This window comes from Nycticebus coucang, chromosome 6 (assembly GCF_027406575.1).
Source record: "Nycticebus coucang isolate mNycCou1 chromosome 6, mNycCou1.pri, whole genome shotgun sequence".
Taxonomy (NCBI): Eukaryota; Metazoa; Chordata; class Mammalia; order Primates; family Lorisidae; genus Nycticebus; species Nycticebus coucang.
In genome coordinates this window covers 2,374,207-2,428,014 of record NC_069785.1, presented here as the reverse complement: position 1 = coordinate 2,428,014, position 53,808 = coordinate 2,374,207, and the positions used below count along the sequence as shown (strand labels likewise).

The window sequence follows — 53,808 nt, the reverse complement described above, 5'->3', positions numbered from 1 at the left end:
CGGTTCTCCCACCCCTTAGCAGGCCAGCTTGAGGTGCACGTCCCACGCACAGGCTCTGTCTCTGTCTGACTCTTGGTACTAATTCCCTATTCTTTGGCCCACCTGGAACTCTGGCCGGCTGTGTTCCCTATCACAGGTGTCCACTGGCTGGAGAAAAGTGACCTGGCCAGTACAAGGTCTTCCTGCCCTGCTCCATCCACTTCAGCTGGCCATCTGCTTTCATATCAACCGTGGCTCCCACTCCCAAGGACAATGTTCCTTCACTGTCCCAAGCTGGAGCACTGATTCCATCATCTGTCTTGTACAAAAACCCTCTTCTAGAAGCTTCTCAGACCTCCCTGCATGTCCTGGCCTGGGAATTTCTTACTTAGTCATCTGCTGTGATTTTTCCAAAGGCCTAAATCCAGGCCACCTCTGAGCACTCCTGAATTTATTATTTATGTTGAAATTTAACCTTGATTTTAAACATTGTCATTGTACTATTCCCAGGTGTTTCAACAGATTTTATCTTATTCGCCGTGAAGGAAATAACATTTCCCCTTGGTTACAGATGAGGAAATGGAGGCTTTTGAGGTCTTGCTGCCACAGAGTGAGAGAGCCAAGATTCAAAGCCAGTTCTTCTGTCTCTAAATCCTGCACCGTCCTCAATGCACATACTTTGCATTGTTTCATGAGCTCAGGACCCATTTTGCTATAACTACTTAGAAATTTTGGAGCAAAAAGCTAACAAAATGTGTTTTTTCTGGGGGGTGTTGTTTTTAGACTGCAGTCTTGCTATATTGCCCCAGCTGTTCCTGAACTCCTGGCCTCATATAGTCCTCCCACCTCAGCCTCCCAAGTAGCTGGGACCTGACTAAAAGGTGCTTTCTTTCACATGGTGCCTGTGAGCTTGGACTTTGGAGCTGAACTATCTACTACTTAGTTCTGACTGTGTGATTTGGGGCAAGTTATATAATCCTTCTGTGCTTTAGTTTTCTCATCTGCAAGGTGGGATAATAATAGTGACTACCTCAAGGACTTTTGTCAGGATTACATAAAATGATGGGTGTGGCCCACGGTGAACACCACACGGACGTCTGCCATTACCTGCCCTGGGTGAGACACTGCTGCCTGGCAGGGAGGTTCCAGCCTCTGCACTGACCTCAGGCTCACCTAGAGTCTGCCTTGGGTGCCCAGGCACATCAGCCTGCCCTTGACATGCCCCCTCTAGCTGAACAGTAGGCCCTGTTTTCACTTGCCAGCCCCCACTGGCCTCTCCCACGCAGACATGAGCACAAGTGGGAACAGGGTGATCCATCCTCTTTGCCAACACCAAGGAAGGTGGCCAGCACTAGGGCTAGCCCTCTTGGTATTGGGAGATAATGTTGTGATTTGTACTGAGTGCCTGAAATAATTCCAAATGAGTTCAGAAAGCTCTGAAGTGAATGGGGACGGACACAGTGCACATGTCCCAGCAATTTGAAGGGAAGCTGTAGACCTCATCCCTGCCTGGATAAGTCGTCTGGACTGTGCAGCTAGATGAGACATGAAGAGCTCAGTACAGGCCAACCTGGAGCTTTGCCGGAGAAGGCTGGTCCTGAGAGGTGGGTCTGGCTGGGACAGAGGGAATCTAACAGCCACCTGCCCCTGCACAAACTGGTATAGATCACAGCTACCATGAGTCATTTGCTTCTCATCCCCCTAGTTGGCTTCTAATGTTCTTTACCTGTGACATAGTAATTGGAGTTAGAAAGACCTAGATTCCCATTCTAATTCAAAAACCCACTGGGAGTCCCAGGCAGGTGGATTACCTGAGCTCAGGAATTCAAGACCAGCCTGAGTAAGATTGAGACACCATTTCTACTCAAAATAGAAAAATTAGCCAGACATGGTGATGTGCTCCTGTAGTCCTAGCTCCTCAGGAGGCTGAGGCAAGAGGATCACTTGAGCCCAAGAGTTTGAGGCTGTTGTGAGCTATGACACGATGGCACTCTACACAGGGCAACAGAGAGAGACTCTATCTCAAATAAAGTTCTTTTTAATAGACTTCAATTTTTTAGAGTACTTTTAGAATCACAGCAAAATTGTGCAGATGGTACAGAGATTTCCCATATACCCCCAGTCCCTCCCCACCTGGTGTAACCTCCCCCATTACCAACATTCCCCTCCCGAGAGTGGTACATGTGTCACAATGGATGAATCTACAAAGACGATCAATGTCACGATCAGAATCTGTGGTTTACGTTAGGGTTCACTCTTGGTGTGGACCAAGGTTGTGGCTAGGTCCGGATAAATGTATAATGACATGTATCCAGAACTGTAGTATCATCAGAGTGGTTTCACTGTCCTAAACATCCCCTCTGCTCCACCTCTGCAGCCCTCTCTCCCTCTTAACTCCTGGCAACCGCTGATCTTTTACTATTTCAGTTTTGCCTTTTACAGAGTTTCATATTGTTGGAATTATCCAGTAGGGAGCTCTATTCATAGTGGCTTCTTTCACTCAGTAATATGTGTATCAGTTTCTTCCACGTCTTTTCATGGTTTTATAGCTCATTTCTTTTTAGCCCTGTACTCACATACATCTTGAGCTTTTCCAAATTTTGGCAATTATGAATAAAATCATGATAAACATCTTTGTACAAGTCTTTGTATGGACATAAGCTTTGAACTCCTTTCAGTAAGTATCAATGAGTACTGTTGCTGTACCATGTGGTAAGAAAATGTACATGTTTTGAATTTTTTTTTTTTTTGCAGTTTTGGGCCAGGGCCGAGTTTGAACCCACCACCTCCAGTGTATGGGGCTGGGGCCCTACTCCTTGAGCAACAGGCACCACCCAATGTTCTGAATTTTTAACCAGATAAACAGCTTGCAAAATCTTCTGATAAAAATCAGCAGACCAGGCCTAAGCCCTTAACCCTATGCCCAGCAGACAACCTCTTTCAATTCTTTTAGGATTTTTGTTTGTTTTATCTTCCTATTTCTTAAATATTATGCTTATCCTGATGTTACGTTTTTTCTTTTTCTTTTCTTTCTTTTTTTTTCCACTTTGTTGCTCTTGATAGAGTGCCGTGGCATCATAGCTCACAGCAATCTCCAACTCTTAGGCTCAAGCTATCATCTTGCCTCTGTTTTTCATTTTTAGTACTGATGGGGGTCTCACTCTTGCACAGGCTGGTCTCGAACTTGTGACCTCAAGTAATCCACCTGCCTCGGCCTCCCAGAATGCTACAATTATAGGTGTAAGCCACTGCGCCTGGCCTTATCCTGCTATTTCTTGCTGTTTCAATTCTACATATAAGTGAGTGTGACTCCCTACTAAGGCAGGTGAAAATTTAGTAATCTTGGCTCGGCGTCCGTAGCACAGTGGTTATGGCGCCAGCCACATGCACCAAGGGTGGAGGGTTGGAGCCCAGCCTGGGCCAACTAAACAACAATGACAATTGCAATAAAAAAATAGCCAGGCATTGTGGCGGGCTCCTGTAGTCTCAGCTACTTGGGAGGCTGAAGCAAGAGAATCACTTACGCCCAAGAGTTTGAGGTTGCTGTGAGCTGTGACGCCATAGCACTCTACCAAGGGCGGCGTAGTGAGACTGTCTCAAAAAAAAAAAGAAAGAAAGAAAATTTAGCAACCTTGCTCACCTTCCCCCAATACATATTTTCCCTTTTTGCAATACAATTATGTCATATTTTTGGTTAAAACAACTTTCAGGATTCCATTATTATACTCATGTAAACCCCATTCCCTGGTGATCCGGACTGTATACAGGCTGTTTTGCTATAACATGTGTTTGAATAATGCAAATTAGCTCACAGGTGATTTGTAAATGGGAACTATGTCAATCCAACCCAGAAATCGAGTTGTTCATACACAATTTATCCCAGCAGGTTTATGTTTCAAAGCCATCCAGCTGCCTGGTGCAATGGCTCATACCTGTAATCGTAGCACTCCGGGAGGCTGAGGGAGGAGAATTGCTTGAGCTCAGGAGTTCCAGACCAGCCTGAGCAATAATAAGACCCCATCTGTACTAAAAATAGAAAAACTAGCCAGGTGTTGTGCTGAGCACCTGTAGTCCCAGCTATTTGAGAGGCTGAGGTAAGAGGATTGCTTAAGCCCAGGAGTTAGAGATTGCAGTGAGTCGCGATGACCCTACTGCCCTGCAGCAGGAATGACAAAGTGAGACTGTCTCAAAAAAAAAGAGGGCTGGCTGGCGGAGTGGCTCACGTCTGCAATCCTAGAGCCGAGGCAGATGGATTGCTCAAGCTCAGGAGTTCAAGACCAGCCTGAGCAAGAGTGAGACTTCATCTATACTAAAAATAGAAAAACTAGCCCGGCGTCCTGGCATCGGCCTATAATCCCAGCTACTTGGGAGGCTGAAGCAAGAAGATTGCTTGAGCCCAAGAGTTTGAGGTTGCTGTGAGCTATGGTGCTGCAACACTTTACCCTGGGCAACAGAGTGAGGCTCTGTCTTAAAAAAAAAAACAAAAACAAAACCCAGAGGACCAACTAATCAAATCAGGGTATTAAAAATAAAAAGGCAAGCTGAAAAATCCCACAGTAAGGCCTTCCTGTTAGCACAGAACTGGTATGATGCAGATCACAGCCCCCCCACACACACCCTGTTCAATCTATCTGGGGAAACTACAAGGACATTGCCCATGGTAAAATATTTTGTTGCTTTTTGACTGATAAAGCTACTTCTGAACTGTACTTTTTCCCCTTAAATTCAAAATATATGGCTGTAAAACAATTTTTCTTTTTAAATGAGACAAAGTCTCTCTCTGTTGCCAGGGCTAAAGTGCAGTAGCATTATCACAGTGGACTGCAACCTCAAATTCCCAGGCTCACATTATCCTTCTGGCGTAGCCTCCCAAGTAGCTGGAACTACAGGTGTGCACCACCATGCCCAGCTAATTTTAATTTTTTATTTTTGTAGAGATGAGGTCTTGCCATGTTACTCAGGCTTGCCTGGCCTAGGTCTCTCAAAGTGCTAGAATTATACATTCCCCTGGCCCAGAATGTGTTTTTAATTTTGACAAAATGGATCTCCTTTAGAGGCAGATGTCTTCAAGAATATACATCTCCAAGGAGGAAGCACAGCCTCAGGGCTGAGACTACAAAGGAGGGAACAGTTGTGACTGTAGGTGCTAATGGCAGAGGAGAAATGACTACACAAGTATTTTTATTAGCATTATTGTGATTTTTATTAGGCCTCTAGTTACTAAGTTCCAAGATGCAAAACAGAAACCTAATAAATGACTTGTATCCAGAATATATATAAAAAATTCTATAACCAACCTAATTAAAAATTTGAACAGATGCTTCAACAGAGATATGGATGACATACCAGCACGTGAAAAAGTCATCAGTCATCGTCACATCTTCGATAAAGGGTATACGAATGGGATGAATGAGACTGACAATGTCATGTGTTGAGGATGAAGAGTCCCCAGAACTCTCATTCACTGCTGGTAGGTTTGAGTGGTTTGGCCCCTTTGGAAAACAGTTTGCCACTTTCCTAGGAAATCTGTTGTGTGTATACTCTAATTTCTAGTTATTCATCCTTAAGAAATGAAAACTTTTGCATGGCACCTGTGGCTCAGCAGGTAGGGTGCTGGCCCCATATACCGAGGGTAGTGGGTTCAAACCCGGCGCTGGCCAAACTGCAACAAAAAAGTAGTTGGGCATTGTGGCAGGAGCCTGTAGTTCCAGCTGCTCGGGAGGCCTAGGCAAGAGAATCGCCTAGGCCCAGGAGTTGGAGATTGCTGTGAGCTGAGGCGCCACGGCCTCGGAAGGCCGATAAAGTGAGACTCTGTCTCTACCAAACAAACAAAAAAAAGAAATGAAAACTTTTATGTTCACACAGCTTCAGTCGTAACCCCAACTGGAAATAACCTGATGTCCATTCGGATGGTGCACATGGCATATCTGTGAATGGAGTGTGACACAGCCATGAAAAGGAACACATACACAGCAAAATGGATAAACTTAGACACAGCATCTGCCCAGTGGATGCAGTCAGGAGCACCTCTCCCACCTCTGGCATCCCCTTTGCCCTTTCCCTGTATTAACCTTCTCTGGAACACTGCAGGGGGCATTTTATGTACTGGCTGTCACTGATGAACAGGTGCTCCAGGAGGGAGAAATCTCCCCAGCACCTCCAACAGTGCCCACACATGACAGGTACTCAGTAAATACACTGAAGGAACGAATGAGTGAATATGAGAAATGGGTTTTCTTCCCACTGGTGCTCCACTGCAGGCACTTAGCTTGCAGACCTGCCAAGTCACCCTCCCAGTCACCCTGCCATGTTCGACTGTCCTGTGCACTGTGTGTCGTGTCTGTCCTGTTCCTTGTCCTGCTGCAGCTCCATCAGCAGCCATAACCTCTGCCCTCTCTGCCCGCCTCATCAGGTCCCTCGCCCTTTCTCAGCCCTGGCCTTCTCCTTCAAAAGTCAGTTTTTAGGCCAGGTAAAGTGGCTCATCCCTGTTAATCCAGCACTCTGGGATGCCAAGATGGGAGGATGGCTTCAGCTCAAGAGTTGGAGGTCACTGTGAACTAGGCCGATGCCACTGCACTCTAGCTTGGGCAATAGAGTGAGGCTTTGTCTCAAAAAAAAAAAAGTCTTTTTTTTTTTTTACCCCTGACTGCTTTCTGGGCACTTACCAGCTTGGTAAACTCTCCTCTGGAGCAAGGTACTACAGTTGTCACTTTCCAGGTGAGTGAACGGAATCACAGCAGTTGAGTGACTGGCTCAAAGACCCATAGCTGCTCAGGGCAGGGCAGAGACCCAAACTGGCCACGCTGACCACAGAGCTGTGAGGCCCTAACAATTATGTGTCCCAGGCTGGGCCACTTTGCAGACTGGACGTACGTGGGGAGCCCAAGCCTTCTGCTGGAAGCCCACATGACAACATTTTGTGTCTTTAGGTTTAGCTATCTGTGAAACACTTTCTGGGCTGTTGACAGGAACTTGGAACTTGCTCCTCTTTCCTAGAGCCTTCTAGAGTCAATGCCCACCTTCTCTGTCCCAAGAGGAAGCAGCTTGAAGGCAGCACCACAAGAAGGACAGCAACAGGGGTGCCCCTGTCTCCACACTGGACAGGGGCTGCAGAGGGACTCACTGGGCATCCCAGAGAGTTCACAGGCCCCAGGACAGAGATGGTGCAGGTCACCCTCCCCAGGAGGACAGGCCATTCTGAGCACTGAACTTCCCCCACCTTTCCCGTCTTGAAAGCCCAGGGACCCAGCAGGGCCCAGAGGTAGGGCCCAGAGACCTGCACCACACCCATAGCCCATAGCTGGCGGGAGGAGCCAGGTCTATACCTGGAGGGGAATGAGGAGCTCCTCGCTGGAAGGACACTGAGGGGGCTTTAATCATGGATCTACATTCCAAAATCACCCCGTTGAAAGCCTTCCTGGTACCTCCTACTGCCTCATGACCTCCTCAAGGTGGTGTGGGCTCCTCAGGCAGCTCTGACACATTCTGTGGTATGCTGCCTGACCTTCCTCCTGCTTCCAGGCAGGTTCCCCAGGGCATTTGACCCACACTGTCTGTTTCATCCTCAGCAGCTTCTGGGAGGCGGGAGCGCCTCTCATCCCCACTGGAGGAACTGAGGACCAGAGAGGCTAGGTAACCTGCCATCCCAGGCCACTAAGGTGGGACTGGGCCTGGGAGCTCCTGCAACTTTAGGCTCAGCTCCAAGTGTTGGCAACCTGTGGGTGGCAGTGACCATCCTACCATCAAAAACAGCCTTCCCAGGTCTCACTGAGAAGGGGAGTGCCAGGCAGTGCCGGGTGGGAGGCGGGGCTGGAGGTTGGCAGTGGTGCCTGGGCCTGCAGGTATGGGCTTGGGGCCTGCTGGCCTGGGAAAAACAATCCATCTGGCTGGTTGCCAGATTTGGATTCCTCACCCCCAGTGAGGGGTACATGCTATGGACATGCTGAGGGAGAGGGTAGTGGATCTGAGTTCTCTGAGGCCTCTCCCAAATCAGGGCTTCTGGTCCCCAGGCCCTGCTTTCCCTGCCCCCATGCCCTCCTGGATGGAGGCACTGGCCAGATTCGGTCAGAGCTGGGCAACTGTGCTGCTGCAGGAGGGCTGGTCTTATGGACAAACAGAGCAGGGAGTACGGTCTGGAACGGTGTGTTGCTCTCCAGGCTTCCCTGGTGCCACTTCAGAGCTCAACACAGAAATGACCCACTGTGTCCTCAGGGGTCCCATGTGCTTAGGGATGCCTGTCTCCTGCTCCCTACGGCCTGGCTCTTGACCTCCCTGGCCCCCCATTCCAGCTCCTGGGCTGGCCCTCCCTGCCTCCAGCCTCCCCTTGTTATGCCTTGCCTGTGTCTAACCCTTCTTTGCTCCTGCTAGCGGTTGACCCCAGAATGCTCTTATTTCCATCTTCTCTCATTAAAATCTGACTTGGCCTTCAAGACTCAGCTCATTCACTCTATCCTCCAGAAATCTGCCCCTGATTCACCTATTAGGAGCTCAGCCTCACCTGAACTTCCCATGCCCGTGGGCCTGGGTCATACAGCTCTAAACTCAGGGCAGACTAGAGAGAAGAGTGTGAGCTAGGCCCTTGGACTTCCTCGCCTAGGGAGTCACCCTGGGTTTCCCTCTAAGGGATCTCCTGGATTGGGCTGCCCAAGGCTCTGGATGGGCACACCTAGCTGCCCAGGGCCGTAGCAAGGGGTCCACAGCACCCTGCCCACTCTGGGCACCCAGGGCCTACACTCCCACCTCACCGTGTATGAAGTAACTGGCAGCGACTCACACCACTCTCAGCCTCAGTCTCTGTCTGTGAACTGGAGATAATGGGACTTCCCCCGAAGCTCCAGAGTGCACTGCCAAAAGGCAGGTTGCAGTGTGCTGGCCTCCATAACTCTACTGGGCTTCACACCAATTGGTTATGGGTAGCTGCTGCTAATGACAACTTAATCCACTCATCAGCCATGCCTGTGGGCAAGAGCCATTGCTGGGCGCTGGTGCCTGGGGAATGGGAGGTGATGGTACCCCCAAACTGTCTCCTCTCAGGCTCTAAGCTCTAATGTCCCCCCCTTCTTTGTCTCTGTCCCTGTGGTCATGTGCACCACCTTCCATGAGCTCATCCACCCTTCCTCTCCGTGTCGCCAGTGTCCCCGGGATGAGGGTGAGGAAGGATCTCAGAAACCCTCCAGGCTCCTCTCATTTCACAGATGAGGAGTCTGAGGTCCAGGAGATCGGGGGTGGGGGAGCTGGCCCGAGAACACAGTTAAGTGGGGCAACACTGGGCGGCAGCAGCCAGACAAGGGACTTTAAACCAGGTCTTTGATCTCAGGTGGGGATCTGGGTTCCGGAAGGCTCCAAGAACTGTGGTTACAGGTCAGTTTTCAGGACAGTGTATGGGGCATCCTGGGGACACGGCTGTTTGTCCTGCAACCTGTTCCAACTACAGCTCAGATGTCTGGGTGTCTGCAGCAGCCTGGGTGGCAGCCTGGATGGGGGATGAGGTGAGCCGTCTGCCACGAAGAGTTTCTGACAGCTTTCTAATGTGCTGGGTCTCCAAGGAAAGGGATGGGGGCTCCAAAGGCCCATGGTGGTATGGGGCTTTCCCTGGACACCAACCATTTTGCTGTACCCTGATCCCTGCCCAGGACAACAGTGCCATTCAGTGGGCTCCCTGTCCCCAGCTACACTCCTCTCACTGGTTCCCACAGTAGCCTGTGGAAACACAAATCTGACCAGCCATCCTGAAACTTCACCTCTGGCTTCTGATTGCCTGCAGGATAAAGTCCAGCCTCCTTTTCATGGTGCTCAAGGTTCTTTGTCCCTGCTTCCAATATCTGAACTGTCCTCAAGAGGGGAGGAAAGGGTGCTCCACAGGTAAGAGGTAGCAGTGCTGAGCCTCGACCAGATGTGGGTCTCCTGAAGCTCCACCTTCCAACTCTCCCAGGCCTGATCTCAAGGATCTGGCAGGAATTGTCTGGTCTCAGTCAAAGTATCCTGGAGTGTGGCTAGAGGGTGGATGGTACACAGGGCCCCAGAATTGGCCTCTGACCCCTACAGATGGAATCTCAGGCCCGGCCTGGCTCCCTGCTCCAGAAACCCTGAACTGGCCTCACCTCTGACACCAACCTTATGGTCCCATCCACCTGACCCTGCATGGTGGTCCACCTGGTCACCATTTGCCCTCCCTGTGATCTGTTTCTGCCCAGCTGGACCTTTAAGCACACCTTTGCCTTGCCTGACGCTGGCTCTGACCATCTGCTAGGGAGGCTCTTGTACCTCCCCTCTCTGGCATGATCCCTGTGTGAGCCACTCAGGTGGAATCACCTGTTAAAGTAATAATCCCTGTTGTGTCAGGGCCTCTGTGGTAGCCACACTGATGGCTGTGGCTGGTGGTTGTTTTTTTTTTTTCAGACAGAGCCTTAAGCTGTCACCCTGGGTAGAGTGCTGTGGCATCACAGCTCACAGCAACCTCCAACTCCTGGGCTCAAGTGATTCTCCTGCCTCCACCTCCCAAGTAGCTAGGACCACAGGCACCGGCCACAACGCTCGGCTATCTTTTTGTTGCAGCCGTCATTGTTGTTTGGCGGGCCTGGGCTGGATTTAAACCCGCCAGCTCAGGGGTATGTGGCTGGTGCCTTAGCCGCTTGAGCCACAAGCGTTGAGCTGTGGCTGGTGTTTTTGTCTCATGTTTGTGGCCAGCCTTGCTGGTACAGTGTTTCCTGTTCCTGGGATGGGCCCTGTTCCCAAGGGGGCAACCCATCCTGCTAGGCAGAGCCTTTCCCTGGGGGAAGTGTCTCACAAAGTGGCAAGGTGGCCGGCCCCAGCCCCCTGTCCTCCTAAACACTTTCCTATTGTCCTGGTGGCCACACCTGGCCCAGGCTCAGACTAGGTCCAGCCAGGCGCTGTGGATGCTCCCCTGGGCAACACCCCCACCAGAAGCAGCCCGAGCACTCCTGCAGGAGGACAGGTGTGTGTGTATGGGGCAAGGTGCCAGGGTGTCAGAGTGCGCTGGGTTCCACTGGGGCCTACCCTCTGGGGACACCAGCCAAAGGCATGGCCAGAATGGGCCTGGTTCCCTCCCCAAGCCACCCCCCCATCTCCTGCCTGCCAGGCTTCCATTGTGCTTCCTGTTGGGGGGATTTCTATCTCCTACAGTCCTGCTGCTTTTTCCCAGTTCCCCTCCCCCAGCCCAGGCCCTCCCCTTCTCTGACCCTGTGTCCTGGCCTGGGGACAATGGGAACAGGAACAATGAGGAAAGCCCAGGCTTTCCTGCAGCACCCTCCCCCTTTCCCAGGCCCCTCCCTGAGGGGGCCCTCATCACACCCCTCACCCTGTCACCCCCTCCTCTCCCTGGGGTGGAGGGTGGGGTGGGCTTGCCTGTTTAATTCCAACTGTGGAGTGTTGTGGAGTGTCACAGTCACCACCCCTTCCAGACACAGCCTGTGACCCCCAGGGGAGCAACAGAGGGCCATGTGGTTACCCCATCCCTCCCTCGGGTGGGCTTAGGTCTTACTGGGAAGCCCTAATGTGCTGGGCAGTGCCCCACGGCCCCTCCCTACCTGTTGGTCATCTGTGCCTCTACCGTGGTCCCTTTCCTAAAGACACAGGAGGGACCATTCCCACAACCACGGTCACTCTTCCAGGGCTAAAGGAGATTGCGATGAATAGGCAGGCTGGGGGAATGGGCAGGCCAGGGCTTGGAACCTTCAATGGGGGGCCACATCTCATTCATGTCTTTTCCCTCCTATAAGCCACACACCCAGGAAGGCCTGAGTTTGGTTTTTTTTTTTTTTTATTTTTAGAGACAGAGTTTCACTTTATCACCCACGGTAGAGTACATTGGTGTCACAGCTCACAGCAACCTCCAGCTCGTAGGCTTAGGCGATTCTCTTGTCTCAGCGTCCCAAGTAGCTGGGACTACAAGCGCCCGTCACAATGCCCGGCTATTTTTTTGTTGCAGTTTAGCTGGGGCCGAGTTTGAACCCTCCACCCTCGGTATATGGGGCTGGTGCCCTACCCACTGAGCCACAGGCGCCACCTGGTTTGGGTTTTTTAAAAAACAATATAGATTTATTATCTTATAGTTCTGTAGCATGAAAATCTGTCACAGGTCTCTGGACTCAAATCAAGGTACAGGCAAGGCAGCACTCCCCTCTGGAGGCTCTGGGGGGATTTATTTCCTCGTCTTTTTCAGCTTCTAGTGGCTTCTCCTTCCCTCCATCTGCAGAGAACCAGAGAAGTGGCCTGAAAGTGTTCTCTGTAAGCATTTATTTATGTGATTAGCTGGGCACACCTATGTAAGGCTAGACAAACTTATCTTAGATCCTTAGCCCTAATCTGGTTGTGGTTGGGGGCGGGGTGTTATGTCAGTGAAGAAAGAAGGAAGATGGGTGGAAGCTAGAAAGACTGAGGGAGACACAAAAATGGCCTGCAAAGGTGTGATCACACTGGTCCCTGGGACCTGTGAATAGGTTACCTCCTACAGTCAGCCTAGTGTTTTTGGCACCATAACACCTAGTGTTATGGTGTCATAGCAACCTTACAGATCACAGCAACCTCAAACTCTTGGGTTCAAGTGATTCTCTTACCTCAACCTTCCAAGTAGCTAGGACTAGAGGCGCCCACCATGACCTGCTATTTTTTTTATTTTTTTAGAGATGGGAGGGTCTCACTCTGGCTCAGGCTGGTCTCAAACTTGTGAGCTCAAGTAATCCACCTGCCTCTGCCTTCCAAAGTGCCAGGATTACAGGTGTGAGCCACCACACTCAGCTGGTATTTTTCTTTTTCTTTTTTTTTTTTTTTGTAGAGACAGAGTCTCACTTTACTGCCCTCGTGGCATCACACGGCTCACAGCAACCTCCAGCTCTTGGGCTTATGTGATTCTCTTGCCTCAGCCTCCCAAGCAGCTGGGACTACAGGCGCCCGCCACAATACCCAGCTATTTTTTTGTTGTTGCAGTTTGGCCGGGGCTGGATTTGAACCCACCACCCTCGGCGTATGGGGCTGGCGCTCTACTCACTGAGCCACAGGCGCCGCCCCAGGTATTTTTCTTTTAAGGGGTGAAAGGAGGTTTCCAGAATCACAGACCCTGCTAAGCGGAAAGTCTCCACCAACAAGATCTGTCTTACACTTCTCACCAGCTGAGATAGAGTAAGCTTGTCACATCCTGTCTGGACTGAGGCTGGGTCCTGTATGTAGTGGGTTTTCCTTTTGCATCTGAATTGCTGCTACAAAAAGTAACACTCGCGCTACTGGTCCTGATCCCCACTAACCTAACCCTAGGTCTAATCCCTACTGTGCGAGCTTCCCATGCATACTCTCTGAGTCATAGGGCCCTGGGGATAGGACATTGGCTCATAGTTGTAGCCCAGAGCCTAGAACTGTATCTGACCTGAACCAGTTGCTAAATAACCGCTTGTTGGTCAGGTATGGGGCAGTGCCTATAATTCCAGCACTTTGGGAGGCCAAGGAGGGAGGATCACTTGAGGCCAGGAGTTTGAGACCAGACTGGACAACACAATGAGACCCCATTTCTTTTCTTTTCTTTTCTTTTTTTTTTTTGTAGAGACAGAGTCTCACTTTATGGCCCTCGGTAGAGTGCCATGGCCTCACACACCTCGCAGCAACCTCCAGCTCTTGGGCTTAAGCGATTCTCTTGCCTCAGCCTCCCAAGTAGCTGGGACTACAGGAGCCCGCCACAACACCCTGCTATTTTTTGGTTGCAGTTTGGCCGGGGCCGGGGCCGGGTTTGAACCCACCACCCTCGGTATATGGGGCCGGCGCCTTACTGACTGAGCCACAGGCGCCGCCCGAGACCCCATTTCTATAAAAAATAGAACCATTAGCCAGACATGGTGGTATAACACCTATGGTCCCAGCTACTTGGGAGGCTGTGGCAAGAGGATCGGATGAGTCTAGGAGTTCTAGGCTACAGTGAGCTGTGATCACACTATTGCACTCTAGCCTGGGGATGAATGAGACCCTGTCTCAAAAATAAATAAATAAATACATGAATTTTAAAAATAAATAAATTAACTCCGTCAAACAACTCTCTAGGAAAATTTCACAGCAGCTATTGTTTCCTGTTTGTTCAGTGGATAGTGTCGTCTCCAGATGGTAAAGCATGGCTCATGGCTGGAGAAATAGGAACAGCCCTCCAAACCTAGGGGGGAGCTCCAAACCTGAGTGTGCAGAACCTATCTCAAAGTTGGGGAATATCTTTTTTTTTGGCAGTTTTTGTCCAAGGCTGGGTTTGAAACCGCCACTTCCAGCATATGGGGCTGGTGCCCTACCCCTTTTAGCCACAGTTGCCACCCGAAGTTGGGGAATATCTGCCAGATCTTCTGAAAATAGTCTGTTGAAGGAAGCTGGGAACTGCCATAGAATCATCATTGCAGGTGGCATTGTTGTACCTACTCTGACCTGACCCCTGTGTTGGTTCGACTTGGCCCTGTGGACCACCCTTTGCTTCCCAGTGCTGTGCTGCTTTTTCCCTGAGGCCACTAATTGAGTCCTTCTCACTATTTCATCCAAGCAGAAGGTGTTTTCTGATGCTCCCATGCAGTCGGGCTGACCCAGCCCTTCTCACCTGTGTGGTCATCACTGGCTCACAGGTTAGTCTGGCCCTGGTACTGGGTATCAGCAAGTGATGAATGGAAAGACAGTTGGATGAATGGATGGAGGGACAGACGGGGGCTGACTGGATGGATGGTACGTTCCCAGCAGTGGCCAGAGGATTCTCCCTGCCTCCTCATAGGCACCCTGAAGTTGCTGGGGCTCCTGGCCAGCAGGGAATCACAGAAGCTGTCTTAAAACTGCAGGGGAGGTGGAGGGCAAGCCTGCAGAAGACAAGGCCCCCGGAACAGGAGAGCTGCCTTTGAGGTTTGGAGGGCTGTTCCTCCTGACCCTCCACAGGTGAGCCAAGACCAGTGGCAGAAGTGATAGGGAGGCTTGGCGCTTGTAGGTCAGTGGCTAAGGCACCAGCTACATACACCAAAGCTGGAGGGTTCAAATCCAGCCTGGGCCTTCCAGACAACAATGACGACTATAACCAAAAAATATCTGGGTGTTGTGGCAGGCCCTTGTAGTCCCAGCTACTTGGGAGGCTGAGGCAAGAGAATCGCTGAAGCCCAAGAGGTTGCTGTGAGGAGCTGTGACACCACCGCACTCTACTCAGTGCAACAACTTGAGACTCTGTCTCCAAAAAAAAAAAAAAGTGGTAGGGAGTTAAAGGGTGTCTTGAGGCCTCAGTGGCTGCCGCTGCAGACACGCCCCATCTGTGCTCCTGCCAGATGGTGAATGGACCTGATTTTCCTGCTGATTCACATTTTCAGTCCTGGAATGGTTGGTGACTCCAAACATTTTATAGTTAACAAAGTATCTTTTATGATGAAAGCACACTTGCAGTCACAAATCAAATAACACAGAGACGTTTATCATATGAAGTAACACTGTGGGCCCCTACATCTGCAGCTCCCATAGCATGCAGGGTCTGTTTTCACTCTGACTTGCCAAATTGTGGGGCCTATGGACTCTCCTAACATAAAAGATAGAAATTGGAAATTTAGCTAAATTACTTTAGACTCCAAGCTTTATTGTTTATGTAATTATTTTTATTTCTTCTATGGTTTTTTGTCACTTTAAAGAATATTACCTTACACCATGGAACCCAGTGATTCCACTCCTAGATACATATCTAAAAGAAATTAAAATACATATCGAAGGCGAGGCATAGTGGCTAATGTCTATAATCCCAGCACTCTGGAAGGCTGAGATGGGTGGATTGCCTGAACTTACAGGTTCGAGAACAGCCTGATCAAGAGTGAGACCTCGTCTCTAAAAAATAGCCAGGTGGGGGCGGTGCCTGTGACTCAAAGGAGTAGGGTGCCAGCCTCATATGCCAGAGGTGGTGGGTTCAAACCCAGACCCGGCCAAAGAAAAAAAAAAAACCACAAAAGAAAAAATAGCCAGGTGTTGTGGTGGGCACCTATAGTTCCAGCTACTTGGATGCTGACACAAGAGAATCTCTTGAACCCAAGAATCAGAGATTGCTGTGAGCTATAATACTATGGCAATCTACCGAGAACAACATAGTGAGACTCTGTTCCAAAAACAAAACAAAACAAAACAAAACATATATCCATACAAAACCTTGTATATAAATATTTGTTACCACCATTATTCATAATAGCCAAAAGGTAGGAACTACCCCTAAAGTCCATCAAATGATGAATGAATAAGCAAAGTGTGGTATATCCATGCAATAGACTGTTACTCAGCCATAAAAAGGGATTAAGGATCCAGGCATGGTGGCTCACACCTGTATTTCCTCCACTTTGGGAAGCTCAGGTGGGAGGATCACTTAAGGCCGGGAGTTTGGGATCAGCCTGTGCAACACAGGTGAGATCCTGTCTTTACAACAAATTAAAAAAAAAAATAGCTGTGTGTGGTGGTGTGCACCTGTCGTCGTAGGTACTTGGGAGGCTGAGGTGGAAATATCACTTGAACACAGGAGTTTGAGGCCACGGTGAGCCTTGATGATGCCATTGCACTCTAGCTTGAGTGACAGAGCAAGGCCTGTCTCTTAAAAAAAAAAAAAAAAGGAATGCAGTGGCTCACGCCTGTAATCCTAGCACTCTGGGAGGCCCAGGTGGGTGGATTGCCTGAGCTCACGGGTTCAAGACCAGCCTGAGCCAGAGTGAGATTCTGTCTCTAAAAATAGCATTACAGGCATTATAGCAGATGACTATAGTCCCAGCTACTTGGGAGGCTGAGGCAAGAGAATCACTTGAGCCCAATCAAGAGTTTGAGGTTGCTGTGAGCTGTGATGCCACAATACTCTACTGAGGGCAACAAAGTGAGACTCTGTCTCAAAAAAATAAATAAAAAAAAAATAAATGAAATAAAATAAAACACTTGTGCTAGGTAAAAGAGGCCAGACACACTACTTTTTGCATACAGTAGTCCCCCACTTATCCATGAGGGATACATTCCGAGACCCCCAGTGAATGCCTGAAACCATGAATAGTTCCGAACCCCATATGAATTATGTTTTTCCTATGTATAGTGCCTGTGATAAAGTTTAATTTACAAATTAAACACAGTAAGAGATTAACAATAATAACTAAGGCTTGGCACCTGTTGCTCAGCGGTTAGGGTGTCAGCCACATACACCGAGGCTGGCGGGTTTGAACCCCAGCCCGGGCCTGCCAAACAACAATGACAACTACAGGTTGGGTGCCCGTAGCACAGTGGTTACGGCATCAGCCACATATACCGAAGTTGGCGGGTTCCAACCTGGCCCAGGCCAGCTATAACAACAATGACAACTGTAACAAAAAATAGCTGGACGGGGCCGTGCCTGTGGCTCAAAGGAGTAGGGCGCCAGCCCCATATACCGGGGGTGGTGGGTTCAAACCTGGCCCAGGCCAAAAAAAATAGCCGGGCGTTGTGGTGGGCACCTGTAGTCCCAGCTACTTAGGAGGCTAAGGCAAGAGAATCACTTAAGCCCAAGAGTTTGAGGATGCTGTGAGCTGTGATGCTCTGCACTCTACTGAGGGTGACATAGTGAGAATTTGTCTCTAAAACAAACAAACAAACAAACAAAAAACCAGCAACTAATGATAAAATAGAACAATGATAACAATGTAAAGTTGGGCAAATGTGGTCTCTTTCCTGCTCGGAAGCATCTAGTGTACTGGATGAGTTGATCCTCAGACCTTAGTTGACTGGGTAACTGAAACTGTGGAAAGTTATGCCACAGATAAGGGGCGATATTGTCATTTTAGTCATATGAAATGTCCAGGGCAGGCAAATCCAGAGACAGAGAAAGGAGATTAGTGATTGTCAGGGCAATGGGGAGTAACTGCTAACAGGTGCAGACTTTCTCTGAGGAGAAATAAAAGGGATAGAATTGGGTAGTGGTAATGATTGTGTAGCCTTGTGAACATACTAAAACCCACTAAATCGTACGTTTTAAAACAGTGTGTTTTGTGGAATGTGAATTATATGTCAGTAAAGTTGCAATATACGCAAATATCACACCTGAACACCACCTGGTGACTGTCTTGGGAAGGCAAGGGGACTGTGCTCTGCCGTCTCTTCACCTCCAGAGCATTCCTGGGTCAGCCTCAAACACTGACTATAAACGCGGTCCAACCAACCTGCAAAGAAACACCAACATGAGTAGGAGGCTGAGATTGGAAAGAATCTCGCCAAGGAACAATTAGGATCTTGTTGTGATCATAATTGCAATAAAAATAATTGCTGTGGTCTTGGCACCTGTAGCTCAGTGAGTAGGGCGCCAGCCACATACACCAAAGCTGGCCGGTTCAAGCCCAGCCTGGGCCTGCTAAATAACAGTGACAACTGCAACCAAAAAAAAATAAATAAATAAATAGCCAGGTATTGTGGCAGGCACCTGTAGTCCCAGCTACTCAGGAAGCTGAGGCAAGAGAATCACTTGAGCCCAAGAGTTTGAGGTTGCTGTGAGCTGTGATGCCACGGCACTCTACCCAGGGCGACATAGTGTGACTGTCTCCAAAATAAAAAATTGTTGTGTATTCAGAGCTGGCCACATGTCACAGCTACAGCACTAAGTGTTTCACATAGATCATCTCATTATATTTCACGATGCCCTTGAGGTCCAGTGCCATGGTGCCACGTTCCCATTTTACAGATGAGGAAACTGAGGCCATGAAACATCATATATCTATGACAACTAAAAAATAGTAAAGCTGGAATTGGAGCCCAGGCTTCTCTGAATTTAAAATCTCTTGGCCTATGCTGAGTGTGGTGACTCTTGCCTATAATACCAGTAGTTTGAGAACCTGAGGTGGAAGGATTGGTTTGAGGCCAGGAGTTCAAGACCAGCCTGGGTAACATAGTAAGACTCTATCTGTATAAAAAGTTTTTAAAAAGTAGCTGAGTGTCGGGTGGCGCCTGTGTCTCAGTGAGTAGGGTGCCGGCCCCATATATGGAGGGTGGCAGGTTCAAACCCAGCCCCGGCTGAACTGGGTGTTATGGCAGGCGCCTGTAATCCCAGCTGCTCGGGAGGCTGAGGCAGGAGAATCGCCGAAGCCCAAGAGCTAGAGGTTGCTGTGAGTCCTGTGACATCATGGCACTCTTCTGAAGGCAGTAAAGTGGGACTCTGTCTCTACAAAAAAAAAAAAAAAGTAGCTGAGTGTGGTGGTGCACACCTGTGGTCCTAGCTACTCAGGAGGCTGAGGCGGGAGGATCACTTGAACCCAGGAATTCTAAGTTGCAGTGAGTTGTGATAGTGCCACCACACTCCAGCCTGGGGGACAGAGTGAGACCCTGTCACTAAAAACAAACAAACAAATAAAAGCTCTTGACCACCTTGGAGAACAGCCTTTTGTGATCTGAATCATCACCTACAACTGTGTTCCCAAGTGAGGGTTCTTACGCTGGTGCCCACTTACACCCACTCATTTCATGTGGTTAAGCCCTTTCTGCAATGCAAAACTTTCCTGTGCTGCTGGCAGACAATGGGAAGCCTGTTTGCTGTTCCAGTGCTGGAATTAGACAATATTTTAGCTTTTCTTTGGTGGAGAAGCATTTCCCTTCCCCCACTGGGCAGGAACCGGTTCCTGTTGGTGGGGCGGGCCAGGGTGCTTCCCTCCTCCCGCCTCCAGCCAGGAACCTGGCGGGCACCTTTCTGGGCTGTTCCCTGTGTATGTCCCTGAGCACTGACTCCAGAGGTTTAATCATTAACTGGCACGTTTGGCCTTTGGTTACAGGCTGAAATCTGGGACCTGTGCCCAGGAGCAATTGTCTCTGACACATTATTTTGTGTAAAATCACTTTTAGCTGCCATTAGCTGCTAAATCTGGAGTAAAGAGGGGTCCAGTAACCAGAACTGGTTTCTTGGGTCTGGGGCTCCCTGGGAGGTAACCAAGTGGATTACCTTTTAAGGTCTGTGAAATGACTTCTAGAAAATTTCCTTAAAATGTGGCCCAGCTGGCTTGGAGTTTGTAGCTCAGCGGCTAGGGCACCAGCCACATACACCAGAGCTGGCAGGTTCAAATCTAGCCCAGGCATGCCAAACAACAATGACAACTACAGCAAAAATAGCCAGGCACTGTGGCGGTGCCTGTAGTCCCAGCTACATGGGAGGCTGAGGCAAGAGAATCACTTAAGCCTCAGAATTTGAGGTTGCTGTGAGCTGTGATGCCACAGCACTCTACTGAGGGTGATGCCACGGCACTCTACTGAGGGTGACATAGTGAGACTCTGTCTCAAAACAAACAAACAAACAAACAACAACAAAAATCTGTGGCCCAGCACTGAGGTTGCTCAGGGTGTTTTTAGACCCTCCCATGCGTCACCTCTATGTGTGGATTTTGCAGGGGCAGTGTACCCTGGAGGTGTGCCCCACTCTCTGCAGGTCCACCAGAGGCTGGGGAAAAGCCGTACCTACTCTGCCTCTGTTCTGGGATCCCTGAGTGAGAAGCTATTGAAACAAATGGCTCTGCCACCCTCCTAGTCCAGGTTAGGGAGGCCAGGCGGCGATGTCCACCTCCCAGCCCAGCCCTGGGAGGAGGGGCTCTCCCCTGGGAAGAGCTGGAGGCTTAATGGGAGAGAGTCCCCATCAGCTCTCCTTGCCCTGAGCTGGCTCACTGAAGTTGCCAGCAGTGCCCAAAGCCCAGCCCTCCCCTTGCTCCTTCTCCTGACCCCTGAGACAGCTGGCCCGAAGCCCATCCCAACTTCATTCTCTAGTCCTCCTCTGGGAGCAGCACTGTCAGGTACAGGAGCTCCCAACTCCAGCCAGCAGCAACCACTGTGTTTCTGCTGCCCCAGCATGGAAACATGGGCTGGAAGGGTCAGAGCAGTTTAGGAGGTCCTGCTGAGAGGGTCCCCCCGGGAAAGCCCTCCCCTCCTCCCCAGGCTTCACTTACAGGGCTCTAGGGCTCCCTGCCTGGGCATGGTCCGCCCTCTCCTCAACCTTCCCGGTGCCCCCCATTGTCCAGGCCCCCCACAGCCCAGTCTGAAATTGAAATGCTGACTGCCAAGGGTCAACATTACAAGGAGGCCCCACCAGCCCTCCCTATTAATACAGCCAGAGCTATCTGGCATCTCCCCATCTTCCTGTCCACCCCCATTTCTGCCTCCTGAGTCCTGTCCCCCACCCCAGCTCCAGGAACCTTGTACTGACATCTCAGAGTCTGCCCTCCATCTCCCCCACCAAGGGCTGCTAACTCATCCTCAGGACCGCCTGGCCCCCACGGTCAGTGTCTTGTCTTGTTCTCCAGTGCATTGCCAGTGTCCAGCAGGGCTGGGCAGCGTGGCCTTGCTCAGAGCTGGCTGCATGGTCAGCACATGGCCGTGCACAGCCCTGAGTCCTTTGGAACTAGGAGGTCAGTCAGTCACAAGCTTTTGCCTAAAGGGCCCCGCCACACAGAGGGTCAAGGCCAATGCCTGTTTTCCCTACATAGCCCTGGTCCCTCCCTGTGTGACTCTGCTCTGTGCTGTGGGCCATCCCTGGGCTTTGTTGCCTGCTGTTCTCTGTGGCCTTCCTGCCTGCCAGCCCCTGACTCCGGATGGCCACCCGCCCAGAAACCCCGCCTGGCTTCATGTGGGCCACCGGAAGGGCTGGCCAGAGCTGCAGGATGGGCCCACCCCTGTTTAGGGCTTTCCCACTGCCCCTGGGGGCCTTCCTGAAATCCAAGAAATTAAGAAGCACTCAGGCAGGAGACCAGAGCAAGACCCCCGCCCAGAGCAGGCGTTGCCTGCAGGGCTGCTCCCAGGGAAGACAGACCCTCCAGTCCCTTTGGTGTATGGCCCATCCTTTACCCACCTGCCGACTCCTCTATGCGATGAGAGCAATGCCACCCAGCAGGTCTCCCTGCTTAGCTCTTCCTCTGTGCCCATTCACTCCCAGCCCCGGCTCCCCAGATTGGGATTGTTTACTAGTCTCTTTGCTTTTAGAATCAAACCTAAAATCTTAAAGAACTTGACCTATGAAGAAGGAGCTCTGCAGATCAATGGAGAGAGGATGAACTTGTCTGTAAGTAGGGTGGGGACAATTCTCAAGAGAGGAAACCGGTTTATTTCACACCATTCTCAGAGACACACCTCAGGGAGACTAAAGGGCCCTGTTAGCAAATACGACCCTAAAGCCTTTGGAAGAAAAAAGGTGTGTGGGCCCTTCTGAGGGGGGGCAGGCACCCCCAAAGGAGTAGGTACCATCACCTGATTCTTCGGGATCAACACTGAAAACACAGCTTAGACAAAAAGATTGTGGGTGCCAGGCATGGCCAGGGACATGCCTTACCCCAAATACACCAGCTGTGTCATAGCGCATGGGAGAGGGAGGTGATGTTTTCCAGATGTTTAGGGAGCTGCCTCCCACTCCCTGTCCCTACCCAGGCTGAACTCCCACAGAATGCTTTGTATTTGTGCCAAATAGCAACGCTTGGGCCCTGGGGCAGGATGGAAGAGCTGGCAGGCTGGGGCCTGGGTGGGGTCCTTCAGCCCTGCCAACACAGGGAGAGACTCACACAGCTCCCTCCACTTCAGAGCCAGCTCCAGTGGGACAGCAGGCAGGGTGGGGCGGCCATATGTGAGCATAGTCCTGGTGGGAGGCCTGATCACCCTTCCCCTGCACATCCGATGGCCCCTGGACACCACTGGGATGCCCAGTGAGCTCCTGCCCTCAGAGACCAGCTGGAGGATAAGCTGCCAGGATCAGGGGGGGATGCGACTCAATTCCCTGGGCCTTGCTGTCTTCACCTGTCAGTGGAGGTAAGAATCCGGGCGGCTGCTCAGGGGGATTATGCGAATGAGATGGCACAACCCAGGTGTCAGGGCACAGTCAGCACTCAGGACCTTGCCTGGTGTGCCACAGGTGCACAGTGGGCACAGAGGCGGCCAAGGGTCTGAAAGGTGTCTGTGCTGGGTGGGATGGGCTAACCACAGGGTCAAAACCTGACAGAGGACACAGAACCTGTGGAAACTCTGAGGCCTGAGGCCCAGCTGGGTGGGAAGAGGCTGTCCAGCTGCAGGCCCGGAGTGACTGTTTGCCCAAACTGTCCTCTCAGGCATCTCCCGGCCTCCTGTTCTCTGTCAGGACCTCGTCTGGCTCCCAAGAGGCCTGGGCTGATTCATTTCCATTCAAGATTCCCTAGATAACCACAGAGGACTTGGCAAGTGCCCAGTAGTGAAGGCTCAGTAAACATTGGGGCAAGAATCTGTCCTGTCACAAGATTCTCTGATCCCTCTTTCCCTGCTGCTCCAGTGTAGCTGGGACCACGGTCACTCGAGTTGGGTTCCTTCGCTGCAGAGGGAAGTGAGGCTCAGAAAGGAAAAAGCTCACCCAGAGTCCTACCATTGCCCAAGCTGACCCCAAAGCTCACTCCTCTTCCATGATGGGGAGCCTCTGGCCCTGCCATAATCACCATGTGTCACTGGGTTAATAATTTCCCCTCTATGAGCCTCCGTTTCCCCATCTTCAAAATGATTGTGTTTTAGGTCCCTTGTGGCTTAGCCAGCTCCATGAGTTCCACAGTGGATCTTCCTGTCTGGCACCCAGCGGCAGTTTCTGAGCCCTACATCCAGAGAACACTCACCAGCTGTGTGCTGTGAGAAACAGCAGGCCAGCCCCCAAGCCAGATATGCCACTCACACACTCTCAACCACTAACTCTTGCAAAATCTGCACAGTCAAGTCCCCTGCCACCTCCAGTGTATGTGGCTGGCGCCCTAGCAGCTTGAGCTACAGGCGCCGGGGTCTGGAGGGGACCAAAAAAGGTGCTAATCTTGGCTCCATCCATGGCCAATAAGGATGGCCTCGTCTTATACCCTATCCCAAATTCCAGAAAGTCCCTCTCCACTACGTGCTGGTGCCTGCCCCGTCAGGGGAGCCTGGTAGAGGCCTGTCTTTGGAGCTCCCTCCAGCAAACTCCTGGGAGTTCAAGAGCATCCTGGAGGCTTCCCACGGCCAAGGGCAGGGCTGGCAATGCTGATCCAAGGAGCTCATTAAGCTGGGAGGAAGGAGCCCAGTCTGGTGAGCGCTAGTGTCCTGCCTTCACATCCACTGTAAATGCTCGTCTTTGGGAGGACACAGCAGCAAACGAAGGGCAGCCCCAGACTGCAGACGGAATTCTAAGGCAGCCACCACAGGGTACTCTGGGAGCTCGGAGGTGGGAGCGGGAATCCAGCCGCTCCTATTTTCCAGGAACGACCCCTACGTGGGGTAGCCGCGGCTGGGCGTGACACGCTGCCCCACCTCCTCAGTTGATTGGTCCCCTTGTGGGCCCCTGACTCGAGCAAACCAATCAGAATCCCTTTCCCAAAACCCCCGACTCTGATTGGCCCACGGAGGACCTGCAGCCCCGCTCCGGGGGCAGGGCCATAGCCGTGTCAGTGTGGAGCTGACCGTGTGTTAACGTTATTCATCAAAACAGCTTCGTCCCTGCCTCGCGCCTGCAATCCCAGCATTTTGGGAGGATGAGATTGGAAAATCGAGACCGGTCTGGGCGACAGGGCCAGACTCGTCTCTGGGTGGGGGGGAACCCTAAAAAATCTAAGCAGAGGCTGCTCCCTCCTGACTTCAGCAGCCCACTGTCTCCCTCCTTTCGCGTCAGGTCAGGGGCGTCAGGTCAGGGCGTAAAAGAACGAGTCTGGGGGTGGGCACAGGGCAGAGGCAGGGGCTGCTCCTGCCCCTCAGGTGCTCGCTTCCTGGGCTGGCTCAGGGCCTCCAGCCGGGGATCTACACTCTCCGGTTCCTAGGGCCACGCTGCAGCAGGAAGAATCCCTTTGGAACACATGCAGGAGCCACACATCTCATAGTTCTGTCCAGAGAGCAGGATCAGGCCTGGAAGAGAAACCAAAGCTACTAGCTCAGGCCAGAGAAACCCCAAGCCCAGTGGGATCCTCAGCCTTTACCTAGAGCTGGAAAAGAAGCTGGGAAGTGTGGATGTAAAAACAGAAACTCCAGCCAGTCTGAGCAGGCCTGGAGTGGGCCAGTGCCAAGTCTTCCATCCACCTGGAGACCTGGCCTGGTGTGTCCTTCGTAGCTCAGGCCTTGGTGCCCTCTGAGCCTTTACCCCTTCACTCCCTGGGTACCTCTTGGGTCGCCCAGCTTTCTGGACCGGAAACTGGGGAAGGCACTGTGATTCATGGGGCAGCCAGCTAGGCCCATGTTGGTAGGGGAGCCTGGAGAACCTGAGCCCTTCTCTTCTGCCAAAGGCCAGCCTGCCCTGTGGAAGCATGGAAAAGCCCACCTTAGGGCCATCAGATGGGGAGGAGGCCACGGCCCCTGCTTCCTAACCAGGAATGAGCAAGTTTCCTTAAACCTGAGGCTCCCCTTGCATTAATAGTTGCCCGCCAGGCTTTTGCGAGGCCACAGCACAAAGCGCAGGCCCCATGCAGCTGGAGGTGTGCTTCCCTCCTCACCCCTGTCCACCTCATCCACACAGATAGGCAGACCCCTCCCCAGCTGCCACTGAACACCAAACTTGCCCTGCCAGGGAGGTGAGATGGGTCTGGGGAGCTCAGAAATACTCCCTGTACCAGGCCTGCTGTGCCCTTCCCCAGCCGGCTGCCGCCTCCCTCCCCTCACTGTCTGGGAGGGACTTGGGCGCTCCTCTGTTTCCCTCTGCTTGGGCTGAAGCCAGGCCTCTCTGGAAAGGCACTAGGTTTAATGTCAGAGGGCCTAGGTTCCATTCTGACTGACCCCCCTGAATGAAGTAATCAAAAGGCTGACCACCTGAAGATGCAGTCAAAAGGCCCTCTGGAACCTGTTTCCTGGCAGCCACATGGAAATCCCAACCCTGGCCCTGCCTCCTGGAGAGGATGGGGATGGAGTGGTGCAGACCAGGAAGTGCCACACCCCTGTAGGAAGGAGCTCCACTGTGGGGCAGCAGGAGAAACACTTGATGCTCCGGCTGGGCAGGGCTGGCCTGGTCACATCTACCTTCAACTGTGGATCCCCACAGAGCTGGTCATCTTTTGTCCATGTTCAGCAGATGCTGAAGGTGATTCAGGTGTGGGTGTGAGTGGACGATGCAGGTGAGTCATCCATCAGGAAGAGGAAGTGAGAGAAGACCAGAACTGCAGTGGCAAGGCCAGTGCCAGTGGCGTCACAGTGGTAAGCACCTGCCAGGCTTCCTGGCAGTCGTCCCTCTGTCCACCCACTGTCCAGCCTCCCTGCCTGTGGTGGACCCTGTGATGAGAGACCCAGGGGTGGAGGGCTGAGTCCAGGCACAGGATGGAGTGGCAGGCAGAGCCTCTGTCAGCTGGAGGCAGGCCATAACTAGAGCCAGCGTCCCCAGCAGTCTCCTTCTCCAGGGAGGTTGCTGTGGGATTTGAGCGAGTGGCAGATGACACTGTGAAGTGTCACCTCTTGCCATATCACACAGTGTTCGGAACTCTGGCTTGGCATTCCCCCCCTTTTTTTTTTTCACTCAAATCCTTAGACAATGCAAGTAGTTCTGGCCTCTGAGGTCTTTGGCAAAGCCCCTTAGAGGGTCCAACCTCCCACAACTGGGGCAAGTGTGCAGCAAATGAGCTCCTCGGATGGTACCGTTGGGGCCTGGGTGGCAGCCCGGTGGAGGATGGTTTCCCTTAGCACTGTACCTCACATGTGTCCCTCCTGCACCCTTGTGCAGCCCTGTAAGCTCTTCTATGCACATGGGGAAAACCGATGTGCTTATTGGTCTAGGATGGAGGATCAGGAGCATAGCTGGCTGGGCACCTGCGGGTGAGGGCTGCCTGAGGGCCTCACCCTTTCACACTGCTTGGATGCCAAGAGTGGGCTGAAAGAAAGGTCTGTTTTCCCTCCTGGCAGAAAGCAGCCTCCACGGGCAGCACCTCTGGCTCAGTGAGTAGGGCACTGGCCCCATATACCGAGGGTGGAGGGTTCAAACCCAGCCCCAGCCAAACTGCAACAAAAAAATAGTCGGGTATTGTGGTGGGTGCCTGTAGTCCCAGCTACTTGGGAGTCTGAGGCAAGAGAATTGCCTAAGCCCAGAAGTTAGAGGTTGCTGTGAGCTGTGTGACATCATGGCACTCTACCAAGGGCGATAAAGTGATACTCTGTCTCTACAAAAAAAAAAAAAAGAAAGAAAGCAGCCTCCACACAACCTCAGTGAGGAGACCTGGGGTGAAGGGGCTGAGATTCGGGCTTTCCAGGCCTGGCACAGCCACCTGTTGAAGGGCAGTGTGGCAGGAGCTGAGGAATTCTGGGACTGCCTCAGGGTCTGTGGCACTCAGCGTGATCATAAAGCCTGTGGTGGGGGTGGTCAGACCGGTGGCATCAGACATCTGGACAGCACCCAATTGGGAGTTCATGAGACCCCTCCCGGACTCGATCTTATCATATGATGCCTGCCTGGCTGGGGGTTATTACTTGATTGTTTTTAAAGTGCCCTGTTGTTATTCTCTGATTACAGAGGTGACGTGCTCATGATGAAGACCTGTAAGCCCTGAGTGGGTGGTGTTATTAGCTCCAGAGCAAGGATGAGGAGATGACTTGCCCTGTTGCAATTCATCAGTATTAGCAGCAGTGACAACAAAATGGATTTGGTCAGTGTCCCTCGGGACATAGCACTGGAAGGTCACTGGCAGAGAGAATCAGTGAAGCTTGGCCTCTGACAGCCTAAAGTTGACCAAAAATGCAGGTATTTTTGGACAACCTGGAAGGGCAGGGGCAGGAGTGTGTCTGGAAGGGGTGCTGTCACAGCCAGTCCCTGCCCCAGGCTGCGAAGGCATGGCTGTAGCCCATAGCGCTGTCTGTCTTATTTTCCCAGCTGTTTCCTGCTTTTGGTTCTGCAGGTGGGGATGGGGGTGTTCTCCATGGCAGGGGAGGCCATTGAGAGGTGAAGCAGCCCTTCCTCCACATGAAGACACCTAGAGACCTACTCTGGACAGGCCTCTCTGGAGTCCAGGGCCCCAGGGCGGGAGGAGCACAGCAGAGCTCTGTCTGCACTGTTTCTCTGGCCCTGATATTACTGCTGCCCCCATCACACCCCATCATCTCAGACTTGTGTCCTGAGTCACCTGAGTTCATCCTGGGGCGGTGTCACCATGACCTGCTGATGCTGTAGACATTACAACCCTATTTTACAGGTGAGGAAACTGCAGCTGGGATGGAAGTGACAGGGTACCTGGTCTGTGATTGTTGGCAGTGATCAGAGGCAGGTGGAGTAGGGTTAAGTGCAGAGCCCACCCCTTCCTGGCCAGCGTCCTGAAGAAGGCTACTCCCTGGTTTGCTTGGTGCCTCCCTGGGGGCTCACTGTCGGGGCTGCCCATGAGCCTTCCCCCATCAGTTGCCCAATGTCCCCATGTCTCTAGAGGGTGTGTCTTACTGAGTGGGCTTGACTCATGAATGCTGGGATCTTCTTCTTCTTTTTTTTTTTTTCTGTTTTTGGCCAGGGCCGGGTTTGAACCCGCCACCTCTAGCATATGGGGCCGGTGCCCTACTCCTTTGAGCCACAGGCACCACCGAAGGCTGGGGTCCTATAACTCTGACTAGGCCTCAAACAGGACCTCTCCCTGGCCTGGGTACTGGTTTCCTAGGCCTGCCAGGGACTTCCATGGTCCTGCCCTTCCCCATTGCTGGCGTCCCTCCTGCCTGCCCAGGTGCCATGCTCTCCTCACTATCCCCCCACCTACTACTGCAATGCCTCTCTCCAGGGCCCGACCCTGTGCACACACTGCTGCCTGTCTGCTCTCCAGAGCCCAGTGGTGCAGGCAGCAGGCATGGTCTCCTGGGAGCTGCCACTGGAACCTGTTTCTCCTAGTGCCCTTTCTGGGGACTGTATCCCATGGGACCTGAAAAACACTCCATTTCTCTCAGTTCTTGGTATGATACTTCCAGTTAAGAAGACCAGATGCGGGGGAGCCTGGAGCCTAGGCTTGTGGGTAGAGGCTGTACTCCTATGGTCTGGCCCAGAGCAGGTCTTTTGGGGGTGTTTGCTGAATGTGCTATAGGGACAGGTGGGTTGTGGGCACATGTGGCCAGACACACCCAGCTGGCCTAGACATACCTGGGAGCTGCAGTCAAAGGAGGCTTGGGAAAAGTATCTCTCATGTGGGTGCTGTGGTCAACAAATGGCACCTGAAAGATGCTTAGGACAGTCTCAGGTCCTGATTTGAAGCCCCAGGGACACCTTGTTGAGGTGTTTCAGATGTTCAGAAAAGTCCTCCAAGTTGGCCTGTTTTCTGTTACTTCTTTGTTGCCAGGATATAAGAAAATTCACGGGTGTTCGGCCATGAATAACACTATTGCTGGATTTTAGGTTATCCAAACATTTAGGAAATGTTGTTGATGTGGTTCCCAGGACCAGGGCTAGCTGTGAGGTTCCCTCTAATGCAGCCCTTACTGGAGGTTCCTAGGGAGCTGCTAGCACCCACAGGCCAGAGCCCTGCTGGAGACCAGCGAGGGGGTGGAGTGGGGAGGCAGGAACACATGCCTGTTGAGTGACTAAACGACCTGGAATGGAGGCTTGGAGGGGACAGAGGAGTGAGGGCTGTGGGTGAGGCCCTCATTAGGCTCTGAGGGTGCGGTTCTCCCCAGGCCCTTGCAAGAAGGGCATTATTTCAAATTTTATTTATTTAAAATCATATAGTACTTCTTTTTCTTCTGTTCAGCAAATATTTAGTTATTTGATTTCACACCATGCCAATCATTAAAAATGCCATTGGTTTAGGGTTTTAGAGTTTATGAATATGTTCATTTTGTCATTTTATTTATCACTGTAACTATCGTTATCATTTTATCATCATTTTGTCATTTTATCATCACTATAATTCTTGGAGGAAAATGAAAGCCAGAGAGAAACTTATATAAAATTATAGTGAGGCTTGATGCCTGTAGCTTAGTGGTTAGGGTACCGGCCACACACACAGAGACAGGAGGGTTCGAACCCGTCTTGGGCCTGCTAAACAACAATGACAACTGCAACAACAAAAATAGCCAGGCGTTGTGGTGGATGCCTGTAGTCCCAGCTACTTGGGAGGCTGAGGCAAGAGAATTGCTTAAGCCTAAGAGTTAGAGGTTGCTGTGAGCTGTGATGCCACAGCACTCTACTCTGTCTCAAAAAAAAAATTATAGGGCAGCACCTGTGGCTCAAAGGAGTAGGGCGCTGGCCCCATATACCAGAGATGGTGGGTTGGAACCCAGCCCCAGCCAAAAACTGCAAAAAAAAAAAAAAAAAAATTATAGTGAGTGAGCTGCTATGCAAATCTTCATTTTCTGAATTTAAATTCCATTATTAAAGAGTACACTTGTTTTCTTTCTTTTTTTTTTATAGACAGAGTTTCACTTTGTCACCCTGGATAGAGTGCTATGGCATCACAGCTCACTGCACCCTCTAGCTCTTGAGCTCAGGTGATGCTCTTGCTTCAACCTCCAGGTCTTGGGCTTAAGTGATTCTCTCGCCTCAGCCTGCCAGGAAGCTGGGACTACAGGCGCCTGCCACAACATCTGGCTATTTTTTTTTTTTGCAGTTTGTCTGAGGCCGAGTTTGAACCCACCACCCTCGGTATATGGGGCTGGCGCCTTACGCACTGAGCCACAGGTGCTGCCCTAAAGACTATACTTTATAGCCCTCCCAAAATTATGCAAATTGTCTCAGGTGTGGGAATAAGGAATCTCTTTTTCATAATACTCTCCAGGTGATTTGTTTTTTTTTTAGAGAGAATCTTACTTTGTCACCCTTGGTAGAGTGCCATGGAGTCATAGTTCACAGGAACCTCCAACTCTTGGGCTCAAGTGATTCTCTTGCCTCAGCCTCCTGCGTAGCTGGGACTACGAGTGCCTGCCACATTTAGAGACAGGTTCTTGCTCTTGCTCAGGCTGGTCTTGAACCTGTGAGCTCAGGGCAAATTCACCTGCCTTGGCCTCCCAAAGTGCTGGGATTATAGGTGTGAGCCACCCCCCTACCCCCAGCTTTTCCAGGTGATTTTAAAGTGAAACTGAGGAACAGACCCACTCATCTTTCGAGTGTGGACAAATTACCTGGGGGAATTCAGTACATGGGAGGTGGATTCTGAATCTGCCTCTGTTAACATTTTGCAGGTGAGGCTGTTATTGCACGTCTACAGAACACACCTGAGTAGCAAGGCCAGTACCGCTGGAGCACGGATGCTGCGTGTGCATGTACAATAGCAGTTGGGGAGGGGACAAAGCTGAGCAGACGCTGGTGAACTTGGAGGTAAGGCTGCTGTGTAGTATGGCTTATTGCAATTTTACATTTTAGTTATACAAGTAACCAAATTGCAAAGAATTCACCTTTTACTTCTGTCCATATGAAATTCATTCCTTTTGTACTTGTTGAATTTGCAGCTAGGGCCAATATTTTCCTTAAAAGGGAATTTTGGTTTAATTCAACCCCGAGTACAGTAATTCTTGAACAGTCTCATAAAAATTAAAGCATTGGCTCAGCGCCCATAGTACAGTGGTTATGGTGCTAGCCACATACACTGAGGCTGGCAGGTTCGAACCTGGCCCAGGCCTGCTAAACAACAATGTCAACTGCAACAAAAAATAGCCGCGCAGGCGGCACCTGTGTCTCAAAGGAGTGGGGTACCGACCCCATATGCCGGAGGTGGCAGGTTCAAACCCAGCCCCAGCCAAAAACTGCAAAAAAAAAAAAAAAAAAAAAAAAAAATAGCCATGCGTTGTGGCTGGCACCTGTAGTCCCAGCTTCCTGGGAGGCTGAAGGGAGAGAATCGCTTAAGCCCAGAAGTTTGAGGTTGCCGTGAGCTGTGACTCCACAGCATTCTATGGAAGGCAACATAGACTCTGTCTGAAAAAACAAAAAAAATTAAAGCATTACCAAGGAAATTCAAGTGCACCTGGATGGGTCTCCTCTGTTATGTTCTGGTGTGTGCATGGCTGCCAGACTCTTCCCATGTGGCCCTCACATACACACATGTACCATGTATATTTGTGGTTGTAGTTTCGTGTGTGCGCGTGTGTGCCTGTCCTGTAAATCAAGAGGGGCCATGCTGTGTCTATTATGCACATGCAGCACTGTGCCTCTTTGGCCACCTGGATCCTGGAGCTCGGGCTGTACATGTGTCGTTATGGAGAGAGAGCTCCCTTGCGATCTGCAATGGCCGCAGAGGACCTGTTCACAGTGTGTGCCCTCCACAGGAATCAGCACCCCTTTTGGGGACAAGGAGGTTGAGTCTTGCCCAGGGTCCCACTCACCTGCATGATGGTGAGAGTCTGGGTGAGGACTGAGGGTCATGTGTAAGGACGACTATCAGCAGTGAGCAAAGCATGGAGTGGGAGGCCCAGGGGCTGGCACACAACCCAGATGCTAGAGGGAGGGGAGTGGATGTCTGAGAAGCCTGTTGATTCTGGCTGGGGTTTGGGTGTGACGCTGGGTGCTCCCCCTGACTCTGAGGACTTACTTGGGTGCTGGCCAGCCATGGCCCCCTCCTCAGGCACCTGGCTCCTTATGGTCTCCTTGGCTGGTCTGGGCTAGGTGCATAGGACTGGGCTGGCCCTGCCTGTAGGCTAAGTGGGCCCAGGGTTGGGACCAGGTCTGCTGTCTGAATACCCTTAGGAGGACATCTGTCCTCACTTCCATACCAGCTTGTGTGGCCTCTGCTGGGCGCCCATCCCTAGGATTTGGGTCAGCACCAGCCACAGGCCAGGAAGGCCAGGCCACTGGGTGGGCTGCAGGTGTGACCTGCAGTGTTTCCCAGGAGAGCACAGCAGCTGAGGTGCTCATTGGGGCAGGCTCCCAGGAAGGAAGGACACTGGGAAGTGGCTTCCAGCCTCCCTAAGCACTGGTTCCCACCAGCTGGCCAGAAATCACCCAAGGCCCCCAAACTTAGGGGCACCTGGTCATGGGCCTATCCCAGCTGGCCACCTCCAGTGTGGGGCATGTGGCTGACCAAGCCAGGGCTGTCCTAAGGGTGTGGGTGGGTAGGCACTACTGGGATGTCTGTGGTGAGGGTGTGTCCATAGTGCCAAGCCTGGCACAGCGTCCTTGGCCTGGTTTCCTCAGGGCTGGGCCCTACTTGGCCACCTTGTTCCTGTCTCCTCAGAGGGCATCGTGCTTAGCAGCTAAAGCGCATCTCTGCTGTCAGGCTCTGCCTCCCAGTCACTCGGGACACTCAAACAAAGGGTAGGTCCAGGGAGGAGGTATCGTGCCCCACAGAGCCTTGGGCTGGTCTGAAGACCTCCTGAGGGGTTGGCCCTTTGTCTTGGACAAGCTACCTGTAAAATGGTGACCCTGAGACCTGCCTCTCTGGGCTGTTACCTGGGTCAGACAGACAGAACTTTGTGTTCACCAGGAATGAAGCAGCACTGACCTCTGGCTGGCTGGCCGTGGGCTCTCGCCCTGGTGAGGTGGTGCCCCCTGCTGTTTGAGTGGGGTTCTTGCATGCCAGCTCTGGTCCCATAAAATTCACTGAGAGTTCTTCCTCCCGCTCCCGGCTGGGCTACGCAGAATTCTTGGGGAGCATTTTTAAAAACTTTCATTATGGAAGATGCTAAATATTATTGCTATTTTATATGCCAAACTTTAGAGAAGTATAATTTTATTTATTTATTTATTTTTAATTAAATCATAGCTGTGTACATTAATGTGATCATGGGGCACCATACACTTGTTTTATAAACAGTTTGACACGTTTTCATCACACTGGTTAACATAGACTTCCTGGCATTTTCTTAGTTATTGTGTTAAGACATTTATATTCTACATTTACTAAGTTTCACATGTACCCTTGTAAGATGCACCACAGGTGTAATCCCACCAATCACCCTCCCTCCACCCATCCTCCCCCCTAGAATTTTATTTTGAGACAGAATCTCACTCTGTCACCCTGTAGAGTGTCATAGCGTCACAGCTCACAGCAACCTCAGACTTCTGGGCTCACCTGATCTTCTTGCCTCAGTCTCCCAAGTAGCTGGGACTACAGGCACCTGCCATGGCCAGCTAGTTTTTTTTTTCTTTCTCTTTTTAGTAAAGACAAGGTCTCACTCTTGCTCAGGGATGTCTGAGGCCTCAGCCTCCCAGAGTGCTAGGATTACAGGTGTGAGCCTCCGCACCCAGACAACTTCCATTCTTTTTTAACTAAAAAATCATGAAGTTTGAAAAGTTATTTTGGCTTGGTGCCTGTAGCTCAAGCGGCTAAGGGGCCAGCCATATACACCAGAGCTGGTGGGTTCAAATCCAGCCTGGGCCTGCCAAACAACAATGACAACTACAACCAAAAAACAGCTGAGTGTTGTGGTGGGCGCCTGTAGTCCCAGCTACTTGGGAGGCTGAGGCAAGAGAATTGCTTAAGCCCAGGAGTTGGAGGTTGCTGTGAGCTGTGATATCACAGCACTCTACCCAGGGTGACAGCTTGAGGCTCTGTATCAAAAAAAAAAAAAAGAAAAGTTATTTTATCATAATATTTATAATAGTTTTCTTTCTCTCTCTCTCTTTTTTTTTTTTGCAGTTTTTGGCTGGGGCTGAGTTTGAACCTGCCGCCTCTGGCATATATATGGGGCTAGCTCCCTACTCCTTTGAGCCATAGGCACTGCCCTCTTTTTCTTTCTTTTTTTTTTTGAGGCCATGTCTCACTCTGTTGCCCTAGGTAGAGCGCCGTGGCATCATCCTGGGTCACAGCAACCTCTCCCTCCTGAGCTTGAGCAATCCCCTTGCCTCGGCCTCCTAAGTAGCTGAGACTACAGGCGCTGGCCACAAAGGCTGGCTGTGTTTTTCTATTTTTAGTAGATATGAGGTCTCACTCCTGCTTAGGGTGGTCTCCAACTACTAAGCTCAAATGAACCTCTGGCCTCAGCCTCCCAGAGTGCTAGGTGGTGTAAGCCACTGTGTGTGGCCAGGAAGTAGAATTTACAATAAATCTCTATTCATGCATTTCAATTAACTCCTGGCCCTTCTCGTTCTATTTATACTCTACCCAGCTCCCATCTTCCTGTTTATTTGGAAGTAACCCAGAGTTTTGTTTGTTTGTTTGTTTTTTGAGACAGAGTCTCCTGGGGACAGTGCCATGGTGTCGTAGTTCACAGCAACCTCCAACTCATGGGCTCAAGCCATCCTCTCACCTCAGTTTTTCTATTTTTAGTAGAGATGAGGTTTCTTCCTTTCTTGCTTTCTTTTTGAGACAGAGCCTCAAGCTGTCGCCCTGGGTAGAGTGCCAGGGCATCATAGCTCACAGCAACCTCCAACTCTTGGGCTTAAGCGATTCTCTTGCCTCAGCCTCCCAAGTAGCTGGGACTACAGGCACCCACCACAATACCGGCTATTTTTTGGTTGTAGTTGTCATTGTTTGTTGTTTGGAAGGCCTGGGCTGGATTTGAACCCCCAGTTCTGGAGTATGTGGCTGGCGCCTTAGCTGCTTGAGCTGCAGGCGCTGAGCCAGAGATGGGGTTTCACTTTTGCTCAGGTTGGTCTCCCACTTGTGAGCTCAAGTCATCCACCTACCTCAGCCTCTCAGCGTGCTAGGATTACAGGCGTGAGCCGCTGTGCCCAGCCCCAGAGAGCTTTTTAATAAGAAGTACAAGTGGTAGACTTGCACCTTCACCAGAGATGTAACTTGTCAACCTGGTTGGGGCCAGGAAAGGTGTATTTTGGCAAAGCTCTGTGGGAGACCAGAGGTGCAGGTGCTGGGAGACCTGCAGCGCCCCCTTCCAGAGGAATCTGGAAGACTGGGCAAGACCCTGGAGGAGATAGGACAGAGTGGTGACCACCACCTTCACTCCAGATGATGGAAACCATGAGGTGGAACTGCTACCTCACAGAAATAAGCCCCCACCCTCCAAACGGCCTCCCTCCGGCATCAGCGTGGGTGCTGCCAGCCCCATCCCTCCCTCAGGGGGGTTAACTGGGTAACCAAGGACAGCTTGGTGCTGGCTGAGACAAAGGCTGCTTTGTTCATCCATTAAACTAAACACTTCCCTGGACACTCATTCCAGGACCAAGTGTGACACGGGCATCAGTTACACTTTAACAGGCAGCAAGATCCAGGCCATGGAGCTCTTCTGAGATAATTTCCTGGAAGAAAGGGCATCTCTACTGCCAGCCTTGGTATTTATTAACCAGCCCCCTATGTGGTTGAGGAGTAGCTGGGGTGGCTGCTGCCAGGACCTTGACTTCCCCTCCCAACCTCTGCTCTGACAGCCAGTGCCAGCTAACCTCACCAGCCTTCGCCCAGCACCAGCAAGTGTGGGAATGAGACCAGAGTGAAATGAGGGTGTCTGTCCAGTTCCCTCTGCCCTCACCCTCAGCCCCTTTGAGAGAATGTGAGTCAATCTGGGCTCCTGGTGGGGAGGGTGCCTGGGTCACCAGGCTGGCCACTGGCACTGAGGATCAGTGCACAGCCACAGTCACTGCCACCCAAAGCTGGACTTCTAGGTTAAGGTTACCAGGCTGATGATGAGTTAACCTTTAAAGATGAAGTAAAACTACATGAAACTGGGAGCTTTCCAAATCAAAACTCTAAAACTTCAGATGAGTCAATGCTGGAGAGAGATGATCAGAGCTGTTGGAAAGAGGACCCTGCAATCAACTGGGTTGTGGTTGGACACCTCTCAGAGGCTGGAGACCTGTTCTCCCTAGAAAGATGAGCTGGGCCAACCAGACATGCTACTCAGTTATTTGGATCAGAAACAGAGCAGTGGAGTCCCACTGGAGAGAGGTCCTGTGGGTGCTGTCAGGGCATCCTCATGAGGAGCAGAGTAGCCAGCAGGCAGTGGGCAAGGGAGAAGAGGTGATGTCCAGGGAGAGGGCTGGAGGCCTCAGACAGATACAGCGAGGCACCAAATCCTAGGCCCACTCTGTGTCTGGAAGCCTCTGGGGCCCCTGGTGTCTTCCTCAGATTCCTCCAGGACCTGTGTCTTGAGGGGGCCAGTGTGCTGGTGGATATCTGCTTTGTGAGACCACGGGTGAGACTGTCTCAGGAGGGATGTCTGCAGATACTGGAATGTGTTTTCCTCCCAGGCCTCCTTGGTTATGTTGGTTCACAGGCAGGGAAATGAGTTGATCCTGTCACTTGCACAGGTGAGGGTGGGCCCAAGTGGTCAGTCGACATGTGTTGGTGAAACTGCAGGGCATGCTGGGACTCCACGATTGTTGGTTGGGGGGACCTGAGGGGGGAGCAGTGGATATAAGCCTAGTTGCTAAAAAGAGTGGGCACCTGTACAAGGGGCCTGGTGAATGTGGGGATAGCACAGAGAGGAGGGGACACAGGAAGACAGGAAGGGTGCTCTGGTCAATAGTGGTGACACTATCTACTATCTACATCTTTGTTTTTTTGTGTGTGTGTATGTATACTTGTTTTTTTTTTTTTTTTCCTTGCCCTGGGTAGAGTGCTGTGACATCATAGTTTACAGAAACCGCACACTCTTGGGCTCAAGGGATTCTCTTGCCTCAGCCTCTCGAGTAGCTGGGACTACAAGTGCCCGCCACAATGCCCAGCTATTTTTAGAGACGGGGGTCTCACTCTGGCTCAGGCTGGTCTTGAACTTGTGAGCTCTGGCAATCCACCCATCTTGGCCTCCCAGAGTGCTAGGATTACAGGTGTGAGCCACCACGCCTGGCCCCAATTAATTTATTTTTGAGACAGAATCTCACTCTGTTGCCCAGGCTAGAGTATAGCTGTGGCATCAGCCTAGTTCATAGCAACCTCAAATGATCCTCCTGACTCAGCCTTCCTGAGTAGCTGGGACTATAGGCACCTGCCATGATGCTCAGCTAGTTTTTCTATTTTTAGTAGAGACAGTGTTTCATTCGTGCTCTGGCTGGTCTCAAACTCCTGAGCTCAAGGGATCCTCCTGCCTTGACCTTTCAGAGTGCTGGGGTATTAGGCATGAACCATCATCCTCAGCCTTAATTTTTCTATTTTTTGTAGTGATAGGACCTCAACATGTTGCTCTGGCTGGTGTCAAATTCCTGGCCTGAAGAGATCCTTCTGCCTCGGCCTTCACAGTGCTGGGATGACAGGTGAGAGTCGGAGGGGGGGCTTCTCCTCTGCATTAGGAATGGTGCTGCAGAAGCCCTTGCTCCAGTCTTCCTTTAAAGGCAGCTCTTCCAGAGCCTTGAACTTGAGCATGCATCTGAATTTCCTGGAGTGCCTTAGAGCACAGAGCATTGGGCCCAGTACAGACTGGCACAGCAGGTCTGGGGTGGGGCCTGAGCATGTGCATTTCTGACAGTTCTCAGATGCTGCTGCTACTGTAGCTGTGGGGGCCCCAGGATCCCACTTTAAGAATTACTGCTGTGGCCGCCCTGGGGCCACCTCAGTATTTGGTTTGCAAACTGTTCATCACATCTCTGCAGCTTCTTTTGTAAAGGAGAGCAGCCTTCTCAGGCACAGGTGAAACAACTTTCCACCCATGGGCTTTGGGTGCTTGGGCTGGAGGAAGGGATCTGAGTGTGAGGGCAGAGCACCTCAGTCCGTCTGAGAGGGTGGGGAGATGTCCTGGCAGCTCACACAGCTCTGGAGAGAGCTGTCCGGTGGGGGCCTACCCTGGCAACAAGACTTGGCTGGCATGGGTGCTGTGGCTGGCAGCACCTCAGCACGTTGGGTGGACTTTAGGGCCACCCAGGCCACCTGGATAGGTGCACAGGAGGCCATGGTGCTGGTTTCACTGGAAAAGCCACTGGGTTTTGAGGCCAGAAAGAGACACAAACACAAGGCTCATTTCAAAAGAGAGTGTGCCTGGAGTCCATAGCAGAGCGCCTTCATTACCCTGCCATTGTCAGCTGGAGAGAAGCTGGGCCTGTCAGGACAGGCAGTGCCTGTGTGGGGCTCCTCACTCCCACAGTCGGCCCTTTGTGAGGTGGGGAGTCTCCGGGACACTTCAGGACATTGGCAAATCCGTCGTGATGTTCCCAAGGCACAGTTTGGGATATTAGGTCACCTGGAGGCAGGTGAGAGCACATGAGTGGTGTGGCAGGGTGACCACACTGTGACACCCTCCTGCTGTCACTGTACTCCACATATCCCTGCGTTTCTTGGCAGATCCTTTAAAAGGTGTCTGAAATCTTGGGGGCTGTCAGAAGCTGACTCCTAGGTGGGGATTTGTGCCTAGGTGCCCAGGAGAGGGTGGGGAGGGGAGAAGATGGGTAAACACTTTTGTTAGCAGAACAGCCAATGGGGGTGGGGAGTGAGGGGTAGATTCAGTCCAAGTCTGGGGAGCACAGCTTAATCCCAGCATGGTCCTGGGTAGTTAGTGGCCACAGGCCAAGCAGGGACATGAGCCCCCAGCACTCCTTGCTCTGCCTCTGGGGGAGCCAGCAGAGAGGAGGCCACTCAGGTCTGGGATCTGTGATAGCATCCACCTGTCTGGACCCTCCCCAAACTCTTTAAGCCAGGAAGGAAAACGTTGTAGTGGTTTTGCAGACCTAGGAAGATGTGTAATGAGCTTTGTCACACCAGAAAGACTTACGGATTTTGACTTGGGGCCACAGGCAGCCCCAGGTCAGAGATCAGCTAAACAGGAGCTGTTCCCAATGTTTGGGCCTTAAAAAGGGTGGAGGGATGGTACTGAGAAAGGGAAGCGCTCCGGGGCTCAGAACACCAGCACCCCAGAGTGCACTCCAGAAAGAAGGGACCACATGGGGACTCAGGCTGGGGACGCTCTGGGTTGGGCCCATTTTGCCTGCCGCAGGATGTGGAGCTGTTGACAGGCTGGTGTGCACATGCCCATCTCCCTCCAGACTCCCAAGGCTACTTCCCACAGGCCCTTCCTCCAGGCACGCTGCATGAGGTGGGGTACACTCCTGAATACATGGGGGAATCCTGACTTAGATCCCCCAAGCTGTTTCTTTTTTTTTTTCTTCTCTCTGTTTTTGTAGTTTTTGGCCAAGGCAGGCTTTGAACCCACCACCTCCCGTATGTGGGGCTGGCACTCTACTCCATGAGCCACAGGCACCACCCGCCCCCAAGCTTCTTAAATGTGACAGTTGCACTTTTTTGTTGTGTTCTAAGTATTATGCCTCCTAAATGCATTCTGTTTTGAATTCAAAACCAGTGAATATAAGAAAATCTAATTCATTCAGTGATTAATTAAAGACTTCCGGATACCTCATTTAATCCTCAGTCTTTTTTTTTTTTTTTGTAGAGACAGAGTCTCACTGTACCACCCTCTGGTAGAGTGCCATGATGTCACAGGACTCACAGCAAACTCTAATTTTGGGGCTTACACGATTCTCTTGCCTCAGCCTCCCAAGCAGCTGGGACTACAGGTGCCCGCCACAACGCCCGGCTATTTTTTTGTTGCAGTTTGGCCGGGGCTGGGTCCGAACCCGCCACCCTTGGCATATGGGGCCGGCACCCTACTTAGTGAGCCACAGGTGCTGCCCTGATCCTCAGTCTTATGAAGACAGAATCTATATCTCTTTTTGCTGGTTACAAGTCCATGCAGTATCTTGAACTTGGATTACTGGGTAAGAATAATGTATGATTACCACCTCGTTTATTTATTTGTAGGTAGGTACTTATTTTTTTTTTTTTGAGACAAAGTCTCACTTTGTCATCCTTGGTAGAGTGCCTTAAGTGTCATAGCTTACAGCAACCTCAAACTCTTGGGCTCAAGTGATCCTCTTGCCTCAGCCTCCTGAGTTGCTGGGACTAAAGGTGCCTGCTACAGTGCCTGGCTAATTTTAGAGATGGGGTCTTGCTCTCGCTCAGGCTGGTCTTGAACTTGTGAGCTCTGGCAATCCACCTGCTTGTGCCTCCTGGAATGCTAGGATTACAGGAGTGAGCCACTGCGCCTGGCCCTTCTTTTTTATTTTTAAAGAGACAGTGCCTTGCTCTGTTGTCCAGGCTAGAATGCAGTGGTATGATTATAGTTCACAGACTCTTGGGGTCAAGTGATCCTTCTGCCTCAGCCTCCTGAGTAGATGGGTCTCCAGGCAACCGTCACCACGCCCAGCTGATTTTTCTATTTTTAGTAGAGATGGGTCTTGCTCTTGCTCAGACTGGTCTGGAACTGAGCTCAAGGGATTTTCCTACTTGGCCTCCCAGAATGTTAAAACTACATGAAGTTTCAATTTCTATTTGTTGCTATTAAGAGGACTGAGAGTATCCAGTCATGTATCTGTTTTTCATATTACAGGCTGGGTACTTTACAAATAGCTCTCATATATAGAAATACAATAAAACTGATTTTGTACGTGGTGTCTTATTAAACACACTTTATAGGTCTGATATTTTTGTGATAGATTCCTTAGATTTTTTTTTTTTTCTGAGACAGAGCCTCACCCTGTTGCCCTGGGTAGAGTGCCTGGATCATAGCTCATAGCAACATCAAATTTCTTGGGCTCAAAGCAATCTTTTTGCCTCAGCCTCCACAGTAGCTAAGATTACAGGTGCCCACCATGATGCATGGCTGCTTTTTCTATTTTTAGTAGAGACAGGGTCTCGCTCTTGCTCAGGCTGGTCTTGAACTCCTGAGCTCAGGTAATCGACCTGCCTCAGCCTCCAAACTTCCCAGAGAGCTAGGATTACAGGTGTAAGCCACCTTGCCTGGCCTTCTTTTCTTGATTGAGCTGCAGTAATTTGTGTCTCATGAGGAATTTGCCCCTTTCATACGTCTTGTATAATTTGCCGGCATGAAGCTGCTCACGACGCCCCTCACTGCCCTCTCAAGTCCACAGTGACGGCGTCTCTCACTCATGATGCTGAAACTGCTCACGACGCCCCTCGCTGCCCTCTCAAGTCCACAGTGACGGCGTCTCTCACTCATGATGCTGAAGCTGCTCACGACCCCCCTCGCTGCCCTCTCAAGTCCCCAGTGACGGCGTCTCTCACTCATGATGCTGAAGCTGCTCACGATGCCCTTCGCTGCCCTCTCAAGTCCACAGTGACGGCGTCTCTCACTCATGATGGTCTGCCTCTTCCCTTTATTTTTTCTTGTCAGTACAGCTGGAGGTTTATCCATTTTTTAAATTTTCCAAAGAACCAGCGTTTGGTTTCATAGATCTTTTTCCATTTTCTGTTTTCTATTGCATTTCTTATCTTTAATACTTCCTATCTTTTGCTTGCTTTGGGCATAATTTGCTCTTTTCTTTCTTTTTTTTTTTTGTTTTTTTTTGAGACAGAGTCTTATTTTGTTGCCCTTGGTAGAGTGCTGTGGCATCACGGCTCACAGCAACCGCAAACTCCTGGGCTCAAGTGATTCTCTTGCTTCAGTGTCCCAAGTAGCTGGGACTAAAATGCCTGGCTATTTTTTTTTTTTTTTTTTTTTTTTAGCAGGCCCAGGCTGGGTTTGAACCAGCTCTGGTGCATGTGACCAGCACCCTAACCACTGAGCTAGGGTGCCAGCCAATGCTTGACCTTTCATTATACAGTGGAATATATTTTTCAAACATAAAGATGGGAGGAAAATACCAAGCGTGTCTTTACATTTGAAAGGAAGAAAGAGACGAAGATGACAATATAAAACCATTTATAATCATCTACATTTCCGTTTTTAGTTGTACAGTTAATTTAAAAAATAGGTTTTTGTTCCTAATAACATGAGAATTTTCTGGCATTATTTTCCCTATAGATGTAGGAGTTAGGCTCATTATTAAATGATTCTTCAGGGAGGAAACAAATGAAAAATCTGACTCTTCTGTCATTTAGGTAATAGACACTGGCAACATGCATTCTGGAAAGAGTGGTAAGGATGTGGTCATCACCTGACTGAATCAACTGTGGGTCTGCAGCGCTGTCACCCCACTGCCTGGGGATGCGCAGTGGTGGCTTCTCAAACAGGTATCACAATTCTGACAAAAGCTTAAATTGCATGACTTGTTTTTTTAGTTTTTGCCAGTGTTCTAAAACTTTATTAGGAGAAGTCAGAAGGTATCAAGGAAGAAGAAATTGTTTTTTTTTTTTTTTTGAGACAAAGTCTCACTTTCTTGCCCTTGGTAGAGTGCTGTGGCATAATAGCTCACAGCAACCTCAAACTCCTGGGCTCAAGCGATCCTCTTGCCTCAGATTTTCTATTTTTAGTAGAGATGGGGTCTCCTTTTTGCTCAGACTGGTCTTGAACTCATGAGCTCAAGCAATAAACCTGCCTTGGCCTCCCAGACTGCTAGGATTACAGGTGTGAGCCACCTGCCTGGCTGGAAGAAGGAATTGTTATGCACCCCACGTGCATCTGTCCCCCCACATCACAGCCAATCTCTTCTCCTCTGTTCACTCCATCCAGCAGCCCACTTCCAGGTGACATCTGCTGGTGCACCGTGAAACCCGTCCAGGATATCACCTCATGCCTAGGCTATAACGTCTGCATTTCTAAAACCAAAGACATTTCCCACTGTCATTATTGTGGTACTAAATAACCTAATACAATTATTTCTCTGATGTCACTTGATACCCAGTCCATGTTCAAATCTCCCTAAACACATCAGAAAATGCCTTTTTATGCCCACTTGTACCTATGCCAGGTACACGTGTCAGTTAGCTGAGCGGGTACCAGGAAGCTGACTCAGGGCTCCAGGTGTGGCGAGCCCTTGTGCTGGCGCCCCTTCTGGCCACCTGTATTGGCACAGACCACCCTGCTATGTGTTCTGCCAAGCACTGTCATCATCTGTTATCCTATTCTCTAGACTCAGGGCTTCCAGAGTAGGGGGCCAAGGGCTGGCCATCGCTGGGCCCTGAGCAAGATCACGTGCACTGCACAGATGATGCAGCCATCTGAAGCCAGACCACAGTCCAAGTCCTGATTCCAAAGCCAGATGGTCAGGTTCTGGATTCTGGTCTACCAGTTAACTAGCTGGTTTGTCAACCAGGCAGTCATCCTCTAATGCAAGCTCATTATCCCATCTGGGCCCTTGTGACATTTTTGTTCCTAATAAAATGAGAACTGGGCTGTGAAATGGACTCCCAGTATGAGCTGAGTTGACATTGTGCAGCCCCAGTGAGTCAATGGCAAAGCAGCAGGTTACAGCCTGGCCCTCTGGTGGTCAGCAGCTGCATGCTCTGGAGACACAGCTCCACCAGGGCAGCAGAAACCATGCCCTCCAGGGTGTCTGGATGCATGTACCCCTGGGCCATGCAGTGACAGGCAAAGAGAGAGACAATGCCTCCTCCCAGAGGCTGGCTTGCAGTTAAGGGAAAGCATAGTGTTTTGTTTAAAACCACCTTAATCTTCAGTTGCCTGACTTGTTCTCCCTGCCTTTAGGTTTTTACCTGTAGCAGCTTTGAAAGCACCACTAAGAAAGGGATGAATATGTGGGTTTCTTTGAAATTCCTGAAACTATCTGTTACCTCACCCTCTCTGCTTCTGAATTCTGTGCATACCTTTTATTGGCTGCTGGCTGCACCCACTGGGAAGCCCCAGGTGACAATCTTCTGGTGACAAAGTCTGCTCCCACTTACAGGCTGCTCTTAGTATGTGAACTAGGCATTTCTAAAACCCTGAGGGATTTAGAAGGTGAAGTGGGTTCTGGGATAGGAAATATAATTTCCTACTCTCACATTAGCTCTGCACAGACATACATGGTGGGGTCACAAATATCTTTTTTTATAAGAGAATTTTTCTTCACTCTGAGGACTCTCAGGTAGAGGAGGGAGAAGAGGAACAGTCCGGCCCTGTGAGAAGGCACTCCCCTTTCTGCGGCTTCAGGAGCAGCTCTCCCTGGATGAGTTCAGACCCTTGGGTGCAAGTCCTGGCCCCCGCACTTGTCAGCCTTGACATCTTTGCCACATTACTGCCTCTAACCTCAGTTCCCTGTCTGGACCACAGAACTGTGTTGGTGCCTCATTAGGTCCTAGGAGTAAATGCACTAAGATGAACGGCACAGGGCTGGAGGCTGGGGCAAACCACAGGGAATGGCCACTATTGATGCAGCGGATGTAAGGGCTGCGGGGGGTGTCAAGGCAGAGCTAGTGCCTGTCCTTTGTATTATCAGCAATTTTCCTGGGCATCAGCTCCTTCCAGACAAGTGGAATCATAAACACTTGGGCCCAGTGGTCCTAACGCACACCAAAGCTTGAATAGCGGTGCAGACTGTTTGTGTACCACAGTGCCAATTCTTCCTCTGCAGGTGTAAGAGAAGAAAATGTGGAACAGAGAAATTAAGTATGACCAGGAGTGGTAGCTCATGCTTGTAATCCCAATGTCTTGGGAGGCTGAGGCAGGAGGATTGCTTTAGGTCAGGTGTTGGAGAACAGCCTGCGCAACACAGTGAGACCCAGTCTTTTTTTTTTTTTTTAAGTGATTATTGTGTTAGAACTGAACTTTCTGAATCTCACACAATCCAATGATGACTTCCATTGGTGCTGCCTAATGTCTTCATGCAAACTTCTTACTGAGTCTAGCATCCCTGAGGCTCTTACTAAGGTAGACAAGGTGGATTTTATCTCCATCTTACGAAAGAAAATGAAGCTCACAGATATCTCACAGTAAGTGGTTGTCAGGCACCTGCCATGGGCCAGACCTGATGCTAAATGATAGAGATACAAAGGAGAAACAGGTGCCTCTGCTCTCAAGAGGACAGGATAGCCAGATCGGGCCATCATTTCTATTCCACAGCTGGACTCCACTAAACTGCTAAGTAGCAGATTTCAAACTGGATTTACTCCTACACTTGCTTGCTGCATGCCATTCTAGGGTTCTGGTAACTGCCTTAGATGGAGCTAAATATCATGCAGTGTTCATCTGATGTTAGCCTTGCTGGAAGAAATATCAATCGGCTGTTTTTACAATATATAATTTGCCTCTTAAGCGATTATTTACTGGTAACATTTTCTTTCTTTTTTTTTTAGAGACAGAGTCTCACTTTATGGCCCTTGGTAGAGTGCCGTGGCATCACACAGCTCACAGCAACCTCCAGCTCCTGGGCTTAAGTGATTCTCTTGCCTCAGCCTCCTGAATAGCTGGGACTACAGGTGCCCGCCATAACACCCGGCTATTTTTTTGTTGCAGTTTGGCAGGGGCTGGGTTTGAACCCACCACCCTTGGCATATGGGGCCGGCGCCCTACTCACTGAGCCACAGGCGCCGCCTACTGGTAGCATTTTCTCCTAAAGCCTGTAATTTTACACACCATGTGCTCTAATGCTACCTATTCCTACAGCATGTTATGGTCTGAATAATGCTTCCCTACCCCCCACTGACCATCCTAACTCTTAGAACTTACATAACTAACATCTCCATCTTCCAGATGAGAAGACAGAGGCTCGGACAGGCACAAGTAGCAGAATCATGCTTATCAAACATTTACTAAGCAACACAGCCTGGGTGTCTAGATCCTGATCCTCAACTCTGGTGACAATTGAGATATTAACATTTCCCTTCCTTGGGGTTCTGAGATTCTGGTTTCATCTGGTACATTACAAATGATCTACTGAGCATTCCTGGACACAGGACAGAGCTGAGAAGGGACACACTGAAAGCAGTCCGGATGTGGTGCATCTCACAGACACATTTATTCATGCCATGAGTACATGCTACTTATACAAGTACACAGGGACAGTCCATGTGACACAGCTTTGCTTAGCTCTACGGGTCCATCTCTTGTGTGCTCCAAGTGAGGCTGGTTAGTGATGACCATGAGCAGGTGCAGGAGCTTTTGAAAGAGATGTAGGACACAGATACAATTTAGAAAGGAGCAAAGACATTATGAACAAGGCAAAAAGCATAAATGACATTTTTTTATACTATAAAAAAGTATGGAGGATTCTATACAGAACCCCCTGTAGGGGTGGAGATGAGAGAGGGAGGGAAACACCTCCTCCTCAAAGCCAGTGCTGAGTCTGTGCAGGACTCGTCTGACTAAAGTTTCATTGTCATTGGTGAAACAAAGCGATGAAGGGTCCAGCTCCGAGGCTTATACGTATAGGGTGCTTTCTTTTAAACATATTGAGAACAGGCATTAGGGAAATTTACACGCCAGCGTGTCTGCATAGTTAACTATGGTTCCCTGTTGGTGGCATAAGCTATCTCTGATTCATCTGTTTTTCTACTTTTCTGGAAGTTTTACTTGACCTGAGGAGGTAAGTAATGGTTTTTAAGATTTAGACTATAAAAAGGAGAAATTCAGAACTCTCTTTTCTGACAGGCACAGCAAACTTCATGTTCTGAAGCGTTTCCACAGTATCTTATATAGTTACTGGGCCATGCTGTTGATTTCAATTCAGAACAATGATATATACCCTGTCCTGAAAAGATAGGATGGTGTTTTTCTTCCCCAACCATTTCAAAAAGCAGAAAACTTACCTTTCAAAGCTTTACTTCTTTTATCTAAAATGAAAGAAAAATTTGGTCATAACAATGCTTTACCAAAATGCCTTTGCCACAATTAACATTTGGTTGAAGGCTTTATAGCTTAAGCCAACTATAGGAAGGTCACCACTGCAGGCTCACAGCAAAGAAATGGTAAAAATTTTCCCAGAGATGTTGCATACACAGCTAAGAACCCTTTCAAATTTGCAGGGCTTTTACTCCTTACCATATCCTACAGTCCAGTCTTGCAATTTAAAGTTTTCTTCTTTCTTTCTTCTTCTTTTTTTTTTTTTTTTTGTAGAGACAGAGTCTCACTGTACCGCCCTCGGGTAGAGTGCCGTGGCGTCACACGGCTCACAGCAACCTCTAACTCTTGGGCTTACGCGATTCTCTTGCCTCAGCCTCCCGAGCAGCTGGGACTACAGGCGCCTGCCACAACGCCCGGCTATTTTTTGGTTGCAGTTTGGCCGGGGCTGGGTTTGAACCCACCACCCTCGGCATATGGGGCCGGCGCCCTACTCACTGAGCCACAGGCGCCGCCCCTTTCTTTCTTCTTTTTAATCAATGGCTTAGTAATATGTGACTGGGTCACACAAAAAATTGTTATTCTCCCCCTCCCCACAATTTTGTGGAAAATTTCAAATATTCAGAACTGTTGAAAAGGTACAGTAAAATATCACATACCATGACACTATATTCCTAAACATTTTAGTCTTTATCTCTCACGATGAAGAATATCTCCTTTGTATTTGCAATAATACTGTCACATTTAAGAAAATTCACAACTCTCTGACTCTAAAGTCTTGTTCACTTTCTCTACCTGTCCCCAGATGCCCTTTGAGGCTGACACGCGCTCCCTGTATGTTCACTAGGTGCTGCAGGCAGTTCTGACATTCATTCCTAGTTAAGAACCATGGCTCCCGTACAGTGTGCAGTATGGTTCTTTTTGAAAATGTTTTCTTCCTGACCACGAATAAAGAAACTTACCAGCACTCCTGATTTTATAAACAATGAAGCTCATCAACCCCATTCCGATCCAGATCTCCTGGTAAACTTCAGTATAGTAAGGTTTCATGGGGACCCACACATTTTTAATAATGCTTTGAAGCATCTGAAAATGAACATAGTAATAAAATTATGATGACCTCAACTTAACTGGTGAAGTTTTCATTTTTTAAGATCAAACTATTTCCCTTTACTACCCAACAGGAAGCCTCACCTGTGCTAGACCTACTCACATACAGGGGTACCCCCTCCCTGAGGCCATCCTCACTAATGCTGTGCCACCAAAGGCACTTTCAAATGGAAAAACTAGTATGTTCTTATCATTATGTTAAGAACTGTTGGCCTTCAAAGCTGAAGAAAGGACAGAGGGCATGATAATTTCCTTGTGAAACAACAGTCTGCGCTTGGAATGATTTCCTTGTGAAACAAGAGTCTGCGCTTGGGCATGCTCTGATCACCTGGGTCTCATTCTTGAGTCCATTGCTAAATACAAAAACAGATGGTGTGAGGTCACTTCATAAGAGCTGCCAATTAAAACTTATTTAATAAGACAATCATTGAAGGCTCAGTGCCTGTAGCACAGTGGTTATGGCACTGGCCACATGCACCAAGGCTTGTGGGTTCGAACCCAGTCCGGGCCTACTAAACAACAATAACAACTGCAACCAAAAAATAGCCGGACATTGTAGTGGGCGCCTGTAGTTTCAGGTACTCGGGAAGCTGAGGCAAGAGAATCTCTTTCTTAAGCCCAAGAGTTTGAGGTTGCTGTGAGCTCTGATGCCACGGCATTATTCCCAGGGCGACATAGTGAGACTCTGTCTCACAAAAAAAAAAAAAAAAAAGATAATCATTGAATACTGATCTGATTTGAAAAAGCTATTAAATCCTGAACTTAGTTTGCTTTTATGTGCAGGTCTCAAAGTAACATATTTGGTTACTTTTACCCCCAAGTCAGATGCCTTCATCTTTATTTCAATAGGCTTTGTATCATCTGAAGTGGTCCATTAAACTACAGTCACTCAAATAGTTGTCTGGAATGACTACATTTAAGCACTTCTCAATTTACTTGGAAGATGCTTCAGCTAACAGTGCCCAAGTAAGAATTCAGTAAACAACCATGGGTGGCAACAGAAAGACCTACAAATGCCCAGCTGCTGACAGTCACACTAAGCCACTGGGACTCTTAAGAGACCTTAAAAGATGCTGATGTACTCATATAGGCCAGGCAGGGGTTTTAGACAGAGCAATGTCAGAAGAGGGTCTAGAACAGAGGTTCTCAACCTGTGGGTTGTGACCCATAGGAACTGTTATTATAGGGCCGCAGCATTAGGAAGGATGAGAACCACTGGTCCAGAAGAAAAAGGGTGAAGTAAACCCAGAGAGTGCAAAAACCGTGAAAGGGACTAAAGAAACGTCAGTTAGCCAGTGTGTGTGTATGTATGTGTGTGTGTGTGTGTGTGTATATATATATATATGTATTTTTTTTTTTTTTTTTTAAAGAGACAGAGTTTCATTTTGTCACCCTCGGTAGAGTGCTGTGGCATCACAGCTCACAGCAACCTCCAGCTCTTGGGCTTAGGCAATTCTCTTGCCCCAGCCTCTCAGTAGCTGGGACCACAGGCGCCCTCCACAATGCCCCGCTATTTTTTGTTGCAGTTTGGCCAGGGCCAGGGCCCGGGTTCGAAACCACCACTCTTAGTATATGGGGCCAGCGCCCTACTCACTGAGCCACAGGCGCCCTGGGACTGCTTCTTTACCCAAAATTCCCTTCGGTGTCCAGTAAAGTAGGGGCCTGTTATACAGTATATTGCAAATACTTAACTTCCCCCCTTCCTTTTTCCTTGACTTTCCTTTTAGCCAGACCTGTCATATTTGGATGGAAAAGTGACATGTTCCCAATATTTAGTAAAATAAGCCCCCCCCCCACTACTTCTTTCACCTGAATCCATTCTGCTTGGCTACATCTTCCAGCTCCGTGTCAGTTTTACAGCACATCCTATTCAAAAGCCAAATGGGTCTGCTGTATTCCTTAAGTCTTCAAATTTTGACACATTAAATTAGCAACAGACTATTACTCGACCATACACTGGCAATGGGAAATGTCTGCCCGGTTAAGACACATACTGGGATTTAGTCTGTGTTCCATACAATTTGTTTTTTGTTTTTTTTTTTTTTTGAAATAAAGTCTCACTTTGTCGCCCTGGGTAGTGTTGTGGCGTCACAGCTCACAGCAACCTCAAACTCTTGGGCGGCTCAAGCGATTCTCTTGTTTTAGCCTCCCGCCACAACGCCTGGCTAGTTTTAGAGACAAGGTCTCGCTCTGGCTCAGGCTGGTCTCGAACCTGTGAGCTAAGGCAATCCACCTGCCTCGGCCTTCCAAAGTGCTAGGATTACAGGCGTGAGCTACCGCGCCCGGCCCTGAGTTCCACACAATTTTGATCGTCGCCATTTGATTTCGTTTTGTGCCCCTTTTCTCCCTCTCCCAAGACTTTGCCACATGTACACGTGGAGGATAAGTGTGTTGCAAGGAAATTTGACACATGAGAGACGGCACTAGGGAGAAATCCTGGCTGCCTAAACTCCGCAGGCCACTGTACGCTCCCGGTCAAAAGCGCACCACAACACAGGTGCATGAAGTGCGTCAAGGCCGAGGAGAAAAGCGTAGCGCAGACCCCGGCAACACGTCTTACCAGCAGCTGGTCCCTGGTCTACCTCCCTTTACAAACCTCCACATAGAGCAGGCGTGTGCGGGCGGAGGGGCTGCACCCCAAGGTCAGCGGGAGCCAAGGAGGCCCGAGACACCCGCCACTCACCGGCCTTCTCCCAGCATGGTCTGGGCTCGCCTGAACCCAGCCAGCCGGAACCAGGTCCCCCAAACTCACCTCAACGCCAAAGCAACGGCTGGACCCAGCAGAGGTCCACAGCCAGATATCGTTAAAGGTCACCGCGTGCGCAGGCGCCGCGCGGAGGTTGCCGGGAAGGCGGAAGGAACTGTGACGCCCAAGCACTGCGCGCCTGCGCACCACAGCGCCCGCGGCGGCCGGCCGGTTCAGCTAGCAAGAAGGTTGTCCTATTGCTGAAGGCAGGCCAGCCCCGGGGAGGAGCTGGGCCCCCCACCTGGACGGCTGTCACTGTAGGGCTCCTCCGGGTCCAGATTCTCTTTGGATTGTCGGGTTTTCCGGGATGCAGGACGTCCGTTGCTGAAACCCAGCAAGTTCTAGACAAGCCAGATGGGTTGGTCAACCTAAAAGGGACCCTCTTTCCTCGATAAGTTAGAGAAGTCAAGTCTCCTATCTCAGTGCTGTGTCTTGCCATTACTCTTTGCATTGCAAATTGTTTTGCTCTGCATATTTTTATGCGGCTATTCTGTGCATATCAATTCTCGACAGACGATATAAAACTTCATAGTGGCGCCTAAGAGACAGTCTTTAAAAATAACCTTGGTTATGGTGGCGCCTGTGGCTCAAAGGAGTAGGGCACCAGCCCCATGTACCGGAGATGGCGAGTTCAAACCCAGCTTGGGCCAAAAGCTGCAAATAACTTTGGTTACTATGTTTAAGGAAATAAAAAAAAAAAAATTGGTGGCTCGGCGCCCGTAGCTCAGTGGTTATGGCGTCGGCCACATACACCGAGGCTGGTGGGTTTGAACCCGGCCCCGGCTAAACAATGACAACTGCAACAAAACAATAGCTGGGTGTTGTGGCGTTCACCTGTAGTCCCAGCTACTCCTGAGGCTGAGGCAAGAGAATCACTTAAGCCCAAGAATTTGAGGTTGCTGTGAGCTGTGACACCATGGCACTCTCTGAGCGTGACAAAGTGAGACTGTCTCAAAAAGAAAAAATTGAAAATTTTAGCAGAAAAGTAGAAATAGTTTAGAACAAAACAACTTAGCTGATTTAAAAGTAGCCAAATAAAAATTGGATGGGTACTGCAGAAGATTAGACAATGTAGAAACGAACTGCAAGATAGGTTAAAAGAAACCATTCAGAAACATGGAGGGATACAGCAAGAAAGTCCAAATGGGTAATTAGTCTTAAAAGGAAAGAAAGAGAGGTGGCAGAAATATTTTAAGAGGTAATGGCTGAATGAGAATTTTTCAAAAGTGATTAACAAAACTACACACCAAAGATTCAAAAGCCTTATAGAAACTAAGCAGACAGATAAAAGGAAATAAATCAAGACCTTGAAACCTCACAATAAAAGCATAGAAAACTGAATGGGTAGGTGGCTTAGCCTGTTATCCCACCAATCTGGGAGGCTGAGGTGAGTGGATTGCTTGAGCTCAGGAGTTGGAGACCAGCCTGAGCAAGAACAAGACCCCATCTCTACTAAAAACAGTAAAACTAACTAGGCATGGTGGTGGGAGCCAGGGTGCTGCTCAGTGGCACCAACATCACTTGTAATTGCTCTCAGCTGTTTCTCTTTCTCTTGGCCTGCAGCTCAGCTGCTTGGTGAAGGCAAAAATGCAAAATCTCCCCCAAATTCCAAGGCTCCATGTGCTCTGACCTATGTGTAGACAAGCCTATTGAGAACTGTCCATGTCAAGCTGTCCCTTTTTAACTCTGAGCTTCGTGGACAGGAATACAAGATGAGCTGGGCAGAGTAAGGAGCACCAAAAACTACTTCATCAAATGAAGGGAGCCCACAGCCATTCAGTTTGTGATGACACAGAATGTTACCTAGTGTTTAGTCAGGAAAATGGCTATTAAATGTGTACAAATTTCCTAACGAAGAAGATGCTGTCCTTAAGATTGCAGTTAAAAACTCACACTCCTGAAAGAATTAGATAGTAGTCCAAAAAGATCAAAGACAGAAAATGTCCCTTGCACCATCATCAGGTGTGATAATCCTTACGGGCATGATCTGTGATTATACATCTCTGTGTAATCAGGGTTTGCAATACCATGATTGCTCCTATCTGATGCTCCCTAAAAAAAAAAAAGGAAAAAGAAAAAGAAAATACCTCCCAGAAAATGTTTGCATGAAAAGTGACAAGAAGGGCAGGCGCCTTCCACTTAAACATTTACTCACTGTGATACTGAGGAAGGTGATAGCACATGAAAACAGTGACATACTAGGAAAGATAAATCTGAATTCTGGAGTTGCTTCTAGTGGTTTTAATAAATCTTGTGGGACGGCACCTGTGGCTCAGTGAGTAGGGCACTGGCCCCATATACTGAGGTGGCTGGTTCGAACATGGCTCTGGCCAAATTGCAACAAAAAATAGCCGGGTGTTGTGGCAGGCGCCTGTAGTCCCAGCTACTTGGGGGGGACTGAGGCAGGAAAATCGCCTGGGCACAGGAGTTGGAGGTTGCCGTGAGCTGTATGACGTCATGGCACTCTACTGAGGGCAATAAGGTGAAACTCTGCCTCTACAAAAAAAAAAAAAACCCAAAAAACACAAAATAATAAAATCTTGTGAAATTTAGAATTATGTCCTAGCCTTCACATAAAGTCTGAAGTTTCCAATCAATGCCGAGTGACATACCATGAGTCTCAATGAGTTTATGATTACCCTTCTTATGAATCCCCAACAACAAAAAAGAAAAACAAGCTCTTTTTCCCTGCCCAAAAGTGTGTTGGTGACTTTTTTTTTGAGACAAGAGTTTTAGAGGCTTTAGTATTTGGAAAAGTCAGACCGTAAGGCCCAAGGCACATTATGGTAGTCGGGAGGGGTGTGTGT

General features: G+C 49.9%; 1 protein-coding gene, 1 long non-coding RNA gene and 1 pseudogene across 2 annotated transcripts; 1 reads left to right on the top strand and 2 right to left on the bottom strand.

Annotated features, from left to right (window-relative positions):
- Positions 1-12,027: 12,027 nt before the first annotated feature.
- LOC128588278 (uncharacterized) lies at positions 12,028-21,321 on the bottom strand. Its single transcript, XR_008380743.1, has 3 exons — positions 21,140-21,321; positions 18,010-19,120; positions 12,028-12,187 (listed from the first exon to the last, which is right to left on the bottom strand). It is a non-coding gene; the product is annotated as an uncharacterized LOC128588278 (long non-coding RNA).
- Positions 21,322-40,734: 19,413 nt separating this feature from the next.
- Positions 40,735-51,120, bottom strand: ATP5MJ (ATP synthase membrane subunit j). The gene is made up of 4 exons (XM_053595660.1): positions 50,939-51,120; positions 48,108-48,231; positions 47,115-47,138; positions 40,735-46,464 (listed from the first exon to the last, which is right to left on the bottom strand). The coding sequence occupies exons 2-4, from the start codon at positions 48,229-48,231 to the stop codon at positions 46,436-46,438; spliced, it is 177 nt and encodes a 58-aa protein (XP_053451635.1). The 5' UTR covers positions 50,939-51,120; the 3' UTR covers positions 40,735-46,435.
- A 1,836-nt stretch (positions 51,121-52,956) lies between these two features.
- Positions 52,957-53,048, top strand: LOC128589466 (uncharacterized; annotated as a pseudogene).
- Positions 53,049-53,808: the final 760 nt, after the last annotated feature.

Coding starts and splice junctions, on each gene's coding strand:
- ATP5MJ (XM_053595660.1), bottom strand. CDS start 48,231: ATGCTTCAAAGCATTATTAAAAATGTGTGGGTCCCCATGAAACCTTAC. Junction 47,139..48,107: donor TTATAAAATCAGGAGTGCTG/GTAAGTTTCTTT, acceptor CTTTCATTTTAG/ATAAAAGAAGTAAAGCTTTG. Junction 46,465..47,114: donor AAGAAGTAAAGCTTTGAAAG/GTAAGTTTTCTG, acceptor CTCTTTCAAAAG/CTCCTGCACCTGCTCATGGT.